Here is a 70,053-nt window from a genome sequence, read left to right as displayed (position 1 = left end):
AAAGGGACCCAAACCACAAGAAAAATGTCTGTGGGAGACGCCTGGGAGGAATCTAAGATGCATCCCAGAAGATGGAGCTTTGTCCCAGCAGAAAAATCATCTCGGGTATCTTCCCTGGAGGAGTCTGGGGTTGCTACCCGGGATTACAGGGACCCAAACCACAGGAAAAATGCCTGTGGGAGACGCCTGGGAGGAATCTCAGATGCATCCCAGAAGATGGACCATTGTTCAAGCAGAAAAATCATCTCGGGTATCTTCCCTGGAGGAGTCTGGGGTTGCTACCCGGGATCACAGGGCCCGAAAACACCGGAATAAAAACTCAGGGACATACCTGCAAGGAGTCTCGGATGCTTCCCAGAGGATGGAGCATTGTCCAAGCAGAAAAATTATCTCGGGTATCTTCCCTGGAGGAGTCTGGGGTTGCTACCCGGGATTACAGGGACCCAAACCACAGGAAAAATGTCTGTGGGAGATGCCTGGGAGGAATCTCATATGCATCCCAGAAGATGGAGCTTTGTCCCAGCAGAAAAATCATCTCGGGTATCTTCCCTGGAGGAGTCTGGGGTTGCTACCCGGGATTACAGGGACCCAAACCACAGGAAAAATGTCTGCGGGAGACGCCTGGGAGGAATCTCAGATGCCTCCCAAAAGATGGAGCATTGTCCAAGGAGAAAAATCATCTCGGGTATCTTCCCTGGAGGAGTCTGGGGTTGCTACCCGGGATCACAGGGCCTCAAAACACCGGAGAAAACTCTGCGGGAGACTCCTGGGAGGAGTTCTGGATAGATCCCACAGTATGGACCACTGTCAAGAGAGAAAAATCATATTGGGTGTCTTCCCTGGAGGAGTCTGGGGTTGCTACCCGGGATCAGAGGGCCCGAAAATACCGGAATAAACACTCAGGTACATAACTGCAAGGAGTCTCGGATGCTTCCAAGAGGATGGAGCATTGTCCAAGGAGAAAAATCATCTCGGGTATCTTCCCTGGAGGAGTCTGGGGTTGCTACCCGGGTTTACAGGGACCCAAACCACAGGAAAAATGTCTGCGGGAGACGCCTGGCAGGAATCTCAGATGCATCCCAGAAGATGGAGCATTGTCCAAGGAGAAAAATCATCTCGGCTATCTTCCCTGGAGGAGTCTGGGGTTGCTACCCGGGATCACAGGGCCCGAAAACACCGGAATAAAAACTCAGGGACATACCTGCAAGGAGTCTCGGATGCTTCCCAGAGGATGGAGCATTGTCCAAGCAGAAAAATTATCTCGGGTATCTTCCTTGGAGGAGTCTGGGGTTGCTACCCGGGATCACAGGGCCCTAAAGCACTGGAGAAAACTCTGCGGGAGACGCCTGGGAGGAATTCTGGGTAGATCCCGCAGGATGGACCACTGTCAAGAGAGAAAAATCATATTGGGTGTCTTCCCTGGAGGAGTCTGGGGTTGCTACTTGGGATGACAGAACCATAAACCGTGAGAAAAAAGACTCAGGGACATAGCTGCGACAAGTCTCGGATGCATCGAAGAGGATGGAGCATTGTCCAAGGAGAAAAATCATCCCGGATATCTTTCCTGGAGGAGTCTGGGGTTGCTACCCGGGATTAAAGGGACCCAAACCACAGGAAAAATGTCTGCGGGAGACGCCTGGGAGGAATCCCAGATGCATCCCAGAAGATGGAGCTTTGTCCCAGCAGAAAAATCATCTCGGGTATCTTCCCTGGAGGAGTCTGGGCTTGCTACCCGGGATTACAGGGACCCAAACCACAGGAAAAATGTCTGTGGGAGATGCCTGGGAGGAATCTCATATGCATCCCAGAAGATGGAGCTTTGTCCCAGCAGAAAAATCATCTCGGGTATCTTCCCTGGAGGAGTCTGGGGTTGCTACCCGGGATCACAGGGCCCCAAAACACCGGAGAAAACTCTGCGGGAGACACCTGGGAGGAGTTCTGGATAGATCCCGCAGTATGGACCACTGTCAAGAGAGAAAAATCATATTGGGTGTCTTCCCTGGAGGAGTCTGGGGTTGCTACCCGGGTTTACAGGGACCCAAACCACAGGAAAAATGTCTGCGGGAGACGCCTGGGAGGAATCTCAGATGCATCCCAGAAGATGGAGCATTGTCCAAGGAGAAAAATCATCTCAGGTATCTTCCGTGGAGGAGTCTGGGGTTGCTACCCGGGTTTACAGGGACCCAAACCACAGGAAAAAAACACTGAGAAACAAATCTGGGAGGAGTCTCGGGTGCATCCCGCAGGATGGACAATAGTCCAAGGAGAAAAATCATCTCGGGTATCTTCCCTGGAGGAGTCTGAGGTTGCTACCCGGGATCACAGGGCCCAAAAGCACCGGAATGAACACTCAGAGACATACCTGCAAGGAGTCTCGGATGCTTCCCAGAGGATGGAGCATTGTCCAAGCAGAAAAATTATCTCGGGTATCTTCCCTGGAGCAGTCTGGGGTTGCTACCCGGGATCACAGGGCCCCAAAACACCGGAGAAAACTCTGCGGGAGACACCTGGGAGGAGTTCTGGATAGATCCCGCAGTATGGACCACTGTCAAGAGAGAAAAATCATATTGGGTGTCTTCCCTGGAGGAGTCTGGGGTTGCTACCCGGGTTTACAGGGACCCAAACCACAGGAAAAATGTCTGCGGGAGACGCCTGGGAGGAATCTCAGATTCATCCCAGAAGATGGAGCATTGTCCAAGGAGAAAAATCATCTCGGCTATCTTCCCTGGAAAAGTCTGGGGTTGCTACCCGGGATCACAGGGCCCGAAAACACCGGAATAAAAACTCAGGGACATACCTGCAAGGAGTCTCGGATGCTTCCCAGAGGATGGAGCATTGTCCAAGCAGAAAAATTATCTCGGGTATCTTCCTTGGAGGAGTCTGGGGTTGCTACCCGGGATCACAGGGCACTAAAGCACTGGAGAAAACTCTGCGGGAGACGCCTGGGAGGAATTCTGGGTAGATCCCGCAGGATGGACCACTGTCAAGAGAGAAAAATCATATTGGGTGTCTTCCCTGGAGGAGTCTGGGGTTGCTACTTGGGATGACAGAACCATAAACCGTGAGAAAAAAGACTCAGGGACATAGCTGCGACAAGTCTCGGATGCATCGAAGAGGATGGAGCATTGTCCAAGGAGAAAAATCATCCCGGATATCTTTCCTGGAGGAGTCTGGGGTTGCTACCCGGGATTAAAGGGACCCAAACCACAGGAAAAATGTCTGCGGGAGACGCCTGGGAGGAATCCCAGATGCATCCCAGAAGATGGAGCTTTGTCCCAGCAGAAAAATCATCTCGGGTATCTTCCCTGGAGGAGTCTGGGCTTGCTACCCGGGATTACAGGGACCCAAACCACAGGAAAAATGTCTGTGGGAGACGCCTGGGAGGAATCTCATATGCATCCCAGAAGATGGAGCTTTGTCCCAGCAGAAAAATCATCTCGGGTATCTTCCCTGGAGGAGTCTGGGGTTGCTACCCGGGATCACAGGGCCCGAAAACACCGGAATAAAAACTCAGGGACATACCTGCAAGGAGTCTCGGATGCTTCCCAGAGGATGTAGCATTGTCCAAGGAGAAAAATCATCTCGGGTATCTTCCCTGGAGGAGTCTGGGGTTGCTACCCGGGTTTACAGGGACCCAAACCACAGGAAAAATGTCTGTGGGAGACGCCTGGGAGGAATCTCAGATGCATCCCAGAAGATGGAGCATTGTCCAAGGAGAAAAATCATCTCGGGTATCTTCCCTGGAGGAGTCTGGGGTTACTACCCGGGATCACAGGGCCCGAAAAAACTCGAATAAAAACTCAGGGACATAACTGCAAGGGGTCTCAAATGCTTCCCAGAGGATGGAGCATTGTCCAAGCAGAAAAATTATCTCGGGTATCTTCCCTGGAGGAGTCTGGGGTTGCTACCCGGGATTACAGGGACTCAAACCACAGGAAAAATGTCTGTGGGAGATGCCTGGGAGGAATCTCATATGCATCCCATAAGATGGAGCTTTGTCCAAGGAGAAAAATCATCTCGGGTATCTTCCCTGGAGGAGTCTGGGGTTGCTACCCGGGATCACAGGGCCCCAAAACACCGGAGAAAACTCTGCGGGATACTCCTGGGAGGAGTTCTGGATAGATCCCGCAGTATGGACCACTGTCAAGAGAGAAAAATCATATTGGGTGTCTTCCCTGGAGGAGTCTGGGGTTGCTACCCGGGATCAGAGGGCCCGAAAATACTGGAATAAACACTCAGGGACATACCTGCAAGGAGTCTCGGATGCTTCCCAGAGGATGGAGCATTGTCCAAGGAGAAAAATCATCTCGAGTATCTTCCCTGGAGGAGTCTGGGGTTGCTACCCGGGTTTACAGGGACCCAAACCACAGGAAAAATGTCTGCGGGAGATGCCTGGGAGGAATCTCAGATGCATCCCAGAAGATGGAGCTTTGTCCCAGTAGAAAAATCATCTCGGGTATCTTCCCTGGAGGAGTCTGGGGTTGCTACCCGGGATTACAGGGACCAAAGGCACCGGAATAAACACTCAGGGACATACCTGCAAGGAGTCTCGGATGCTTCCCAGAGGATGGAGCATTGTCCAAGCAGAAAAATTATCTCGGGTATCTTCCCTGGAGGAGTCTGGGATTGCTACCCGGGTTTACAGGGACCCAAACCACAGGAAAAATGTCTGTGGTAGAAGCCTGGGAGGAATCTCATATGCATCCCAGAAGATGGAGCTTTGTCCAAGGAGAAAAGTCATCTCGGGTATCTTCCCTGGAGGAGTCTGGGGTTGCTACCCGGGATCACAGGGCCCCAAAACACCGGAGAAAACTCTGCGGGAGACACCTGGGAGGAGTTCTGGATAGATCCCGCAGTATGGACCACTGTCAAGAGAGAAAAATCATATTGGGTGTCTTCCCTGGAGGAGTCTGGGGTTGCTACCCGGGATTAAAGGGACCCAAACCACAGGAAAAATGTCTGCGGGAGACGCCTGGGAGGAATCTCAGATGCATCCCAGAAGATGGAGCATTGTCCAAGGAGAAAAATCATCTCGGCTATCTTCCCTGGAGGAGTCTGGGGTTGCTACCCGGGATCACAGGGCCCGAAAACACTGGAATAAAAACTCAGGGACATACCTGCAAGGAGTCTCGGATGCTTCCCAGAGGATGGAGCATTGTCCAAGCAGAAAAATTATCACGGGTATCTTCCTTCGAGGAGTCTGGGGTTGCTACCCGGGATCACAGGGCCCTAAAGCACTGGAGAAAACTCTGCGGGAGACGCCTGGGAGGAATTCTGGGTAGATCCCGCAGGATGGACCACTGTCAAGAGAGAAAAATCATATTGGGTGTCTTCCCTGGAGGAGTCTGGGGTTGCTACCTGGGATGACAGAACCATAAACCGTGAGAAAAAAGACTCAGGGACATAGCTGCGACAAGTCTCGGATGCATCCAAGAGGATGGAGCATTGTCCAAGGAGAAAAATCATCCCGGATATCTTTCCTGGAGGAGTCTGGGGTTGCTACCCGGGATTAAAGGGACCCAAACCACAGGAAAAATGTCTGCGGGAGACGCCTGGGAGGAATCTCAGATGCATCCCAGAAGATGGAGCTTTCTCCCAGCAGAAAAATCATCTCGGGTATCTTCCCTGGAGGAGTCTGGGGTTGCTACCCGGGATCACAGGGCCCCAAAACACCGGAGAAAACTCTGCGGGAGACACCTGGGAGGAGTTCTGGATAGATCCCGCAGTATGGACCACTGTCAAGAGAGAAAAATCATATTGGGTGTCTTCCATGGAGGAGTCTGGGGTTGCTACCCGGGTTTAAAGGGACCCAAACCACAGGAAAAATGTCTGCGGGAGGCGCCTGGGAGGAATCTCAGATGCATCCCAGAAGATGGAGCATTGTCCAAGGAGAAAAATCATCTCGGCTATCTTCCCTGGAGGAGTCTGGGGTTGCTACCCGGGATCACAGGGCCCCAAAACACCGGAGAAAACTCTGCGGGAGACTCCTGGGAGGAGTTCTGGATAGATCCCGCAGTATGGACCACTGTCAAGAGAGAAAAATCATATTGGGTGTCTTCCCTGGAGGAGTCTGGGGTTGCTACCCGGGATCACAGGGCCCGAAAATACCGGAATAAACACTCAGGGACATACCTGCAAGGAGTCTCGGATGCTTCCAAGAGGATGGAGCATTGTCCAAGGAGAAAAATCATCTCGGGTATCTTCCCTGGAGGAGTCTGGGGTTGCTACCCGGGATTACAGGGACGCAAACCACAGGAAAAATGTCTGTGGGAGATGCCTGGGAGGAATCTCATATGCATCCCAGAAGATGGAGCTATGTCCAAGGAGAAAAGTCATCTCGGGTATCTTCCCTGGAGGAGTCTGGGGTTGCTAGCCGGGATCACAGGGCCCCAAAACACCGGAGAAAACTCTGCGGGAAACACCTGGGAGGAGTTCTGGGTAGATGCCGCAGGATGGACCACTGTCAAGAGAGAAAAATCATATTGGGTGTCGTCCCTGGAGGAGTCTGGGGTTGCTACGCGGGATCACAGGGCCCGAAAATACCGGAATAAACACTCAGGGACATAACTGCATGGAGTCTCGGATGCTTCCAAGAGGATGGAGCATTGTCCAAGGAGAAAAATCATCTCGGGTATCTTCCTTGGAGGAGTCTGGGGTTGCTACCCGGGATCACAGGGCCCTAAAGCACTGGAGAAAACTCTGCGGGAGACGCCTGGGAGGAATTCTGGGTAGATCCCGCAGGATGGACCACTGTCAAGAGAGAAAAATCATATTGGGTGTCTTCCCTGGAGGAGTCTGGGGTTGCTACCTGGGATGACAGAACCATAAACCGTGAGAAAAAAGACTCAGGGACATAGCTGCGACAAGTCTCGGATGCATCCAAGAGGATGGAGCATTGTCCAAGGAGAAAAATCATCCCGGATATCTTTCCTGGAGGAGTCTAGGGTTGCTACCCGTTATTAAAGGGACCCAAACCACAGGAAAAATGTCTGCGGGAGACGCCTGGGAGGAATCTCAGATGCATCCCAGAAGATGGAGCTTTGTCCCAGCAGAAAAATCATCTCGGGTATCTTCCGTGGAGGAGTCTGGGCTTGCTACCCGGGATTACAGGGACCGAAACCACAGGAAAAATGTCTGCGGGAGACGCCTGGGAGGAATCTCAGATGCATCCCAGAAGATTGAGCATTGTCCAAGGAGACAAATCATCTCGGGTATCTTCCCTGGAGGAGTCTGGGGTTGCTACCCGGGATCACAGGGCCCCAAAACACCGGAGAAAACTCTGCGGGAGACACCTGGGAGGAGTTCTGGATAGATCCCGCAGTATGGACCACTGTCAAAAGAGAAAAATCATATTGGGTGTCTTCCCTGGAGGAGTCTGGGGTTGCTACCCGGGATCAGAGGGCCCGAAAACAACGGAATAAACACTCAGGGACATACCTGCAAGGAATTTCGGATGCTTCCTAGAGGATGTAGCATTGTCCAAGGAGAAAAATCATCTCGGGTATCTTCCCTGGAGGAGTCTGGGGTTGCTACCCGGGATTACAGGGACCCAAACCACAGGAAAAATGTCTGCGGGAGACGCCTGGGAGGAATCTCAGATGCATCCCAGAAGATGGAGCATTGTCCAAGTAGAAGAATCATCTCGGGTATCTTCCCTGGAGGAGTCTGGGGTTGCTACCCAGGATCCCAGGGCCCCAAAACACGGGAGAAAACTCTGCGGGAGATTCCTGGGAGGAGTTCTGGATAGATCCCGCAGTATGGACCACTGTCAAGAGAGAAAAATCATATTGGGTGTCTTCCCTGGAGGAGTCTGGGGTTGCTACCCAGGATCAGAGGGCCCGAAAACACCGGAATAAACACTCAGAGATATACCTGCAAGGAGTCTCGGATGCTTCCCAGAGGATGGAGCATTGTCCAAGCAGAAAAATTATCTCGGGTATCTTCCCTGGAGCAGTCTGGGGTTGCTACCCGGGATCACAGGGCCCCAAAACACCGGAGAAAACTCTGCGGGAGACACCTGGGAGGAGTTCTGGATAGATCCCGCAGTATGGACCACTGTCAAGAGAGAAAAATCATATTGGGTGTCTTCCCTGGAGGAATCTGGGGTTGCTACCCGGGATCAGAGGGCCCGAAAATACTGGAATAAACACTCAGGGACATACCTGCAAGGAGTCTCGGATGGTTCCAAAAGGATGGAGCATTGTCCAAGGAGAAAAATCATCTCGAGTATCTTCCCTGGAGGAGTCTGTGGTTGCTACCCGGGTTTACAGGGACCCAAACCACAGGAAAAATGTTTGCGGGAGATGCCTGGGAGGAATCTCAGATGCATCCCAGAAGATGGAGCTTTGTCCCAGTAGAAAAATCATCTCGGGTATCTGCCCTGGAGGAGTCTGGGGTTGCTACCCGGGATTACAGGGACCCAAACCACAGGAAAAATGTCTGCGGGAGACGCCTGGGAGGAATCTCAGATGCATCCCAGAAGATGGACCATTGTCCAAGGAGAAAAATTATCTCGGGTATCTTCCTTGGAGGAGTCTGGGGTTGCTACCCGGGATTACAGGGACCCAAACCACAGGAAAAATGTCTGTGGGAGATGCCTGGGAGGAATCTCATATGCATCCCAGAAGATGGAGCTTTGTCCAAGGAGAAAAGTCATCTCGGGTATCTTCCCTGGAGGAGTCTGGGGTTGCTAGCCGGGATCACAGGGCCCAAAAACACCGGAGAAAACTCTGCGTGAGACACCTGGGAGGAGTTCTGGATAGATCCCGCAGTATGGACCACTGTCAAGAGAGAAAAATCATATTGGGTGTCTTCCCTGGAGGAGTCTGGGGTTGCTACCCGGGTTTACAGGGACCCAAACCACAGGAAAAATGTCTGCTGGAGACGCCTGGGAAGAATCTCAGATTCATCCCAGAAGATGGAGCATTGTCCAAGGAGAAAAATCATCTCGGCTATCTTCCCTGGAAAAGTCTGGGGTTGCTACCCGGGATCACAGGGCCCGAAAACACCGGAATAAAAACTCAGGGACATACCTGCAAGGAGTCTCGGATGCTTCCCAGAGGATGGAGCATTGTCCAAGCAGAAAAATTATCTCGGGTATCTTCCTTGGAGGAGTCTGGGGTTGCTACCCGGGATCACAGGGCCCTAAAGCACTGGAGAAAACTCTGCGGGAGACGCCTGGGAGGAATTCTGGGTAGATCCCGCAGTATGGACCACTGTCAAGAGAGAAAAATCATATTGGGTGTCTTCCCTGGAGGAGTCTGGGGTTGCTACTTGGGATGACAGAACCATAAACCGTGAGAAAAAAGACTCAGGGACATAGATGCGACAAGTCTCGGATGCATCCCAGAGGATGGAGCATTGTCCAAGGAGAAAAATCATCCTGGGTATCTTTCCTGGAGGAGTCTGGGGTTGCTACCCGGGTTTACAGGGACCCAAACAACAGGAAAAAAACACTGAGAAACAGAGCTGGGAGGAGTCTCGGGTGCATCCCGCAGGATGGACAATAGTCCAAGGAGAAAAATCATCTCGGGTATCTTCCCTGGAGCAGTCTGAGGTTGCTACCCGGGATGACAGGGACCAAAGGCACCGGAATAAACACTCAGGGACATACCTGCAAGGAGTCTCGGATGCTTCCCAGAGGATGGAGCATTGTCCAAGCAGAAAAATTATCTCGGGTATCTTCCCTGGAGGAGTCTGTGGTTGCTACCCGGGATCACAGGGCCTCAAAACACCGGAGAAAACTCTGCGGGAGACTCCTGGGAGGAGTTCTGGATAGATCCCGCAGTATGGACCACTGTCAAGAGAGAAAAATCATATTCGGTGTCTTCCCTGGAGGAGTCTGGGGTTGCTACTTGGGATGACAGAACCATAAACCGCGAGAAAAAAGACTCAGGGACATAGCTGCGACAAGTCTCGGATGCATCCCAGAGGTTAGAGCATTCTCCAAGGAGAAAAATCATCTCGGGTTATCTTCCCTGGAGGAGTCTGGGGTTCATATCTGGGATCACAGGGCCCTAAAGCACTGGAGAAAACTCTGTGGGAGACGCCTGGGAGGAGTTCTGGATAGATCCCGCAGTATGGACCACTGTCAAGAGAGAAAAATCATATTGGGTGTCTTCCCTGGAGGAGTCTGGGGTTGATACCCGGGATCAGAGGGCCCGAAAACACGGGAATAAACACTCAGGGACATACCTGCAAGGAGTCTCGGATGCTTCCCAGAGGATGTAGCATTGTCCAAGGAGAAAAATCATCTCGGGTATCTTCTCTGGAGGAGTCTGGGGTTGCTACCCGGGATCAGAGGGCCCGAAAACACCGGAATAAACACTCAGGTACATACCTGCAAGGAGTCTCGGATGCTTCCCAGAGGATGGAGCATTGTCCAAGGAGAAAAATCATCTCGGGTATCTTTCCTGGAGGAGTCTGGGGTTGCTACCTGGGATGACAGAACCATAAACCGTGAGAAAAAAGACTCAGGGACATAGCTGCGACAAGTCTCGGATGCATCCCAGAGGATGGAGCATTGTCCAAGGAGAAAAATCATCTCGGGTATCCTCCCTGGAGGAGTCTGGGGTGGCTACCCGGGATTACACGGACCCAAACCACAGGAAAAATGTCTGTGGGAGATGCCTGTGTGGAATCTCATATGCATCCCAGAAGATGGAGCTTTGTCCCAGGAGAAAAATCATCTCGGGTATCTTCCCTGGAGGAGTCTGGGGTTGCTACCCGGGATCACAGGGCGCTAAACCACCGGAAGAAAGCACTCAGAAACAGAGCTGGGAGGAGTCTCTCGTGCATCCCGCAGGATGGACAATAGTCCAGGGAGAAAAATCAACTTCGGTATGTTCCCTGGAGGAGTCTGGGGTTGCTACCCGGGATCACAGGGCCCCAAACCCCAGGAAGAAAACAATCAGAAACAGAGCTGGGAGGTGTCTCGGGTGCATCCCGCAGGATGGACAATAGTCCAAGGAGAAAAATCAACTTGGGTATCTTCCACGGAGGAGTCTGGCATTGCTACCCGGGATCACAGGGCCCAAAAGCACCGGAATAAACACTCAGGGACAAAGCTGCAAGGAGTCTTGGATGCTTCCCAGAGGATGGAGCATTGTCCAAGGAGAAAAATCATCTCGGGTACCTTCCCTGGAGGAGTCTGGGGTTCCTATCTGGGATCACAGGGCCCTAAAGCACTGGAGAAAACTCTGCGGGAGACGCCTGGGAGGAGTTCTGGATAGATCCCGCAGTATGGACCACTGTCAAGAGAGAAAAATCATATTGGGTGTCTTCCCTGGAGGAGTCTGGGGTTGCTACCCGGGATCAGAGGGCCCGAAAACACGGGAAGAAACACTCAGGGACATACCTGCAAGGAGTCTCGGATGCTTCCCAGAGGATGTAGCATTGTCCAAGGAGAAAAATCATCTCGGGTATCTTCTCTGGAGGAGTCTGGGGTTGCTACCTGGGATTACAGGGACCCAAACCACAGGAGAAATGTCTGCGTGAGACGCCTGGGAGGAATCTCAGATGCATCCCAGAAGATGGAGCATTGTCCAAGGAGAAAAATCATCTCGGGTATCTTCCATGGAGGAGTCTGGGGTTGCTACCCGGGATCACAGGGCCCCAAAACACCGGAATAAAGACTCAGGGACATACCTGCAAGGAGTCTCGGATGCTTCCCAGGGGATGGAGCATTGTCCAAGCAGAAAAATTATCTCGGGTATCTTCCTTGGAAGAGTCTGGGGTTGCTACCCGGGATCACAGGGCCCTAAAGCACTGGAGAAAACTCTACGGGAGACGCCTGGGAGGAATTCTGGGTAGATCCCGCAGGATGGACCACTGTCAAGAGAGAAAAATCATATTGGGTGTCTTCCCTGGAGGAGTCTGGGGTTGCTACCTGGGATGACAGAACCGTAAACCGTGAGAAAAAAGACTCAGGGACATAGCTGCAAGGAGTCTCGGATGCATCCCAGAGGACGGAGCATTGTCCAAGGAGAAAAATCATCTCGGGTATCTTCCCTGGAGGAGTCTGGGGTTGCTACCCGGGTTTACAGGGACCCAAACCACAGGAAAAATGTCTGCGGGAGACGCCTGGGAGGAATCTCAGATGCATCCCAGAAGATGGAGCTTTGTCCCAGGAAAAAAATCATCTCGGGTATCTTCCCTGGAGGAGTGTGGGGTTGCTACCCGGGATCACAGGGACCCAGACCACAGGAAAAATGTCTGCGGGAGACGCCTGGGAGGAATCTCAGATGGATCCCAGAAGATGGAGCATTGTCCAAGGAGAAAAGTCATCTCGGGTATCTTCCCTGGAGGAGTCTGGGGTTGCTACCTGGGATCACAGGGCCTCAAAACACCGGAGAAAACTCTGCGGGAGACTCCTGGGAGGAGTTCTGGATAGATCCCGCAGTATGGACCACTGTCAAGAGAGAAAAATCATATTCGGTGTCTTCCCTGGAGGAGTCTGGGGTTGCTACCTGGGATGACAGAACCAGGAACCGCGAGAAAAAAGACTCAGGGACATAGCTGCGACAAGTCTCGGATGCATCCCAGAGGATGGAGCATTGTCCAAGGAGAAAAATCATCTCGGGTATCTTTCCTGGCGGAGTCTGGGGTTGCTACCCGGGATTACAGGGACCCAAACCACAGGAAAAATGTCTGCGGGAGACGCCTGGGAGGAATCTCAGATGCATCCCAGAAGATGGAGCATTGTCCAAGGAGAAAAATCATCTTGGGTATCTTCCCTGGAGGAGTCTGGGGTTGATACCCGGGATCACAGGGCCCCAAAACACCGGAATAAACACTCAGGGACATACCTGCAAGGAGTCTCGGATGCTTCCAAGAGGATGGAGCATTGTCCAAGGAGAAAAATCATCTCGGGTATCTTCCCTGGAGGAGTCTGGGGTTGCTACCCGGGATTACAGGGACCAAAACCACAGGAAAAATGTCTGCGGGAGACGCCTGGGAGGAATCTCAGATGCATCCCAGAAGATGGAGCATTGTCCAAGGAGAAAAATCATCTCGGGTATCTTCCCTGGAGGAGTCTGGGGTTGCTACCCGGGATGACAGGGCCCAAAAGCACCTGAATAAACACTCAGGGACAAAGCTGCAAGGAGTCTCGGATGCTTCCCAGAGGATGGAGCTTTGTCCAAGGAGAAAAATCCTCTCGGGTATCCTACCTGGAGGAGTCTGGGGTGGCTACCCGGGTTTACAGGGACCCAAACCAGAGCAAAAATGTCTGCGGGAGACGCCTGGGAGGAATCTCAGATGCATCCCAGAAGATGGAGCATTGTCCAAGTAGAAAAATCATCTCGGGTATCTTCCCTGGAGGAGTCTGGGGTTGCTACCCGGGATCACAGGGCGCTAAACCACCGGAAAAATGTCTGTGGGAGATGCCTGGGAGGAATCTCAGATGCATCCCAGAAGATGGAGCTTTGTCCCAGGAGAAAAATCATCTCGGGTATCTTCCCTGGAGGAGTCTGGGGTTGCTACCCGGGATTACAGGGATGCAAACCACCGGAATAAAGACTCAGGGACATACCTACAAGGAGTCTCGGATGCTTCCCAGAGGATGGAGCATTGTCCAAGGAGAAAAATCATCTTGGGTATCTTCCCTGGAGGAATCTGGGGTTGCTACCCGGGATTACAGGAACCCAAACCACCGGAATAAAGACTCAGGGACATACCTGCAAGGAGTCTCGGATGCTTCCCAGAGGATGGACCATTGTCCAAAGAGAAAAATCATCTCGGGTATCTTCCCTGGAGGAGTCTGGGGTTGCTACCCGGGATCACAGGGCCCAAAACCCCAGGAAGAAAACACTCAGAAACAGAGCTGGGAGGAGTCTCGGGTGCATCCCGCAGGATGGACAATAGTCCAAGGAGAAAAATCAACTTGGGTATCTTCCACGGAGGAGTCTGGGGTTGCTACCCGGGAACACAGGACCCAAAAGCACCGGAATAAACACTCAGGGACAAAGCTGCAAGGAGTCTTGGATGCTGCCCAGAGGATGGAGCATTGTCCAAGGAGAAAAATCATCTCGGGTACCTTCCCTGGAGGAGTCTGGGGTTCCTATCTGGGATCACAGGGCCCTAAAGCACTGGAGAAAACTCTGCGGGAGACGCCTGGGAGGAGTTCTGCGTAGATCCCGCAGGACTGACCACGGTTAAGAGAGAAAAATCATATTGGGTGTCTTCCCTGGAGGAGTCTGGGGTTGCTACCTGGGATGACAGAACCACGAACCGCGAGAAAAAAGACTCAGGGACATAGCTGCGAGAAGTCTCGGATGCATCCCAGAGGATTTAGCATTGTCCAAGGAGAAAAATCATCCCGGATATCTTTCCTGGAGGAGTCTGGGGTTGCTACCCGGGATTAAAGGGACCCAAACCACAGGAAAAATGTCTGCGGGAGACGCCTGGGAGGAATCTCAGATGCATCCCAGAAGATGGAGCATTGTCCGAGGAGAAAAATCATCTCGGGTATCTTCCCTGGAGGAGTCTGGGGTTGCTACCCGGGATCACAGGGCCCCAAAACACCGGAATAAACACTCAGGGACATACCTGCAAGGAGTCTCGGATGCTTCCAAGCGGATCGAGCATTGTCCAAGGAGAAAAATCATCTCGGGTATCTTCCCTGGAGGAGTCTGGGGTGGCTACCCGGGATTACAGGGACCCAAACCACAGGAAAAATGTCTGTGGGAGATGCCTGGGAGGAATCTCATATGCATCCCAGAAGATGGAGCTTTGTCCCAGGAGAAAAATCATCTCGGGTATCTTCCCTGGAGGAGTCTGGGGTTGCTACCCGGGATTACAGGGATGCAAACCACCGGAATAAAGACTCAGGGACATACCTACAAGGAGTCTCGGATGCTTCCCAGAGGATGGAGCATTGTCCAAGGAGAAAAATCATCTTGGGTATCTTCCCTGGAGGAATCTGGGGTTGCTACCCGGGATTACAGGAACCCAAACCACCGGAATAAAGACTCAGGGACATACCTGCAAGGAGTCTCGGATGCTTCCCAGAGGATGGACCATTGTCCAAAGAGAAAAATGATCTCGGGTATCTTCCCTGGAGGAGTCTGGGGTTGCTACCCGGGATCACAGGGCTCTAAACCACCGGAAGAAAACACTCAGAAACAGAGCTGGGAGGAGTCTCGGGTGCATCCCGCAGGATGGACAATACTCCAAGGAGAAAAATCAACTTCGGTATGTTCCACGGAGGAGTCTGGGGTTGCTACCCGGGATCACAGGGCCCAAAACCCCAGGAAGAAAACACTCAGAAACAGAGCTGGGAGGAGTCTCGGGTGCATCCCGCAGGATGGACAATAGTCCAAGGAGAAAAATCAACTTGGGTATCTTCCACAGAGGAGTCTGGGGTTGCTACCCGGGAACACAGGGCCCAAAAGCACCGGAATAAACACTCAGGGACAAAGCTGCAAGGAGTCTTGGATGCTGCCCAGAGGATGGAGCATTGTCCAAGCAGAAAAATCATCTCGGGTACCTTCCCTGGAGGAGTCTGGGGTTCCTATCTGGGATCACAGGGCCCTAAAGCACTGGAGAAAACTCTGCGGGAGACGCCTGGGAGGAGTTCTGGGTAGATCCCGCAGGACTGACCACTGTCAAGAGAGAAAAATCGTATTGGGTGTCTTCCCTGGAGGAGTCTGGGGTTGCTACCTGGGATGACAGAACCATAAACCGCGAGAAAAAAGACTCAGGGACATAGCTGCGACAAGTCTCGGATGCATCCCAGAGGATGGAGCATTGTCCAAGGAGAAAAATCATCCCGGATATCGTTCCTGGAGGAGTCTGGGGTGCTACCTGGGATCAGAGGGCCCCAAAACACCGGAATAAACACTCAGGGACATACCTGCAAGGAGTCTCGGATGCTTCCCAGAGGATGGAGCATTGTCCAAGGAGAAAATTCATCTCGGGTATCTTCCCTGGAGGAGTCTGGGGTTGCTACCCGGGATCACATGGCCCTAAAGCACTGGAGAAAACTCTGCGGGAGACGCCTGGGAGGAGTTCTGGGTAGATCCCGCAGGATGGACCACTGTCAAGAGAGAAAAATCACCTTGGGTGTCTTCACTGGAGGAGTCTGGGGTTGCTACCTGGGATGACAGAACCCTAAACCGCGAGAAAATATACTCAGGGACATAGCTGTGATAGTCTTGGATGCATCCCAGAGGATGGAGCTTTGTCCAAGGAGAAAAATCATCTCGGGTATCGGGAATCCCACACTCTGAAGGCAAAGGGGGAGGTCTGGAGAGAGGAAGATTTTCCCTCAGTTGAGGAGGACCGTGTTAGAGACCACTTGGCCAAGCTGGACATTCACAAGTCCATGGGCCCTGACGGGATGCATCAGCGAATGCTGAGAGAGCTGGCGGATGTTATTGCTAGACCACTCTCCATCATCTTTGAACGGTCATGGAGAACAGGAGAGGTGCCTGAGGACTGGAGGAAGGCCGACATCACTCCAATCTTCAAAAAAGGCAAGAAGGAGGACCCAGGGAACTACAGACCGCTTAGTCTAACCTCTGTCCCTGGGAAGGTATTGGAGCGACTCATTCTGGATGTCATCTCCAAACACGTTGAGGAACAGCAAGTTATTGGAAGTGGTCAACATGGATTTACCAAGGGTAGATCGTGCTTGACCAATCTGATAGCTTTCTATGATGTTATAAGTGGTTGGCTGGATGAGGGGAAAGTCGTGGATGTCATCTACCTTGACTTTAGCAAGGCTTTTGACACTGTCTCCCATGACATCCTCATTAGGAAGCTGAGGAAGTATGGGCTAGATGAGGTGACAGTGAGGTGGATTGAGAGTTGGCTGCGGGACAGAACTCAGAGGGTTGTGATCAGCGGCACAGAGTCTAGTTGGAGGCCTGTAACCAGTGGTGTCCCCCAGGGGTCAATACTTGGTCCAATTTTGTTTAATATATTCATTAATGACCTGGATGAGGGGACAGAGTGTATCCTCAGCAAGTTTGCTGATGATACCAAAGTGGGTGGAGTGGCTGACACCCCAGAGGGCCGTGCTGCCATCCAGCGTGACCTGGACAGGCTGGAGAGCTGGGCAGAGAAGAACCTAATGAGGTTCAACAAAAGCAAGTGCAAGGTCCTGCACCTGGGGAGGAAGAATGTAAAGCACCAGTATAGGTTAGGGGCGGACCTGCTGGGAAGTAGCTCTGAGGAGAAGGATCTGGGGGTCGTGGTCATTCTCCCCCTCTACTCTGCACTGGTGAGGCCACAACTGGAATACTGTGTCCAGTTTTGGGCTCCCCAGCTCAAGAGGGACAGGGAACTGCTGGAGCGGGTCCAGCGAAGGGCAACTAAGATGATTAAGGGCTTGGAGCATCTCCCTTATGAGGAAAGGCTGAGAGCTGGGACTCTTTAGCCTGGAGAAGAGAAGGCTGAGGGGAGACCTTATTATGGCATATGAGTATCTAAAGGGTGGGTTGAAGGAGGATGGAGCCAGGCCCTTTTCATTAGTTCCCAGTGACAGGACGAGGGGCAATGGGCACAAGTTAGAACACAGGAAGTTCCGTTCAAATACAGGGAAACAGTTCTTTACGGTGAGGGTGACAGAGCACTGGCACAGGCTGCCCAGGGAGGTTGTGGAGTCCCCTTCCCTGGAGATTTTCAAGACCCGCCTGGATGCAGTCCTGAGTAATGTGCTCTGGGCAATCCTGCTTTGGCAGGGGAGTTGGGCTACATGATCTCTAGAGGTCCCTTCCAACTCTGATAATTCTGTGATTCTGTGATTCTGTGATCTTCCCTGGAGGAGTCTGGGGTTGCTACCCGGGATTACAGGGACCCAAACCACAGGAAAAATGTCTGCGGGAGACGCCTGGGAGGAATTTCAGATGCATCCCAGAAGATGGAGTAATGTCCAAGGAGAAAAATCATCTCGGGTATCTTCCCTGGAGGAGTCTGGGGTTGCTACCCAGGATGACAGGGCCCTAAACCACCGGAATAAAGACTCAGGGATATACCTGCAAGGAGTCTTGGATGCTTCCCAGAGGATGGAGAATTGTCCAAAGAGAAAAATCATCTCGGGTATCTTCCACGGAGGAGTATAGGGTTGCTACCCGGGATCACAGGGCCCTAAACCCCAGGAAGAAAACACTCAGAAACAGAGCTGGGAGGAGTCTCAGGTGCATCCCGCAGGATGGACAATAGTCCAAGGTGAAAAATCAACTTGGGTATTTTCCACGGAAGAGTCTGGGGTTGCTACCCGGGATCACAGGGCCCAAAACCACCGGAATAAACACTCAGGGACAAAGCTGCAAGGAGTCTCGGATGCTTCCCAGAGGATGGAGCATTGTCCAAGGAGAAAATTCATCTCGGGTATCTTCACTGGAGGAGTCTGCGGTTGCTACCCAGGATCGCGGGGCCCTAAAGCACTGGAGAAAACTCTGCGGGAGACGCCTGGGAGGAGTTCTGGATAGATCCCGCAGGATGGACCACTGTCAAGAGAGAAAAATCATCTTGGGTGTCTTCCCTGGAGGAGTCTGGGGTTGCTACCTGGGATGACAGAACCCTAAACGGCGAGAAAAAAGACTCAGGGACATAGCTGCGACAAGTCTCGGATGCATCCCAGAGGATGGAGCTTTGTCCAAGGACAAAAATCATCTCGGGTATCTTCCTGGAGGAGTCTGGGGTTGGTACCCGGGATTACAGGGACCCAAACCACAGGAAAAATGTCTGCGGGAGACGCCTGGGAGGAATCTCAGATGCATCCCAGAACATGGAGCATTGTCCAAGAAGAAAAATCATCTCGGGTATCTTCCCTGGAGGAGTCTGGGGTTGCTACCCGGGATTACAGGGATCCAAACCACCGGAATAAAGACTCAGGGACATACCTACAAGGAGTCTCGGTTGCTTCCCAGAGGATGGAGCATTGTCCAAGCAGAAAAATCATCTCGGGTATCTTCCCTGGAGGAGTCTGGGGTTGCTACCCGGGATTACAGGGAACCAAACCACTGGAATAAAGACTCAGGGACATACCTGCAAGGAGTCTAGGATGCTTCCCAGAGGATGGAGCATTGTCCACAGAGAAAAATCATCTCAGGTATCTTCTCTGGAGGAGTCTGGGGTTGCTACCCGGGATTACAGGGAACCAAACCACAGGAAAAATGTCTGCGGGAGACGCCTGAGAGTAATCTCAGGTGCATCCCAGAAGATGGAGCATTGTCCAAGGACAAAAATCATCTCGGGTATCTTCCCTGGAGGAATCTGGGGTTGCTACCCGGGATTACAGGGACCCAAACCACTGGAATAAAGACTCAGGGACATACCTGCAAGGAGTCTCGGATGCTTCCCAGAGGATGGACCATTGTCCAAAGAGAAAAATCATCTCGGGTATCTTCCCTGGAGGAGTCTGGGGTTGCTACCCGGGATCACAGGGCCCTAAAGCACTGGAGAAAACTCCGCGGGAGACGCCTGGGACGAGTTCTGGGTAGATCTTGCAGGATGGAGTACTGTCAAGAGAGAAAAATCATCTTGGTTGTCTTCCCTTGAGGAGTCTGGGGTTGCTACCTGGGATGACAGAACCCTAAACCGCGGGAAAAAAGACTTGGGGACATAGCTACGACAAGTCTCAGATGCATCCCAGAGGATGGAGCTTTGTCCAAGGATAAAAATCATTTCGGGTATCTTCCCTGGAGGAGTCTGGGGTTGCTACCCGGGATCATAGGGCCCTAAAGCATTGGAGAAAACTTGCGGGAGATGCCTGGGAGGAGTTCTGGGTAGATCTTGCAGGATGGAGTACTGTCAAGAGAGAAAAATCATCTTGGTTGTCTTCCCTTGAGGAGTCTGGGGTTGCTACCTGGGATGACAGGGCCCTAAACAACCGGAAAAAACTCTCAGACACATAATTGCAAGGAGTCTCGGATGCATCCCAGAGGAAGGAGCATTTTCCAAGGATAAAAATCATTTCGGGTATCTTCCCTGGAGGAGTCTGGGGTTGCTACCCGGGATCACAGGTCACCAAAACACTGGAAAAAAAGACTCAGGGCCATACCTGGGTGGGGTGTCGGGTGCATCCCAGAGAATGGAGCATTGTACAAGGAGAAAAATCATCTTGGGTATCTTCCCTGTATGAGTCTGGGGTTGCTTCCTGGGAGCTCAGGTCCCTAAAGCAGTGATCAAATGCCTGCAGGAGTTGCCTGGGAGGAGTCTTGGGTGGACCCTGGAAGATACATTTTCATAGTAAAAGAGTGTTTTTGTAGAGAAAACCATGTCAGGTTTCCATGCTGGGATGGCCCTGAGGTGCCCCCAGTGGAAGCAGAGGAGGGGTTGGGCAGTGCTGATTTGCCCTGGAGCCACGGCTGCCCCGAGGGCCGGGCAAAAGGTATTGCTTGCGTGCTCAGTGATCAGCGGATCGCCACTTTTGGGGTCAGGAAGGAATTTTTCCCCCGGGGCACATTGGCACGGGTCCCCGGGGGGTTTTTCGCCTTCCTCTGCAGCCCCGAGCACGGCCCCTTGCCAGGGCTCCTCGGGGCCAGTTGTGGCCAGCGGTTCCCTGTCCTGGCAGGAGCGGGAGTCCAGCGGTGCCCTCCATCCCTCCGCCTCTCCTCCCTGTGCCAGCTTGGCAGGGGCACCTCCGGGACCTCCCTGCACGAGCCCCCGGGGGTCTTCTGCCCTGGGCCGGGCACGGCCTGCTTGCACAGGCTGCAGGCGCCATGCTGCCTCAGGACGGAGCGGGCAATCGAAGCGGAGCCTCCGTCTCCTCTGCCAGAGCCGCCGGCTGTGCCTCGTCTGTCCCGGCCGCAGCCCGAGAGCGTCTCCACCGGCCCGGGCCCGACCCTGTGCCCCGGGGGAGCCCCGCAGCCTCTGCCCCGCCGCCAGCCCGCCTCTCCCCGGGCCCGTCCCCGTCCCCGTCCCCGTCCCCGACCCCGCCGGCACCGGGGGGAGCGCCGCCAGCGGCCGCAGCCCGGCCCCTCTCCGCACCCCCGCTGCCCGCCGACGCCCGCCCCGCCAGACCCCCGGCAGCAGCGGGCAGGGGCGGGGCCGCGCCCGGGGGACGCCCGACGGCTGCGCCGCTGCCCGCTCCCGCGGGGACCCGCTCCCGGGCCCGCCGGCCCCGCGCTTCTGCCCTCGGGCCCCGCCGCGGCCTCCGCAGCCTCCGCGGAGCGAGGCCCACACGCCCCCTGCCCGCAGCCCCCGCACGCACCCACCGGGACCCCCGGCCCCCTCCGCGCCCACACCTGCCCCGCCGCTCCGCCGGGGCTCCCGCCGCACGGCCCGGCCCGGGCCCGCAGGGCCGCAGCCCACTCGAGCCGAGCCCAGCCCAGCCGAGCGCAGGCCGGCCCAGCCGATCCAGCCAGCCGTGCGGGCAGAGCCGGGCCGAGCCGGGCGGGGGGAGCAGGCGGCAGGCGCGGCCGGAGCGAGGCAGTGCCGCCTCCCCGGGACTCCCTCCCGCCTCTGCCGGGGATGGGGGGCGGGTGGCCGAGCAGCGCAGCGTCCCCGCAGGGCCCTCCCTGCCCTCTGCACCTGCGGGAGCAGACAAGTCCCCCCCAGGAGAGGCACTCCACGCTGTTCCATCCTTCCCCCGCTCTCTGCCCCCCTGCCCGTCCCCAGCGTCTTCCCGTCCTTTGGGACCTGCTCCTTGCTGCCCGGCCAGCTCCTCTGGGAAGCCCCTTCCCGGGCACTCTTGGGCCAGCAGGCAGTGCCAACGGTGTCCCTGGCAAGGGCCTGTGGCCCAACGCCTGTGGCAACCCAGCCCCGTCCTGCTGGGGAGGGCGAGGATGGGGCTGTGCTCGTGGCCGGGCGAGAGCAGTGTGGGTTGGGGGGATGCTGCCATGCCCCCAGGGATGCCATACCCGTGGACATGCTGTGCCCACAGGGGTGCCATGCCCGTGGGGGTTGCCATGCCCACTGGGGTGCTGTGCCTGGGGGATTGTCATGTCTGTGGAGATTCTACGCCTGCAGGGACGTAGGTGCTGTACCCATGGGGATGCCGTGCCCCTGGAGATGCTGTGACCATGGTGGTGCCGTGCACGTTGGGATGCTGTGCCCGCAGCGTGCTGGCACTATGCGAGGTCTGCTGGTCCCTGCTGCAGGACTGGGTGATCAGTGTGACCATCAGCTGGAACTGCAACCTGGACCTGTCCGACAGTGAGTGCCGCCCTCGCTACTCCTTCCACCACCTTCACCCCAAAAGGACTTCGGCTTCCCCTTGGCTACAGCTACAGGTGATGGCCCTGGCCCTGCCCTGGCCCTGCATCCTTTATCCAGCCCTGCCCCACCATCCCCACAGCGCCCATTGGTCTGAGGATGCTCTGTGGTGGGGGGGCATCACCCTGGGGTGCTCCAGCCTCAGGCCAGCCCGTCCCATCCCTGCCCAGGTACCGCCGGAGCTGCAAAGGGCCATGGTGGCAGGCTGGGGTAACACTCGCTCTGCCCGAGACCATCCAAGTCCCCCCCCAGCTCTCAGTGACATGCTGCCCCCAGAAGGAGTTGCACCCCTGCCTGGGTGGGACATGTCCTACAGCCAAGTGTCACCGCTGCCAGCCCCAGGCCTGTCAATAAACCCCCGTGCTCAGCATCCCTGCCTGGGGCTGCTCCCTGCGGGCAGAATGGAGGGGATGGGGGGGGGGGGTTGTCCCCATCCTTGAGCCCTGCAGTGCTGACGTGCGGAAACAAACTCCACAACTCACGCAGAGTTATAAAGCAGCTATGTCTATTGCAGCGCTGGGTGCAAGGGGGATCGCTCCTCCAAACTCGCACACAGTAAAGGGTTAGTTATACAGCTTATAGACATGCCATATATACACATTCACAAGGTTTTGGGGAAATGATTAACATGCTCATGACTTTTCCGGGAACTCGTTACCATAAGCTACTACCCACCCCGGTATGCCCATTATAGTCTCTCTGTGGTCCTTCAGAATCCTCTGGGAGTCGTTGACTCCTTTTTAATCACTGTATTGTTTTGGTCAACTGTCCTTAACTGGTTGCCAAAGCCGCTGCTCTATGGCTCCAGATGGCTCTGCTCTCTGCCACTTCCAAGGTAGAGCTGCCCCAGGGTCACCATTCAGGAGCCTCTCAGCTACGACTCTTGCTATGCATTTTGCCATGTTGCAATGTCTCACTGGATGTTGTTTCCCCGTATCGGTGCCATGGTGGGGACAGGCACATCCCCCAGCGCTCGTGGGGAGCTGGAGGGTCCTGGGGCTGCTTGCCCTGCTGCAGGCATGTGGGAAGAGCGCGGAGTCCCCCCAGCCCCCTCCGGGCACCGTCCCTGCCCACAGGCTGCCTGCAGAACCTGACACAGGCAGGCACCTTGGTTCGGGCGGCATTGCCCCCCCCCGCTGCTACTGCAAGAGGAGGTCGCCCCTGACGGCACCTTGGCGTTGTCCCGAGAGCCCCCGGGGAGCACAGGAGGGGCTCTGCCCGCAGCCCCGGGGACCCTTTTCCCCCGGAGGGGGGCAGGAGCAGGAGCCGCCTGTCCGACGCTGGCAGCCCCTTCCCCTAGAGCTGCAGGGGGACAGCCGGGGGGGCTGCAGGGATCAGACACGGACGGCTCCGTGGTCCTTCCTGCCCAGCAAGGTCACAGCTCCACCCCCTCAGCTGCATGCACCCCCACACGGCCACAGCTCCTGCTTCCCCCCTCCCCAAATCTACACCTGCCTTCTACAAGCCAGTCATTTACAGAAATTCAACACTAAAACCACACCTGGGGGCCAGCACAGCCCTGCGGAGCACAGCTCCAGCCCTCGGTGCCCCCAGACCCCCGTGCCCGGCAGCGGGGGGCAGGACAGCCCCATGGTCCAGCTCTTCTCCCGCAGCTCCTCCGCGTTCGGCTCCCCTTCCCCCTCCTCTTCTGCCCCCGCCACCTCCTCCTCCCACACTCCTCTCTTGCCGCTGTCCTTCTGGAGGGAGACAGGGCGCAGCAGTTCCTCCTGCCCGGCCAACACCTCCCTGCTCAGCTCAACCCCCCCCGCTGCTGCCGGGGTACGGAGCGCTGCCCAGCTCTGACCTCCCCGTAGCGGACGCGAGAGTCCAACTTCCCTCGATACCTCCATAACCGGCTGGATCCATCCAGAACAGGAACTCCCCGCAGCGGGAGCAGGAGATGGTCACAGAGCGGAAGATCCCCTCGGAGTGGGTGCGGGAGGGCAGAGACTGCAGTCCCCCCCCGCGTTGGCATCGTCCCGAGTTCAGAGCCTTCTCTGGGGGACACTGTGGGGAGGAGGCGGTGCTGGCAAAGAGGGGGGGTTCCCTTCTCCCCTCCCACCACTGGGGGATGGATGGGCCGAACAGATCCGACCCCCGCCGACCCCATCCGACCCCCGCCGAGCGGAGCCGACCCCATCCGAGCGGAGCCGAGCCCCGCCGGTGCCCGCGGGCGCGGTGCGGCTCCTCCCGCCGCGGGTGACGGCGCGCAGGAACCGGCCCCGCGGCACCGGGCGCTGCAGCTGCTCGTCCCGCTGCGCTCCGGCGGGGCGGCGCGGGCTCGGGGAGCTCCTGCCCAGGGCGGGGGCGGGCGGGCGGAGCGGGGCGCTGCCGGGGCCGGGGGGCGGCCCGCGGGGGAGGGGGCGTGTGGCGGTGGGAACGCGCGGACTGCGATATGCAGGATCGAAACCGGAATCCGCTGTATTAAGCAAGCGTGCTCTTTACATACCTTTCTACCAAGGCAGTAATTTCCTACTGTACTTGTTTACACCATCGCGTACTCTAAAAGATCACGTTCCCACCGAAAAGGGAATCTCTCTTCCCTGTGAGCAGCACCTCCTTATCTCGGGAGGAGCTTCACACAACTTCGTCGTCTGCCAGAACAGTGCTGCAGCTGCTTATTCCTCCCTATTAGTTCTACCCCACTTAACCCTTCTTTTGCCTCAGTCCCCACATCTCCCCCTTTTTTGTTTTTCAATTAGAAACGCCGAGTTTATCATCTTCTGCAGGGCCCTTTGCAGACAAGAGTATAAACATGGAACAATTAATGCTATAAAAAAAAATTATGATCAATATCATTAATCCTGTCTTAATGATTGCAGCTATCCATCCTGTAATTCCCCAACCAGATAACAAATCGTTCAACCAATTCCATTCATTGTCTACTTGCAACTTTCTGACCCCCTCCTTTAACATGTGAATGCTTTTATGCACAGATTCTGAATGATCTGACAGATTCACGCGACACACTTGTGAAAGACCGAAGTAACCGCTGGGCTGTAGCCGGCCCACACAAAAACCAACTTCCTCGTACTTTCACCGCTGCAGCAAAAGTTGTCGCCAACATCTCCATGTTATGAGAGTTAGAACTGATTCTTTGACATGCCTCAATCATTTGGACTATCGTCGGATTTTGTAACGAACGCAAAATACACTGACATTCATAATTAGCATTTCCCACAACAAGCTGCGTTAACAAAGACTCTTTCGCAGCAGCATTCGCTGCTTGCAAGAGCTGCCACTTGGCAAGCAGATTTCCACGTTGACTCAAATAATACCATTTGCGTAGGAGTAAGTATTAAACGTGTAATTTGCCAAATATCATAGGGTGTTAACTCATTCCCCCCAAATATTCCTTGTAGCAAACTTTGAGTATGTGGTGCACTTAACCCATTTTGCATAACAGTTTGTCTCAAGTCTTTAATTACTCCATAAGGAAAAGGCGAGTGCTCATTAGGCTGATCCGTTCGTCGTCAGACGGGACACGCTATTGCATTTCCACATGCTGTATCTCCACTGTCCAGTGCCTTTGGCTTTATTTGCCTCCATTTTTCAACTGGATCATATCAAAAAGGGACATCTTCATTAAAGTCTGCTAACATAGTACCTTCCCCTGTGAAACTTGCAGTATTAGACTTCTTCGTAGGTGATTCATAAAATCCTGGCAAATCAGAGTGAGGCTGTCGCTTAAGTTTTAAAGCATCTGCGTTAGATTTTGTTGGATCAGGGCAATCTCGTAACTCTGAACTTTCCTTAACCACAAACTCAGTCTGAGATGCCCGATCTCCTGGACTCTCGTGCAGTTAATGCTGTTTTAGCAGTTTCCACTATGGAATCACAGAATCATGGAGTTTTCAGAGTTGGAAGGGACCTCTAGAGATCATCTAGCCCAACTCCCCTGCCAAAGCAGGATTGCCCAGAGCACATCACTCAGGACTGCATCCAGGCGGGTCTTGAAAAGCTCCAGAGAAGGGGACTCCACCACCTCCCTGGGCAGCCTGTGCCAGTGCTCTGTCACCCTCACCGTAAAGAAGTGTTTCCGTGTATTTGAACGGAACTTTGTGTGTTCTAACTTGAGCCCATTGCCCCTCGTCCTGTCACTTGGAACCATTGAAAAGAGCCTGGCTCCATCCTCCTTCAACCCACCCTTTAGATACTCATATGCCATAATAAGGTCTCCCCTCAGCCTTCTCTTCTCCACGCCAAAGAGTCCCAGCTCTCTCAGCCTTTCCTCATACGGGAGATGCTCCAATCCCTTAATCATCTTAGTTGCCCTTCGCTGGACTCGCTCCAGCAGTTCTCTGTCCCTCTTGAACTGGGGAGCCCAAAACTGGACACAGTATTGCAGTTGTGGCCTCACCAGTGCAGAGTAGAGGGGGAGAATGACCTCCCTCGACCTACTGGCCACACTCTTCCCTATGCAGCCCAGGATTCCATTGGCCTTTTTGGCAACAAGGGCACATTGCTGGGCCATGGATAATTTACTGTCTACTAGGACCCCCAGATCCTTCTCCTCAGAGCTACTTCCCAGCAGGTCAGCCCCTAACCTATACTGGTGCTTTACATTCTTCCTCCCCAGGTGCAGGACCTTGCACTTGCTTTTGTTGAACCTCATTAGGTTCTTCTCTGCCCAGCTCTCCAGCCTGTCCAGGTCACGCTGGATGGCAGCACGGCCCTCTGGGGTGTCAGCCACCCCACCCAGTTTGGTATCATCAGCAAACTTGCTGAGGATACACTCTGTCCCCTCATCCAGGTCATTAATGAATATATTAAACAAAATTGGACCAAGTCTTGACCCTTGGAGGACACCACTGATTACAGGCCTCCAACTAGACTCTGTGCCGCTGATCACAACCCTCTGAGTTCTGTCCCACAGCCAACTCTCAATCCACCTCGCCGTCACCTCATCTAGCCCATACTTCCTCAGCTTCCCAATGAGGATGTTGTAGGAGACAGTGTCAAAAGCCTTGCTAAAGTCAAGGTAGATGACATCTACGACTCTCCCCTCATCCAGCCAACCACTTATAACATCATAGAAAGCTATTAGATTGGTCAAGCATGATTTACCCTTGGTAAATCCATGTTGACCACTTCCAATAACTTGCTGTTCCTCAACATGTTTGGAGATGACATCCAGAATGAGTCGCTCCATTACCTTCCCAGGGACAGAGGTGAGACTCACTGGTCTGTAATTCCCTGGGTCCTCCTTCTTGCCTTTTTTGAAGATTGGAGTGATGTCGGCCTTCCTCCAGTCCTCAGGCACCTCTCCTGTTCTCCATGACCATTCAAAGACGATGGAGAGTGGTCCAGCAATAACATCTGCCAGCTCTCTCAGCATTCACGGGTGCATCTCGTCAGGGCCCATGGACTTATGAATGTCCAGCTTGGCCAAGTGGTCTCTGACACGGTCCTCCTCAACTGAGGGAAAATCTTCCTCTCTCCAGACCTTCTCCTTTGCCTTCAGAGTATGGGATTTGTGAGGGACAGCTTTAGCAGTGAAGACCGAAGAAAAGAAGGCATTCAGGAACTCTGCCTTCTCTGTGTCTTCCACCACTAGGGCACCTGTCTCATTCACCAGTGGGCCTACATTTTCCCTAGTCTTCCTTCTTCTATTGATATACTGAAAGAATCTCTTATTGTCTTTAACTGCAGTGGCCAAGCTGAGTTCTGAAGTTCACTTGTGCTGTTGTCTGAAGTTTACGTGTGCTGTTTTCTTCTCCTGGCAACGCCAGCAGCAGAGCGGTCGGAGGAGAAGGGTGAGTGCCAGGCTGGTGGTGCGGAGGGGCATGTGAGTGTGATGTGCGCGGTGGCCCCGGAGGGCACTGAGAAGGGTCAGTTGGTCCGGCTGTGCGGGAGGATGCTCTGCCCGCGGCGACCACCCGAGCAAGCGCGGCCTTGGGGAAGCGTCTGGTTGAGTGTTTGTTGGTGTGCTGGAGAAGAGCTGGGCAGGTGTCCCAAAGGGCAGCCTTTGGTGGGACCCCCTTCAGCCCAAAGCTTTGTGGGACCTTTTTGAAGCCACCCTGGTGAGGCCTCTGCTCCTTCCACCCAAGTACTTTATGTTTCACACCATGGAGTGGTCATTTCTGACTGCATCCTCAGCAGGACCTGGGGCCTGTGGCTGTAGCTTCAACTGTGGAGCTCGAGAGACCTGGCAAGGATGGAGGAGAAGGAATGAGGCTCCTGGTGAAGGGAGGGAAGTGAGGAGGTGCGGTGTCCAAGCTGGCCTTGAGGACTGGCTGGGCAGGAGAGGACATGTTGGTGTAGGAGCCATGGAGCAGACCGTGGCCAGAAGCAGAGGGTGGACACGGGGAGCGTGGGCTCAATGTGCGAGGGAGCACAACCTCGGTGCAGCGGCTTTAACTAGAGGGCTGGGAGCGAAAGCGGCATCCAGCCTGGGCAGGGGGCTGGGTCTGCTCCTTCTCCACGTGAGAAATGGTGGTTTGCAGGTAGCATCTGGTTGCACTTGCTGGAACGCAGAGCAGGAAAGAGTTGTGTCTACTGCCAGGGGAGATTTCTGATGGATTTGAGACATGGAAGAGTTGACGAGGCTTTGGGTTGGGTTGACTTGGGTTGGAGTGCTGGCACGCACCCCTTGCTGCTTTCCCCCCTGTCCCCAGCCCAGGTCTTGGGGGAACATCTTCCTCAGCCTTGGCTTTCTCTTCTCTTGGACCTGGAAAAGTGAAACGGTGGTTGAAATCAGAGCCAAACCAGACATGGTGCTCGGTTCTCGCCAACCCCCTACTTTCTGCGCAGGGGACCGATGGTGGTCACAGCACGGTTTCAGCTTTGCGGTGTTTTGGCTGCTCTGAAGGGCCGTTGGGGCCGGTTTTCCCCTACAAAGGCAGGACACAGGCAGAAACATGGCAGCGGGGAGGAACTGGGGGTACCTGGGTGTCCCCATCCGCATCCCAGCCCCGTTGTGCTGGGTCGGGGCCGCAGCTCACCCCAATGCACCCTTCGGGTGCCCCCGTGCTCTGTGAGGGGGGGTTTCAGGGCCTGAAGGGTTGTCCCCGTGTCCCTGCCGGGCTCATGGTGGTGGCACGCTGCTCTGCGTCGGGCTGGGGGTGGCTGGGAAAGGTCTGGCACGCTGTGGCCGTCACTGACCCTCGTTTTCTCTCCCACCATAGAGCTCCTGGGCGTACCTCTCGGGTCTGTACGGAGCCACCTGGCCGGCGCCTGCTCCAGGCTGAACAACCCCAACGCTCAGCCTGTCCTCCCAGCAGAGGGGCTCCAGCCCTTCCAGCATCTCTGTGGCCTCCTCTGGCCCCGCTCCAGCAGGTCCATGTCTTTCCTATGTTGGGGGCTCCAGAGCTGGACGCAGTACTCCAGGTGGGGTCTCACCAGAACGCAGCAGAGGGGCAGAACCACATCCCTTGCCCTGCTGGCCCACTTCTTCTGATGCAGGCTGGGATATGGATGGCTTTCTGGGCTGCGATCATGTGTTGCCGGCTCATGTTGAGCTTCTCATCAATCAGCACCCCCAGGTCCTTCTCCTCAGGGCTGCGCTCCGTCCATTCTCCACCCAGCCTGGATTTGGGCTTGGGATTGCCCCGACCCACGTGCAGAACCTTGCACTGGGCCTCATTGACCTTCATGAGGTTGGCATGTGCCCACCTCTCCAGCCTGTCATTAGTGGAAGGCCAGGCCTGCAGCACCCCGGTTATCAGCCCGGCTTGGGTGGGAGGGGATGCTCCTGCATGGGGGGGTTGCCCTGCACTGGGGGGGAAATGCCACCGAGGGAAGGTCTCGCCAAAGTGGGGGCCGCGCTCATGCTCCCTCTCCCCCATCCCTCCCCAGATCGCCCCGGCAGAAGGTCCCGAGGCCAGCGAGCGGATGGTCATCATCACAGGGCCGCCCTAGGCTCAGTTCAAGGTGCTCTGGGTGGGGGCTATGGGGGGGGGGGCAGTAAGGGACAAGTCGCGGGCGTCCCTGTGGTCACCACTGTGCTGGCAGCCTGGCTTGGCCTCCCTCAGCACCAGGGGAGCTCTTTGCTGGGTACAGTGGTTTTGATGCTGCTGGACGTGGGGACATTATCAGCTTTGGGGATGGAGAGGCACAGCGGGCGTTGCCTGATGGTTTTCCTTCCCGTCCGTCTGCTTCCCAGGCCCAGGGGTGAATATTTGGGAAGCTGAAAGAGGCAAACTTCTTTAACGCGAAAGAAGTGAAGCTTGAAGCCCACATCAAGGTGCCTTCCTTCACTGCTGGCCGTGTGATAGGCAAAGGTGGCAAAACGGTAGGTGGTGGTGCCCCGGGGACGCAGAGTTGGGCATCACCCATCACCCCTGCCCACCCCAGGGGGACAAATCCCGGGTGCACAGTGGTTTCAGCGACGTCTTGACCCTCAGCCCCCATGTCCTGGTGGTGGTTCTCGTTGGTCCCAAGGAAGGGGGAGACACACAGGGTGCCTGGTGCCGTCGTGACACCGGTAGTGGAGGTTTTTGGCTCTTCCACAACAGAAGCCTCTTGTGGTTCCTCCAGGTGAACGAACTGCAAAACTTAACCAGTGCGGAAGTCATTGTGCCATGAGACCAAACCCCGGACGAGAACGAGGAGGTCATCGCTAAAATCATTGGGCATTTCTTTGCCAGTCAGGTACTGTTTGGCTGTGGCTTTACCCGATATTCCCCGGCCGCTTTCATCCACCGAGGAAAGGTGTGGGGCTTGCTGAGCCCAGCACCACCCGAGCGACCTGCTGCTCTTCTTTTGGGAGGTCCCTGTGTCCCCAAGAGGCACTGAAGGTGTTTCGGTAGCTCCCCCCGGCTGTGCGAGAACTGAAATTGAAGATTGGCTTGATTGAGCTAAAAATGGGTGTTTTGGATGCTGTGCAGAGCAGCACCCAGGGTGTGAATGGACTCCCCGGTGCGGGCAAATCCATGCGCATCCCACCTGGGTGCATCTTCCATAACCTTGTCTCCTGTCCACTTCGGCGGGATGGCGACCCCCCCAAAAATTCAGGCTCTCTCGAGGAGTGAAGCACAAGTTAAAAAAAAAAAAACAAAACAAACAACCGGAAATTAATTACAGCTTGTTCAGAGTGACAAGTTGGGAGCAGCGAGATGCTCGGTGGGGGCTCGGGAGTTGGTGGTGGGGGGAGAAGCGGTGCCCTGACCCCCACCTCTTGCTTTTCCCCTCTCCTCCCCAAGACTGCACAGCGCAAGATGAGGGAAATGCTCCAGCAGGTGAAGCAGCAGGAGCAGAAACACACTCCGGGAGCCCCGGCCTCGCAGCACAGCAAGGGAGGCTCCCGCCGTGCCGCCCAGCACCGCCCAATGAATGTAACCCCACTGCCAGACATCCCCCCCCCCCTCCCCCACCCCCAGCAGGTCAGGGGACCAAACCAAAGACCCCCCCAAACACACAGCCCCCATTCCCCGCGGCGCTGCGAGGATGCACAGCCGAGGGGTACGGGGAGGGCTCTCTCCATCCCACAGCCTCCCCCTTCCTCCTCCCTCGCCTCCCGACGCTCTCCCTTTAGTTGGACTAACGTGGGCAGGTTTGGGTACCTCAGCACCTCACGCTTGTGTCTCCCTTTTAGAGAGTCTGTATGCCTTGGAAACCTGAGAGTTGGAGGGTTTTTTTATTAATTTTCTAATAAAAAAAGAAACGAGTTGGACAAAACGATGGGAATAGGCACCACTGTGGTCATTCTCTCCGGGGCGTTGTGGAGGAAGGCTGCCAGTCTTCCTCCCAGTGTACTTTTCCCCGTTGGCTCCAGACTGCTGCTGGGGCTGAGCTCTGAGCCGCCAGAGCGGTTCTCAGCAGACGGTCACTCGGCGCAGACAATGAGGCCCTGAATAGCCCTTCCTGTGCTCTTGATGGCTCCGGACGGCTCTGCTCCTCTGCTGCTTCTAAGGTGGGGCTGCCCCAGTGCCCTCACTCAGGAGCCTTTTGTCTGTGCAGGTCTCCCTTGTGACAGGGGGTGGGGGTGTTGCCAAACTAACTGCTGTGCTGCGATGTGTGAGTGGGTGTTCCTGCCCGTGTCAGTGCCAGAGCTCTTCCGTAGGCTCCTTCTGCCAGCGGAGAGCCAGGGGCCGCTCCTTCGGGAGAGAGCTTGTTTAAAGAGAGGAAAAAAAAAAGGGGGGGGGGGGGAGGAGAAAAAAAAAAAGTGGGAAAAGAAAAAAGGGGAAATAGAAAAAAAGGGGGAAAAATGAAAAAGAAAAACAGGGGAAAAGGCGGGGGGAGAGAAAAAAACGGGGGGGGGGGGAAGGGGAAACAGAAAAAAGGGGGAAAAAGCAAAAAGGGGAACAAGAGGAAAAAGGAGGGGGAAGCAAAAAACAAAAGGGAGAAAAAAGAAAAAGGGAAAACGGAAAAAAACCCCACATATTAAAAAACAAAGGTAGAAAAGAAAAAAAAAACCAAACAAACCAAGGAAGGAAAGTGGGAACAGCCGCCGGGCAGGAGGAGGGACAGGAGCCGGGGGAGGGGGGAGGGGGGGGGAGGTGGCGGTGCCAGCGCCGGCCCCGGGGGCTGCGACACCACGTTTTTGTCCTCTACTGCAAAGTGTTCTGTGAAAAAAACAACCAAATCCCACCCAACGACAACATCAAAACCCAAAGAGAAATCTCTCCAGCTCACACGAGCCTGAGCTCGCTCTCCGTTGCTCTCTTTCCAGTGTCTCGGGGGGGGTCACGGCCGAGCTGAGATTGGGGGGTGGTGATGGTGGGAGTTTGCCCCATGGCTGTGATGGGGGGAGAAGGGGTGGGTGGGGAGTGGGGGATGTGGTGTGGGGGTTTTTTTGGGGGGTGGTGGTTTTTTGCCAGGCGTCGCTTTACCCAGTGGCTGTGGGAGGTGTTGGCATCAGGAAGCCTGCGCTAAAGCGGGGTGGGGGCCTCGCCGCAGTTGGTTAGCAGAGCCAAAGTGGTTATTAATGGTTATTAACAGCACAGTAATTAGGCCCGTGTAATGGGGAAGCTCAGATGCCCCCTAACCAACCCCCCCCCCGGTGCTTCTCTAGCCAGGCGAGCGCTGGGCGTCCCCCCCGCAGGAGAGGAGCGCACCTCCGGGGTGGGTGGAAGGGCGTCACCCAACGGGGAGAGGACCAAGATGGGGCTTGGGTGTCCCTTGGGGTGGCGGGTTAGGGCTGTTGGGGGCTGCCATGACGAGGGACACCCCCACGCCTTTCTCCATGGCTCCCAGAGCTCTGCTCCCTCCCTCCCTCCCACCCATCCAGTGCCACCAGAGAGGCAGTGTCCCCCCTCCCGGGGCGGGCAGGGGCTGTGCCACCCCATCTAACACCTCAATGCACCAAAGCACCTCACTGGGGGAGGGACCCTGTGCCTGGTAGCCCCGTGCGCCCCAGCACTGTAAGGATGGGGCTGAGCCCCCACCACGGCCACCCTGTGCAAACCAAAGACCCCCCCAAACACACCCCACTCCCCCCATTCCCCGCGGCGCTGCGAGGATGCACAGCCGAGGGGTAGGGGGAGGGCTCTCTCCATCCCACAGCCTCCCCCTTCCTCCTCCCTCGCCTCCCGACGCTATCCCTTTAGTTGGACTAACACAGGCAGAGAGAGAGAGAAAGAGAGGTTTTATTATTCTTTTTTTTTTAATTTTTTATTTTTTATTTCCAAAAAGCCACCGGGTTTTCATCCCAGGCATGGCCAGAGGAGCTCGCCCAGCGTCGAGGGGGGGAGGTTGGGCTGCGGCGCACAGCGCAGCGGCTCATCAGTTTTTAGAATTAATATAACACTAACAAAACTAAGGGTGATTTTTAAGTTTTGTAAGGATTTTAATTATTTATTTATTTATTTCATTTCAGAGGGGGCCGGGGCGGGAGGGGAACATTTGTTTTTTAGCAAAAGCCGGCTTTTCTAGAGGTTAAAGGAAAGGCCGTGCTCAGATGTAAATGCTCCCCTCCAGCGTCCTGGATGGGGGGGACGGATCTCCGAGGGGCCAGCTGTATCCTTGGAGGATTCCCCATTTGTCTCCCCAGACCCTGCGGTTTATATTTCCTGACTCGGTGAGGGTGCAGGATTATGCCCGAGTGGATTACACTGTCTGGGATATTTCCCTCTGGTGGTGCCATAGCGAAGTCTCTGTTGCCAATTTGTGACGTCCGGTGCTCAACGTCACGGGAAGAGTGGTGGGATGGGACTCGGGGCATTTTGATTGTTAAGGGCCATTTGGTTTTGGTTGTTCTGTGCCATCTTGAGATAAGCCCGGGCTGAGCTGTTTTGCAGCTCCCCCAAGTTCTCTCTGCACAGCCAAGGCACGGCGGGGATGGAGCTGAGTGGGATGGCAGCTCCCTGCCTCTCACCTCTGGTGCTCTGAAACCGGCTTGGCTGGCTGCTCCCACACAGTGTGTTACTGGCTTGCCCAGCAGGTAAAGAACCCAGATTTGGGACGCCACTGGGGTGTCCATAAGGGGTCCTGGGCTGCCCTTATGGGGTCCTGGGGGGGGGGGGGGGGGGGAGTCTTGCAGGCCAGAGGGAGTCTGGGGCAGCCCTTCAAGGATCTGGGGGTCCCCTCTGGTGCCTCTGGGGAGGGTTTTGTGGCTGGGGAGGGCCCAGCTGGTTTCAAGAGGTGCTTCCTCCCTTTCTCCAGCCCACCCAGCTCCCCCGACACCACCACCCCCCCAGGTTGGTGGGTGCCCGCAGTGCCAGCCTGTCCCACTGGGTCGGGCACTGAGGGGGGCACAGCCCCAGCCGCGGGATGGGAGGAGGAACCACAGCACCAGGGATAGAGACCAACATTTTATTTCTTTAACGTTTCCCATGGGGTCACCAAAGGGTTGCGTGGCTGCACCGCAGCTGGTGCCAGGAGGGACTCCAACGTCCCCCCCGCAGCTCACCTGGCTCCGCTCGTGATGCTTTTGATGGGGCTCAGCGCGGTCTCTTCTGTGCTACGGACCAAGCGGCTCCAGGTAGGCGACTGCTGCACCGCACTGTGCCGCAGCGTGGGGTGGTGTGGGGGGCTGCGGCACGGGGCTGGGAGCTGCTCCTGTCTCACCCAGCTCCCGGGGTCCTGCAGAGGGACTGGAAGAAGCCGAATCAAGGGATAACGGATGCAAGAGCCCACGCGCAGGAGCAGAGAGGTGAGTGGCCCTGGCACCGAGCACCGTGCAAACAGCCCACACCCCACGGCAGCCCTGAGCCGGGGCTGTGCCAGGGGCTGCCGGCCGCTCACTCCGTCCCCTCCCTCAGCAGCTTCTCGGCTAGCGGATGAAGGATGGGAGCTCAAGTCGACACAGGAGAAGCAGGGAGTGTGGGGGAGACCCCCAGATCCTGCCCCAGACCCTCAGCCCGTGCCCTGCCCTGCCTGCGCTGGGCAGCCCTGCCCGCCTGCTGAGGAGGGGGTGCTGCCCACGGGCTCCAGCGGAGGAGACGGTGTGCAGCGGGTCTCTTCTCTCTCCTCCTCTGCAGGGCAACCAAGGAGGCAGCGAGGAGGGAGCACCAGGCCCCACAGGACCCACTGGGCTCCCTGCCAACCATATACCATCTGAGCAGTGATGCTTCTCTCTACCCCCTGCCCCCCCCAACCAAGCCCCCAGGTCCCCCTGCCCTCCTCTGCCGCCTATAGGTCCTATCAGTGGGGACAGCTCCTTCTGGTCCAGGCACCCCCCGGGCTCCTGGGCCCCCCGAGGGCCACCGCAAGAGCCCCTGCAGCCTGTGCTCGCTGGCCAACTGGGAGGACTGCAGCAGCCTGTTGAGGAGCAGCTCCTCTCCCCAGAGATCCCTCTACCACTTCCTGGAGCCCTGGCCCAGTGCAGCAACAGAGCCAGTGGTGCTCACACACTCAGGACAACCCCGCTCTCCCATGGCTGCTGGTGGGGCAGTGGGGAAACGGGCTGGTCCTCAGCCAGGAGCTGCCAGCAGGGACCGAGAAAGAGTGGGTTCCCAGGTAGGGGATGGACAGGACACAGAGGCCCACGGACAAGCACCTGTCCCCCGGAAGGCCCCCAGCCATGGACATGGACCAGGTGGAGCGGGTGCTGGAGATCACCCGCACTTTCCAGGCCTTGAAGGCAAAGACGGAGGAGTCCTGCAAGACCACGGGCAGGGAGTGTGGCCAGGCAGACCCAGGGCTGTGCAGGACAGGAAGGTGCCCGCGGCAGGGCTGCGCCTGGCTGTGGGGCTACTTGAAGGGCTGGTGGAGATGCCACTAGCCGTGTCTGCTTCTGCCAGCCCTGCAAGCGGTGACAGCACCAGGCCCAGAAGACCAACAGTGCCCCGAATACTGAGCAGCTGTGGGGTGTGGGGCCAGGAACCCCTCTGGGGTACCCCCTATGTGAAACGTTAAAGAAATAAAATGTTTGTCTCTAGCCCTCGTGCTGTCCTTCCTCCTCCCGTCCCACGGCTGCGGGTGCTCCCCCGAGGGAGCAGGTGCAATCAGCAAGCACTCTGTGTTGAGCTCCCCTGCTCACAGCCATGCTCCGCCTGAAGGCGGCGAGGCAGAAGCAGTCTCCAGCCAACTTGGGCGCAAAAAGGTTCATCTGACTCAGCGGGTGAGGAAGGGCCCGTTTCAACTCTGTACCTCTGGCATTCTCAGGTCGGAGGATTTGATGGAGCCAACTGAGAGCGGCAGCATACGCTGCGGGGCTCTGAGCTGCTGCGTGGTGCCAGGTCTATCCAACGTCAGGCAGTACGTTCCCAGGAGACTTCACTGCTAACAACTCTTCCGAGGAAGTGGGGCCGTTTCTGTTGTCGTAGCCTGCCTGGAGAAACAGCCCCACGGAGCTAAGAGTCTGCTGAGCAGCAAGGGAGCAGAGTCGCTGACTCTCAACCAAGGACTGAAATACAGCAACCCACTCTATTGCCTTCCCCCTTCGCCCGCTGCCTCCCACAGTCTAGAAGAAAAGAACCAGGGAGCTCCAAAGGAGGGGACCCCTCCCCCACTCCCCCAAATCTGCCCAACACCTCCAAAGCTCCCCAAAGACACGGGACTCCTCCCACACACCTCCACTCCCCACACCGCAACCCTCCCCCTCCCCCAACGCTCCAAAAAGCAGCAGTCCTTAGGGCAGACTCCTTAAGCTGACTCCACAGCTACGGCTCCCCGTCGGCTCCGGGGGAGACAAGGGGGCCCCGGGGCTCTCCGTGGGCTTTAAGGGGGTCCCAGGGCTGCCCACGGGCTCCCAGCAATGCCCGTGCCCACCACCCACCCCCGCTTCAGGGGGCCCAGCGCTGACACCCCCCGACCCATCTCGGGGGTACCTGGGGGGACTCGGCCGTGGGCTGGAGGCGGGCGAAGGGGGCACGGCCGGGCTGACCTGCCGGGGGGAGCTGAGAGCGGAGCCAAGCGCCCGGCCAGGCCGGCCCCGGGCACCCTGCGCTGCGGCCGGGGCTGCCGCCACCTGCGGGGAGCGAGCGGGGGGTGAGGGGGCGGCAGCGGAGGACGGGGGGGGGGAGCTAAATCGGCCCTGTTCCCCCCGGGGACCCCCCACTCGGCTCTGCTCCCCCCCAAAAAGGCCCAGGCCGCCCCCCGAGTCCCCCAGCCCGGTCCCGACACCCCACAATCCCCCGAACTGGCCCTGGACACCTCCGCACCACCGCTCCTGCCGCTGCCGCTGCCGCCGCCGCCGCCCCGCCCGCCCGCTCTCCTTCTCCCGCTCCTGCTCTCCTTCTCCCGCTCCTGCTCTCCTTCTCCCGCTCCTGCTCTCCTCGGCCCCGGTCCCCCCCGTCTCTCCCGGTACCGACCGCCGACGCACACCGGAAACGTTCTCCTTCGCGTCCGCCCAACCGCGCACGCGCCGAAGGGCAAATCCGGGCCACGCCCCCCAGCGTCGCCGCGGCGAAAGCGGGCGAGAGGGGCGGGGCCGCGCCGAGGAGAACGAGGGGGCCGGGCCCCACCGCAGCCCCGCACCGGGCACTGCGAGTTCGAAACCATCCCTGCCCTCCCCAAAATCAGCCGGGACCGCCCGAAACCAGCCCAGCCTTCTCCAAAATGAGACGGACGTCCGCCTGCAGAGCTCCGCCAGCCCCCCCGACGGACATCACGGGGATGGGGGGAAAGAAAACAACCAGAAAGGTACTGAAAATAACGTGGAGACGGTGCTTAGAGATCCTTCCGAGAGGCAAAACACGGCCTTTGTTCTCATTTTTGAACACGGGGTTTCGCAGTGCTTCGCGGGCAGTGCTTATCCAGGGGCATCAGCTATCCCGGGAAGCGAACGTTCCCATCCCGTGTGGCAAAAGTCCACTCGCATGAATAACTTAGACAAAACCAGCCCACAAAAGGACAAGAGGCACCTTTGGTCACCTTTTGCTTGAAGCTTCGCTAAAACTGTATACTCAGATTAGCCCTGTCCTGCAGTTTCTTTCCCAGAGTTTTGCCCCAAACCCACGCTTCTAGCCCCGCTCCCCAAGCCCTCCCTCGGGGCCCACCGCCTTTCCCCAGCCCAGCCTGTCCTTAAAGCTTTTCTTTCCACACACAGCCCTTTCCACTCACCTCCCTCCGGGGCCTCCTCTCTCACAGGCACCTCACAGCCCTGCAAACCTCCCTCTCACGAAAACCCATTCCCCCCTCGCTCCCCCCTCACGCAACACCTCTTCCCCTCACACACTCGCTCCCACACCCCCCACCATCCTCTCTTCCTCTCTCCTCCCCCTCCCCCCATCTTTCCCCCCCCCTTCCCCTCTCCTCCCATTCAAAATGCCGCCGCCCTTCCCTTCCCCTCTCGCCTTTTCCTGCCTCAGCCCCCGCCCCCCGCTCAGGTGACACCGCACACAGCCGCCATGAGGCGCGGCGGGGAGGGCCGGGGCTGTGAGAGGCGATGGCGGTGAGGGAATTTTCCTCTTTTTTCCTCTTCTTTTCATCTCCTCAGGCTTCGGGCAGCCCCGCGTGGGCGGCTGGAGATCCCCCCTTCCCCTTCCAGGAGTGGCCCCCCGCCTCCCTCCTCCCCACAGGCTCTCCTCAGGGAGAGCCCCCAAATCTGTCCCCCGGGCGGCTCCACAGCCTCCTGTGTGTCCGGGAATGGGGTTTCCCTCAGGGAGAGCCCCCAAATCCATCTCTGTCATTGCCCTACAGCCTCCTGCATGGCTGGGAGCAGTGATTCCCTCAGGGATAGATCCCCCCTCATCCCCAAACCTATCCCCAGGGTGGTCCCACAGCCTCCTGCATGGCTGGGAGCAGTGATTCCCTCAGGGATAGATCCCCCCTCATCCCCAAACCTATCCCCAGGGTGGTCCCACAGCCTCCTGCATGTCTGGGAGCAGTGTTTCCCTCAGGGAGAGCCCCCAAATCCATCCCCAGGGTGGTCCCACAGCCGCCTGTGTGGCCAGGAACGGCGTTTCCCCCATGGATGGAGCCCTCTCCTTCCCCCTACCCCACTCCTGGGCAGCCTTTTCCTCCCTCCCACCTTCTCCCCACAGCTCTTCCAGGGCTGGGAAAACACTCCTGCCCTTTCTCTTCCTGCGGGATTTGAGAAGAAGAGCCCCCTGTCTTCCCAGCCCACACGTGGGGTCTGGGCAGCTCCACGCCTTGTGTTTGAAGCGGGAATTGGGATATTTCAGTTTTCTTCTGCGATCAGGCATGGTTGTGAAAGGGCCAGTTGTAGTGGTTAGGCTTTGGTGGGTGAGTAACAGCAAATCTTATTGAACTTTTCCTTTTTTTCAGATTTTGTGTAGGGGGCTCGTTGTCCTCACGCCCGCGAGTTCTGCTCCAGGTCAAGCGAAGCCCCATGGAACTGGCCCTAAGGGCGGCGGCGGCCATGGACCAGCGCCCCTTCGGCGTCGAGAACGTGGTTTATTTTGAGGTGAATCTCCCTGTTTTTCTTGAAAAGCGGGGGGCTGGTTTGTAGCGAGGCTTAAAACCCCGGGTTGTGCCTGAGTGTGGGGCTGATTTCAACCTCAGGGGCTGCGACTCCGTCCTCAGGGGCTCCGACTCACAGCCCTGGCAGCACCGTCAGCGCGCCAGGCTTGGCATTCTCTTGTATTTTGAAGGGTTTCTTACGGATCGGCAGCAGCCGGGGATATTTAGCAGCTGTGTATTGGTGGTGGAATCCGTGTGGTGAAAAGATCTTTGGGGTAAAGAGGTGAATAGGTGGTTTGTTTTTTTTTTCACCTCGAGAATGTTTCTTGTTGCCTTGTACCTGTAAAAAGATGTTCAAATCGTTAAGGTGTTCAAATCGTTTCATAAAATTACCCCCTAGACAGGAATATGTTTTGTGGTTGGTTTGGGTTTTTTTATAAGAGTCCTTTCAGCCTGCTCTCCAGGTGGAAATGGGCAATGCAAAGGCATTACAATGATAGATTTGCTAAATATGTTGCCAAGGTCTCTATTACTGGCTTTCCCGGAAGCGGGGAAAAGATGTCCTGTTCAATTCTATTTTGCATTTGAAAGTCTCTGTGAAATGGATTAAGCAGAGAGGGCTTCTTTTTGTGGGTCTGCCCTTGGAAGGAGAGCGCCTTTAGGAAAAGGCTTTTCTGGAGGGGACGGAGAACTTAATTGCTGATGGCTATAAAAGCGCGCGCTCTTTGGGTGCTTTGAATTTTCCAGTGTGGGAAAAGCCGCAGAAGTGTGTATTTCTGTCCAGCTGCAGAGAAATGGGTAATACTGAGCCCTACAATAGCTTGGTTGTTTTTTTTTCCCCTGTGTGATGACTGGTGTGGAGGGAGTTTGTACCAAAGAGTCAACTTCTGATTGTGGGCAGCCCCTGTTTTAGGAAGTGTTGCACAGATTGCTTATCGATGCAACTGCTGCCGCGACTCCCGCACTCCCTGCTGCTGTCAAGCTTTTATTACTTGTTCTGAAAAGCTCTCGAAATACGTGCTGAGCTGCGCGGCTCCCCCGAGCCAGGTGGCCATGGCCACTGCCTCCTCGGCTCCTGTTGGCCATGGCTGACTATTTTCAGCAGGATTCGAGTATGTCTGTGTGCTCCTCCTTCCCTTTTAGCCATCTGTTATTTGAGTTTGGGACTCGGAGGCCTTACTGTCTTCCTGCACTCTGTTTTTTATCACTGTTGACAGTTCTGGATTCACCAATAACAGTACTCAGCGCTTACATCTGGAACGCCCTGAAAACAATGAACTCATTAATCCAGGGCCAAAGGTTTAGAAATAAACGGAACAAGGTCAAGCCTTGGGATCTTTAGTAACGTGATTCGGAGCCTCTCACCTGGCTTCTTGGTGGAGCTGGCACAGAGGTCGGTGATAATCCAAAACTGCAGAGCGAGCTGGGTGCCCGTGGAAGGGGAACTGCACTCTCAAGTGGAAATACTTGGGGTCTCGTTGCCTGTGGGAGGGAAAGGGACGTCAAGAGTCAACCTAAAGGAACTTCTCACCTTCAGAGGTCGCACTCTGGAGGTGACGGTTAATTGAGGGGAGTCGTGGAAGCGTGCCTTACTGAGCAACATGCTGCTGCCGGCCCGAGACTAAATGTCTCCAAAGTTTGGGGTTGGTTTAAGTGCTCTTTGGTTATTAGCTGGATGTCACTCTTCCAAGCACCTCTTGCCCTGTCTGGAGGGGTTTGCTGCTGCCTCCTGCATTGGGCCGAGGGGACCGGCAGCCTTCAGGACAGGGACTTTCTCAAGTGCAGAGGTTAAACCCAGTGTGTGCTGCTTAAAAACTGCTCTGGGTGTTAGTGCGGCGGTCACGGTGAGAAATGTGTTGGCTTAGGGGAGCCTGAGATTTGCATTCCTCTTAAGTGCGGGGGATTTTGGGGAGCCTGGGTGGTACAATCCCCTTCCTGCTCCCAGATTCCTGTCGCTGACCCGTCAGCGGGGTGTTAGCAGAGCTGATGCCCGCAGCAGCTGAGGGTCGGCATGATCCCGGCATCGACAGAGCTCTGGAGCTGAGGAATGGGAGCGTGGCCCATTTCCATCACGGCTTGTGAGGGAAATAGTGCGGTTTGATATAGCCGGGGTGCGTAAACGGGGATTCCTCTTTGCACGTGTGCTTACAGGGTGCGCACACGTGTGTTACTTGGAGTGTTTCTTAATGCCTGTGAAGCTTTACGAGATTGGTTAATGAGCGTTGCTTTGCTGCGCAAGTGCAAAGTGTTATTTTCATGGAGAAACCAGCTCAGATGTTCCCTTTATTTTTCTTTTTTTAAAGGCAGAATGCCTATTTTAAAGCTTTCCTTGCAGGCCGAATGACATCTGCTTTTGAGGATTGTTTCTTTCCCTGCAGGGTGGGAAAATTCTATAGCCTGGCTAAGGCCGCAGAGGAAGAAAACTTGTCAGTTTCCTGGAGCAAACTGCAGTTTGGAGAGGGGGGTGGTTTGCCAGAGCGCCTTTTAGCACCTCGTCGGGCGCATTTCTTTTCCCTGGGGGGGGCTGAGGTTTAACATGGCCTTTTCATTTGCCTAGCTTTTGGTTGTATGAATTAATGGGTGTTTCAATGGGAACCACAAGACCTAATTTCTCAGTTGCCGTCTTAAAAACTGTGCAGGGACGGAAGTGGGACAGGGAGGTGACCGGAGTGAAACGCTGAAGGCTGTTAAGGCTGGAATAAGGAATGGCAGGGCTTGTTCTGGTCACCCAATATGACAATAAAAGGCCACAAGTTCCTCGTGGAGGTAAAGAACCGACAATCTGGGAGGGCGTTCAGGGTCTTGCCTGGCCGAAGGGTTTCCAGGGGAATATGGGGGTCACTCTCCATCTCATTCCTGGTGAGCTGCCTGCCTGTTAAGACCGTTACTGCATTATAACCACAGAGACAGGCCCTGAGTTTAGGTTTGGGAAGCCATTAGCTAATTTTGTGGTTAATGCTTTTTTCTTTTAGAGTGAGTCTGTGACTCGGTTCTCTCTGCTGAAGATGAGACACGTCCTTCCCTCTGCTTTGGCAATGGCTGCTTTCCTTGGGCACAGGGACCGCACACCCCTCTGGTCCTTTCTCTGTAAGTAAATTGTGGCTGTGCCGCCTTCCTGCCCGGCCTGGGGAGCTTGTCCTTTACTGAATGAGAAAGCAAGTTTTTCCCTGGAAGGAAAAAAAGAGATTTAAAAATCTCTGTCCTTCTGTGCAGCACTGCCATCCCAATGCAGCCTCGGGAGAGGCACCTTTCCTCCAGCGCTGGAACCATGGCAGGGAAGGGACCTGCTATATCGTTAGATGGATGAATTTTATTGTTCTTTGGCAAGAAATGAATATGGTGACAATCGTTACCCAGTCCAGCCGGCCTTAGTGGTCAGCCCCCTCCTCCCTTTCCCTGTGGGAAGGCTCCGAGAATCTCCTGGGCTATAGGAACAGGCAGGCAGTAAGGATGCTGTGCTGGGAAGCTTTGACTGCCTTTGCTATCTTCCTCCTGTGAATGGAGAGATGGATCCTCAGCACTTTGGAGCTCACCTTCCCCAAACGCTGAGTTTGCCATTTGTTATCCACAAATGATGCGATTTTCTGTGCAGGAAACAGGATTTTTCAGAAATTCCAGCACGGTATGGGAAGAAAACGCTCCTGGAACTTTTAATGCAGGTCATTCCTTTTTGGTGTCGCAATTAAAAAGTGACGTCTGTAACTTTGAAACAAATATTTGTACATATTTGTCAATGGGTGCAATTCACGTAGTCGCTGGAAGGAGAAGGGATCTTAACCGCATTTCTGATTTTAGGCTGTATCCTGATAACGCCAGGGATTGATGTCCCGCTGGGGATTTTTCTCCAGTTCCCATCTTTTGCGGCTAATTGAGCGGCAGAGATTTTCCAGCTAGACAGGCAGTGAGCTCTACGGAGGGAATGCGAGTGCAGATCTAACGTTGACTGTGATTAAACTATATTGTTAAAAGACTCGTGCCTTGCAAAGAAAGTCTGGAAAAGTGAAAAAGGATGTGCCTTTCTCCTTTGGGATTGCTTTTGTGTCAGAGGGGATGGAAACAGCCCACCGGGCTTTTGCTCCGCTCCTGGCTTTGGCTTGGAAAAAGCCCGAAACGGCTCAATCCCTGTGGGGCCGACTGTGACCCAGGTGAGGGGCAGCTGTGCCAGGAGATCCGGAGGGTCCATCTCCACACCTTCCGTGTCCAGTGAGAGATTTCCCCGAAAAGAGGGAAGTTCTGGGAGAATGGGGAGTGGTGCAATGATGAGGGTGGCGAGGAAGGCTAAAGGATGGTCTTGATGATTTTTACCGTGAGCGGGTTTTTTCATATATCTTTTGGGCAGAATGGCCGGGGACTTTGTGTTTAGGCCGATGAAGGTCAACTCTAAAATCCGCATTGGGCCATGAGTTCCAGCCCAGCGGTGAGAATAACTGCAAACCCTGGGGAAAGGGGGCTGAGGAGCGGGTGCGTGGTTGGTTCGGCGCCGGGGCTCTGCCAGCCGTCGCTGTTGCCGTTGACCTTCTCCCTGTGGATCGGCCACTTCTCCCACTGCCCCACAGCACTGCGGAGGGTCATGGAGGGTTATTTTTGGCTGGAGTATACCCCTGTGCTGGCCAGAAATGGCCAGAGCTAGCCCAGGCTGGGCTTGCCACTCAGGCTGACCTCATGATGCCGGTTGCCGGCCTCCCGCCTTCTACACAACATTCCGACGGTGGTCTTGGCCCACCGTTGCAGCTCTTCTGCTGCTGGCTGTCGGTCTCGGAGTGAACTTTGCGAGTTTGCTCAGGCTTTTGAGGAAGGAAGCGGCAATTTTCTTGCCCGATGGGGCGCAAAAGGGCTCACGTGGTGGAACGGTAATGCTGTTGGTGGCGAGAAGGGGCTGTGGGAGTTGTCAGAGGGCAGTTGGTGATGCTGTGCTGGGAAATAACTGCCATACCTGACATGTCCCCTCCTTCGAAGCGGGTGCGTGCTATCGTGCTGTTCCCAGCTCTGCTTTCTCACGTCCTCTGCCTTAACAATTTCAGTCATGTCAACATTGGCAGCGACTTTCAGGCCGAGATCCCAGACCTGCAGGACAGATCCCGGTTGGAAGAGGAGGAGGAGGGAGCGTCGCTAGTGTGGAAGCCCTGGGGAGACATCGCAACGAACCTGGAAACAAAGGACAGAGGTTTCTCTTAACGCTTTTCTTGTCAGTTCCCCCCCGAGATACTAAGGGTCGAAAACTGCACGTTTTCACAGCAGCTGTTTGTCCGTTGGGACCCTCTCCCTCCTTTCCTTGACTGCCTTCGTGGCTGGTAGCACCCGAGGGTGCTCAGATCTGATGGGACAGTGAACAGATAACTGGTGGCACTCTCAGTCGCGTCCTCTGGGAGAGACGGTCAGGGGTGTTTGTAGCTGTCCCACCTCAACTGCAGCGACCTCGGTAGAGGGGAGATCTGTCTCTGGAGCTTCTGGTCCCAAAGCTGCTCTGAAGGGAGAGAGAGCGATAGTGGATAACCTGCCTTTTTTGCAGTGGCTTTTCTGGGTCTCCAGTCTGTGTGCTCTGTTTGCCCTCGGCCTTGTATCGTACCTTTTCCTCTTTCTTGATGGGAACTGACTTTCTGTTGGTTTTTGTTGCATTTCTAGTGACAAATCTGCTCAATTTCGCCTGCTCCAATGTGGTGCCGGGGGGAAGAGGCAACCTGGAGCACGCCTTGCACTGCCTGCATGAAGCCCTGGTAAGAAGCAGCTATTTTCAAATTCCTGCTGGAGTAGGACAGACTTAATTACTGGGGTGAGCTGGGAGTCGCTCCTGAGTTTTCTGTTCCGCAGGCTCCAGTCCCTTTGCTAAAGGGGCAGAGTTCTTGCATGCTGCCTGTTGGCCGCCGTCTGCATTAAGGTCTTGTGGGATGACAGACCCTGTGTATCAATAAGAGCTTGTTCTGTCTCTTGTCAATTCTGACAATTTGGAGAATAGAAGTCCTCCTACTCCTGCAGGCAGCTCTGCCTGCAGCAGGGACGAGCCCAGAAGGACTCCAGCAGCAAGCAGTGGCCGTTGGGGTGCCACAGCTTGGTCTCTGGAGATCTGCGCGGGTTCTGGTTTCTTAAAACACATCAGTGTGGATTGAGGAAATATTCCCATCGACTGCCGTGGGCGGAGGTGACCCCGACGCGCTGTTGCTGAGCATCGACTGAGCACCGTCTTCCTACAGTGGGCTGAAGAGTTGAGGTCCCTCCTGAGGGGGAATCTAAGTCTTGTTCTCTGAACTCCTGCAGGAGGGTCTGGAGATGTTGCAGTCTGGGGCACCTCAGCGACCTGAATCCCATCCCCTGGCTGATTATCATTACGCAGGTAAAGTGGAAGCAGAGCTTGTTGCTTCTCCAGGAATGCGAGCGGGTACTGCCGTTCCCTTTGTTCTGATTGAAAGAAGTGATTTTTAAAAACGTGCGAGCAACGGTTCATGTTCTTCGGGGCAGGGAAAATAGTTGTTTTAATCTGTTCCGGGGGTCTTTTGGCATGGGGAGTGCCTTGTCCCTGTGTTCCAGCCCACTGCTGTCCTGTACAGTGATGCCCCACGCTGCTGTACGCTCCTCCTTTTGCATGCCGGCTTCACGGCAGCTCTGCTGGCAGCCATAACTGCTCGTGCTAACGAACTCCCTGCGGCATTGGCTAATCACTTTCCACAGGAGGAGAGATGTGGATGTGTGATGAATAACTTGTGCGGATTTCAGGTAGGCTGCGAGTGGTCTAATCATTTGCACGTGGCTGTTTCTTCCCAGGCTCAGACACTTGGACGCCCCTGGAGGAGCAGTTGTTTAAAGAGGCTTTTTATGTGCATAAGAAGAATTTCCACCTGATCCAGAAGAAGGTAAAGCCGTTAGACCAAGGCGGGTTGCGGGTTGTTAGTGTGGAGGGGAGTTTTAACCCAGAAAAGTCATCTTTTGAACGGCGTGTCGGAATCCTGTCCTTGGGATGCAGCTTCATGCTAAAAAGACACCGGTACGAAACATAATTTTCCTAATGTGTAATTACCAAAGAAATTGAATCTCTCCGGTACAAAATATGGGAAATATTAAAAGCATAATGACACATTCCGCTGACCATCGGCGTATAACGTACAGTTCTGCCCTCCCAAGGCTTCTTTACGGCCCTTTCAGAAGAAGGGGGCTCGTTTTCGGCCTGATCTCACCTGTTCATTGTGCTGTGGGGACTGCAGACAGAGGGGGGGACAGACAAAGAGCACTGGATAGATTTGTTGTGGGTCTGTGCCTTCAGTGTTTTCCTGCAGTATTTCCCTCATCGATCGCTTCTGTTTTTTTCCTGACAGATTCAGACGAAGACCGTGGCCCAGTGTGTGGAATATTACTACACCTGGAAAAAACACGTCAGGTTTGGCGCCACCCGACCAGGACAGACAGCCAAAAGGCTCCAGCGAGGCACGGATGAGGTGGAGGCGGCTGAAGAGAAGGTAAGAGAACTGCCGGGGGTGGGTGCGAGATGCTCCGTGGACGCATTGTCTCGGGCTCTGGGAAACGATCCCCTTCGCATTAAACTTGCTTCTGATGATTTTCAGGGATGTTTCATGACGTCCCAGTGCTCCGTCACAGGAACTGCCGGTGATCCGCCTCTGTGTGGGTCTTGCCAAAATGTTCCTTGCCAGGAAGCAGAAATGTGGCTCACAGAAATACATATTATTTAGGGGTTTTTTTTGATGGCAGCCACTGGGTAAGCATGTCACTTCAGTTCTCTGTAATTCTACTGTTCTGCTGAGGACAGTAGAAATAATATGGTTTTTCTTTCACCATCTGTCTTTGCACCCCATCCTCCCCGTCGAATTTCAGCATTGTTTTGGCTGTTTTAGCGTTTGGAGGAGCTCAGCGGGGCAGGCTGGGGCTGATAGAACGCGTTCCACCCAGCACACAAATAAACCCCTCACTGCCTGGGCCGTTTGGGGATGTTTCCAGCCAGTTTTTCGCTTTAGCTGTCCCCCTTGCTGAGGAGCAGGAGAAATGAGCACAAGCTGTCTGGTTTACAGGCTGGTTGCAGCCCAAAGAAGAGGCGCCGGCTTGGGCCCACCAAGAAGCAGAAGAGCAGCGAAAAGACGCCCCGTGGCACAGGCAGTCCCTCCCGCCATCCCGGGGACGCTCCGCGTGGGGCTGGAGGCGCAGGCGATGCAGCTGGGTTTCCCTGCGGGCAGTGTGGAAGGTGAGCTGCTCGCTTTTTCTTCTTGAAACTCACTGCTTTGGGCTCAAACAGATGGAAACTCTCCGAGATGGCTGGGGGGGAGCAGAACTAAGGGCAGCTGGAGGATTCCCACTGTCCCGCCGCCACCTGCTGCTTTTGTTGGACTTTTAGCTGAAACCGCTGTGTTTTCCTGTGCCTTTGAACGCCTCACGGTCTCTTCCCTGAGGTGTTGGGGCACCTGTCCCATGCCGCACATGGCCACGTGTTGTCACCACCATTTGTTTAATAGCCGCTTTTCCTCTGCGCCTGTTGGAGCAACGAACCTGTCGGGATTGTTCCTGCTCAGTTCCATCCTCCTCCCGTCTCCCCTGCACTCGGGGCTCCTCCGTCTCCCGCTGACTGCAGCCACAACGGTTTCTCTCTCTCTCTTTGAAGGCCCTTTCCTCCCATTACAGGCCTGGGGCGGTTCATCTCCTTGGGCGAGAATCCCAGCGTTTCTCCTTTGTTTGGCTGAGAAAAAGGTTCCACTGAAGTTCCTTCTTGCGGTTTGCGGCCCGAGGTCTCCCGCGCTGCAGTCGCTCGTGCCAAGCGACATTGCTCGTGCCACGCAGAGCCACTCGAGTTTCAGTCCGACCCGATTTTGATCCATCGTGATGTTAATTCTCCTATTTTAATCCCCAATGATCTGCCGTGTTTAACCAACGAGGTCCCACCCAGCCGGGGGTACCGGCAGAGACTGTGTGGCACCACGCAGCAAAACGCACAAGAAACTCACAAAATTAGAAGTAATGAAACGTCGTCTAACAAATTTTTTTTTCTTAGAAAAGGAGTTAAAAATCCCCGTTTGTTTTTTCCCTTCCAGGGTGTTTGGGACAGTCAACGGGAGGAACGCGCATGTGAAATACCATCGCCCACGGGAGGATCGGAAGGCCCTGGGGACGTCTTCAAAGGGCGGCGAAGCCGGCAGAAGCCCAGAGGGTGACCTCCTCCCGTTGGCAACTGGGCAACTGCCGGTGCAGCCCAGCAACCAGGTCCCTTTCCACCACTAAGAAAACCCCACCCACCATCTCTCGCCTCCGGCAGCGCCTGAGCTCTGCGGAGGGTCCACCACCACGAGGTCACCCCCGCTCCAGAAAGACCCAGAAGATAAGAACAGCAGAGAATAAGGTATTGTATTTAATAGTGTTTCCCCCTTAGGTGATAGTGACGTGTAGATTTTCGGTCTTAGTTAGGCATCTTTTAGCTCTTAGTTTTAGGCTTTAGTGTTGTTCTGATAGGAGTAAGGTTTGTTGTTCTTCTGAGAGGAGTAAGGTTTTTTTTTTTATGTGTTCTCCTCAATTTATTAAATTGAGCTGTTGAACGTTCAAGTCCTGGGGCTGCTCTTGCTGGGTTTGAGCCAGAAATAATTGAAGCCGTCAAAACCCGTTCTGTGCGGTTGGTGGTGCGAAGCAAAGGAGAACCTGGGCCTGCGCCACACAGTGCTGTTCCCGGGTTGGTTTTCCCACTGGAGAGCGCAGCGGCACTGCCATGACAAAGCCGGCAGCAGGATTGGGGCGGGTGAAGGCGTTGGATGTCTGCGAGGCCTCTTGGTTATTTGCCAGAGTCGGCGTTGGCCTTTCGTGCTGCGCTGTAGCGCCCATCGGTGTGTGTTTGCACAAATAACGCAGCGTTTGGCAGTGACAATGGTGGTTGGGTTAGTTCAGGGAATGACATCTAAAGAAGGGGGCTGGTCTCTGCTGGCGGTGTACCGGGAGGGAGAAAAGGTTTACTTTTCGTTGCCAGGCCACCTGATTTTCATGGCTTTGGTTTTTTTGGTTTTTTTTTTGTTTTTTTTTTTTGGTTTGGTTTGGTTTTTTTTTTGTGTGGCTGAATATTCCCACCCGGTTGAAGCAAATCTGTATTTTGGTTCTGTTTTGTCTTTAAAGTATTGATCTTCAGGTCTGGGCCATGGTAAACTTCTTTCCCCGAAGCGCCCGCTTTGCAGAGCGGGTACGAACATTCTCCTTTTGTTTCCCATCACTTGTATTTATAAAAAAACTACCCTAAAAGTCAGAAGAGGCATCGGCGTGTTCACACCTCTTCCCTAAGCCTGCTCCTCACTGCCGGTGCTGCCAAAGCGATGCCAAAAAGGCGGGAGCTTGGGAAAAATACCTGGCACCCTATCTAACTGTGGTGTCCAAAACCCCGCGGGTCGATTTAACCCCCCACTGACCCAGGGAAGGGCTCCACGTGCCAGTTCCTGTTCCAAGTCTTGTTGCTGTTTCACATTGATTCTAAAAAATCAGAATGTGGATGCAAGAACAGAATTTGGACCAGATTCTCCAGCACCAGGACAGTGCACCGATGCTCCAGGGCGCTTTCCCCAGCAGCGAAGGCCTGGTCTGGCAGGAGGGCGGTGGCGGGGATGGCGAGGTACTGCCGGCTCAGCCGCCCCACGGCCGGGAAGCGATGCTCGTTCTTCTTCCACCAGCTGGTGCTGTGCTTGCAGAGGGGCTCCAGGATGTAGTTTTCCAGTTGCTGGTGGATCTCGGGCATGCTCTCCATCGGGTCCTACCCCAGAAGGATGTCGTAGCTACTCTGAGACGGGGCGCTGGCGCATGGGTCCTTGCGAGCAGGCAGCTGGCTGCCGGCATCTGCGCCCGTGGCTTTGGAATCTGAGTTTGGCACCCCAGACTGGGTGGCAGATGGGGACTGGTGGTTGCAAACCCACAACAGCGTGGTTCTCGCTGGCTGGTGCAACTCGCTTCTCAGGCTGGGTCTGAGAAACTGCATCTCCTTGAAGCGCGGGTCCAAAACAGAGGCGATAACTGCTGGGCTTTCGAGCACTTTCTCGAATGCAGTTCCCTTCAGTTTGGAAGACGGCAGAACACGGAGAATGGCATTACACGCGATCTCCTCCTTGGTGTATTGATTGGACAGGGAATCAGTCAAAAGAGAAAATAAGAAAAATTAATTTGTTTTCTACTTGGATGGCAGAAATCTACGAGAGGCAATAGAAGTCAGATGGTTGAACAAAATCTTGCATGGCTTTGAGTTTGCCCTGAGCTGACAGCTGCAAAGCCTATTGTGAAACCTACTCATTTTTGTGATCGTAGTGATTTTTGTTTGTGTTTTGTTTGGATGTCTTAAGAGTATCGTTATCAAGCAATTATCTCCCCCCCAGCCCCGCCATGCCCACCAGCAGCAACGGGCCGATGGGATCCTCAGCTGTCAGGTGGGGGGCAGCGGCACCAGGGCAGGGAGGGCGATGCCTGGTACCCCCGGGCAGGCCATGCCGACGGTGTGGCTGGAGAATGCTCCATGGCTGCTCACTGCGGCATTTCTCATGGCTGGGGGGAAACACGTTGGGAGCAGGGGGTGGGGGTGAATGGGGGAGGCAAAGCATCTGCAAGGGGCTGTGAGGGCCATGGAAAGGGGAGTGAAGGGCATCTGCAAGGTTGGAGGGGGTAAGGAGGGTGGTAGGTGTCTAAAATAGGGTGCTGGGGGTGTGCAAGGAGGGGGGACAGCAGGCCGCTGAAAGGGGGTGTAAGGCATCAGCAAGGCATCTGCAAGGCAGAGGGGTGGGGGCTCAAAGGGGGAGGCGAGGGGTACCCAAGTTGGGTGCGGGAGGGATGTGAGGAGGGGAGGAAGGCACCTGGGCAATGCCTGTTGGGGGTCTCCCCACCAGACCCCCCCTCCTCCGCATCTCGATGTGACCCCCTGGTGATGCTGTGGCCCTTCAGAGCAGGGGGACAAAGGCCACTGTCCCCACAGAGCCCCATGCCACCCGGTCACCTCAGCTATTGTCCCACCGGGCGCTTGCACGGATGCGCCCGGTGTTGGGGTGCAGGCAGGAGGTGGCTGGGTGGTCCCCCCCTCTTTCTGCATCTCCTTGGCCCGGGGGAGGGCCTGTCCGCCCCCCCGCTGCACCCATGGGACCCAGCTGCAGGAGGTGCTCTCGGGGGCAAACGAGAGGTGGGGAATTAATTAATCTGCCCTGAAATTACAGCTCACGGGAAAGACTGAGAGGAATTTGCGTCTCCGCCAGCAAGGGAAGACGGTCACGTCCTGGTGATGCTCAGCTGTGACCTGCGTGTGTCCCCCCCTCACAGCCCCACTTTGGGGCTCTGGAGATGTGTCCTCTCCCAGGTCCAGTCCCCGTCACAGCCCAAATCCTGGCTCAGGAGCCGGAGGGGTCCCTGCAGGGGATGGTGCTGACCCCCACGATAGCAAAGGAGGGAGCCACAGGACCGGTGGCTTCGTCTGGGTAGGATGGAGATGGAGAGGGGCGAGGAGGGGGGTCTCCTGCTCCACCACTAGAGCAGCTCCCCCAGTTTGGCCCCTCATCCCCTTATAACACTGGAATCAGTGTTATTAATTACACTTTGCGCGAGATTAATTACATCAATCCTCCCTCCTGCTGCTGGTGGCCAGTCCAGCTTGCGAGTGACGGAATGAGGGGGCTGAGATGGGAAGTTTGCCTGCTCGTGCGATGCTTTTGGCCTCCCCTGGCACCGGGAGGACTCAAAGCCGGACCTGAACCTCTGCTTTGTGCTTTTCCTCATCCTCAATTACACCAAAGCTTCCCCAGGGAAAGATTTTTCTTTCTAACTGGAGGAGTTGCACTGAGACAGGTAAACTGAGGCAGGACAGTCAAAAGTCCCTCTCTCTCCTGCTGGGACAAAAAAAACCCTGCAGCAAAATAATGATTTGGAGAAGTTTTCTTGAGAGGGAACAACACTCTCTGCTCCGAAAGACAAAAGTGAGCTTGCCATCCCCTTTCCCAGCCCAGTTTCGATGATTTGATGTTTTCCAGGCGCCTGGCAGCAGCGGAGAAGGACAAAGAGGGAAGGCGAAGTGTCTGCAAGTGCTGGTACCCATCCTGGGATGGGATAATTTGCTTTCTGGAGGCATCTCTCCATCCTGCTCCATCCCATCCCAAGCCCACGCGTCCACAGATCCCATAGACTTATTAAATCCTTAAATCCTCCAGCGATTTCCTCAATGAAATAACCTTTCTGAGTCCATTTGGGTGTCTTAATCGGGAAAAAGAGGGTTTTGAGTGGCACCGTTTCCTTCGGTGGCATCTCTGTGCGAGGTTTGCCGCGATTTCTGCTGCAACAACTGGGGAAGGGCGATGGGATTCTCGGAGTGTCTTGCCACGGACCCGCTTGGCTTCTTTCTCCTGTATTTGCGCCTGAAGCTTTAATACTAAATAATAAAAAAGCAGCAGAGATCTGAGCTTGGATCCCGATGGGATTTTAACGGATTAGACCTCATTGTCACCCTCCTTCGCTGTGTTATTTTACATCCCATGTAACCTTTCAGGGCGAGCCGGGGCTGTCAACCTTTGTGCTGAGCAGCGCCGGGGAGGAAGTTCATGACAGCAAATGAATCTGTAGGCTGGAAATGAGGGATTAGCTCCGCTCAGAACATAAAGTAGGGCTGGAGATAGCTGGCGGAAGCGAGGAGAGTAAAACATGGGGCTTCCCTGGCCATTTCCGTACGGCATAGGACTTGGTCTGTCTAACGAGGGTTTATGGAAGCTGAGAAGGGACGGAGGCCGTGCCAAAGGGAGACCTCCCTGAAACACCCTGATTTGATGCAGGAAATGTTGATGAAGATCAGGGCTGCCCCATAACGGGCATTTCCCCAACGGTTTGTGCCTCACGTGGTCTTTTGGCAGTTTGGGCTTTCAAATACACCCAAACACTGTGTAACCTTTTGCCCTGCCGAGATGCAGCGTTTCCACCCCTTTTCTCTATTCTGGAGAGTTTTTCCTCAAAACAGAGCAGGTTTCTCCCCATCCGCTAAGTTTTCCAAGCGGGATCAGTATTGGGGTGTATAGCTTTAAATAACTGCCGGGGTCACCCTGAACATTCCGATCCCAGCAACGGTCGCTGTTTATGTGCTGGAGATGGTGCAGACTGGGAGTCACTGGGCTGCAGTCGGAGGGTTTGGTCCTCTGATTGATCTGGAGGCTCAGTTATCCCCCAAAACTGGTGACCGACTTGAGGATGAAGCAGGACGAGGGTCCCAAAATGACACTTCTGGAAGAGTTACAGGTGGGAGGGCTGTGCCGAGGGGCTGCGTATCCCCCAAAAAGGGGGGGAGACTTCCCAAAATCCCAGTGGCATGTCGCCAGAGCAGGGAAGGATGCGGGGGGACGATGCTTTGTGCCCTGCCGGGGGCAGGTTTAGCATTGTGGGTGGGAGCACGGAGCCAAAATGGTTTCTGAGAGAGAAGCAGACTTTCCCCATGTCGCTCGGGGGGATTTGGGGAGCTGTGATGCCCAAATCGCTCCGTTTATTCCCACTCTGACACCCCTGTAACACACTCAAGCTCGCCGTTGTATTTAAATTGCGATTTTATTTCAATTGTGATTGTATCTAAGTTGTGATTTAATTTAAATAGCGATTTAATTCAAATTGGGGTTTTATTTCGGTGGCGATTTTACTTAAATTGCGATTTAATTCAAATTGGTGTTTTACTTAAGTAACGATTTTACTAAAATTGCCATTTAAAGCGATTTGATTAAGCCCCTTTTGTCCCATGCCTTTTCTGAGGTTGGGGTTTGGGGTTTTGAGGTTTTTTTCCGGTAAATCTGGAGGGGAGTAGACGCATTGCTAAGAAGGGACGGAGGGTGGCGGAGATTGGCGTGGGAGAGAGGACGGGAAAGCCACAGGCGCGTCATAATCCGGCTGCCGGGTGACGCGGGCGAGTGCCGGGAGGTGGCGGGGAGGTCGCAGCAAGTCGGCTTTGAAATTAGTACTCGGGGGCCAGAAAAAACTCATTCCCAGATGGGAACGTTTGTTCCTTTTGCTCATTAAATTAACTGGTGAGCGGGGGAGGTGTGAGCTTCCCGAGCGTCGCTGCTGCACAGCGGCAGATGATGCCATTCAGTCAAAGCAGGGATTTGGGGGATAAAAAGCAGATTTCCGGTATTTTGCTCTTCTCTAAAGCGAAGTGTTTCCTGGAGGCCCTTTCAAAGTTGCAGTTGCGACTCGAGTGTGAGATGTGGTTGAGTTTTTATTTCTTTGAGCGCGGTAATCCCGGTGATGCCCTTCCCCAGCCCAGGGACAAGGGGAGAAGACAACGCCTGTAGTTCTCCTTTGGCTTTTAAGGCACAGATGCTCTTTGTGCAGCGCTGGCAGTGGTATTTCAGCCAAGGAGGGCATTAGCTGTTAGCCTTTGGCTTTTCTTTTGAGGAGAAAAACGCAGTCTTGCTTGCAGCAAGAGAAGCCCGAGCCTGGTTGGGCTGAAGTCGAAGCTTCACCCTTGCAGGTTCTTGAGGGCCTTTGGAGGTTGGTGGTGGCCATGTCCTGTGGCCAAGTGCCATCTAGTGAGTTCTGCAGGTATCACGTTTGGAGAATGAAACTGGCTGTGATCAAAAGTGTGGAGTTGGGTTCCCCCACCCCACCCCACTCCACCCCCAGTTTGGAAATCCCTTTTTTAATTTTATTGTTTCGAAAGGAACCACAAGAACAAAGCAGGAGGTTTGGTTTTGGTTTGAAACACTCAACTCTCTCCCCTTTTAGTAAATCCTTCCAGACTCACAGTATATACAATACAGGTGACATTACAGGTGGTTTTATTTGGGTATGGGAATAAAAACCTCCAAGTCCGTGTTTTTAGGGCTGTGCCTGGAGGAGGAGACACACGGAGGTGTGATGCTCTTGGGCTCGCGTGGCGCAGGGATGGGTGATGACTGGGAGGACGTAAGGGAGCTCTCCTCACCTGGCCCCAACTTATATCTTCTTCTCCTCACTAAACAGAGACACGACGAGGAGGCGGTGATTGACCAGGGAAGAACGAGCACCGCTGTCACTATTCACTATGAGAAGGAGGAGCTGGAAGGTGAGTCGGGAGAGGTGCCACCAGTCCCACGCGTTTTCCCGTCGCGCAAAGTCCCTGCTGCGTCCCGTGCTCAGCATACGCATCACCTGCAGCAAAACGTGGCGTGCTTCTAAATAAACAAGCACAGTTATTTTCACATTGTTTTAATATTATGGCTTTTAGACAGAGGGGAAAAAGCCCCCGTGGCATCTGCGGTGTGAGCATTGGCCACAGAGCTTGGTAGTTCACAGCTTGTTTTCTCAGAGGCTGCTCTTGGCTTGGAGAGGTCAGGAGAATAATTTGATGGCTGCAGACACAGGGCTGTGATTTTCTTTTTTTTTTGTTCCAGACTTCATTATCACAGGACTGATTGGATCTCCTCTTGTTGCCTTGTGCCATACAAAGATTTTAAAAATAATTACCTTCTGTGGCTGCTTAATGAGCAGGTCTGAGTGTTGTCCAGCCGAAGCTGGAATTTTAGACAAGGGTTGATACTTTCAGGGCACTTTTAGGTGACCCGGAGCCATCGCTTGTTGTTGCTCTGTTGTTGCAAAGTTAGAGTAAAACAGGCTTGGAAAAAGGGAGGGGTCTCTGACATTCGGGGATGCAGTGAAACTAAAATGAAGAGAAGTTGGTGTTTCCTCCTGGGATGGATGCGCTGGTTTAATCGTGGCAGCGGCGTCAACCGTCTCCGCAATATCGAGAGTGATGCAAACACTGCTTTTTTCGCAGGCCACCGCACCCTGTCCGTGGGCGTGCGGATGCCGCTGGTGAGGCAAAGCCACCGGTGCCACCGGCACCACCGACCCCACCACCAGAAGCATCGGAAGAAGGAACGGGAGAAGGACTGTGCCCCGATGGAGCAGGGCTACCACTGTAAGTCCCGCCGCAGCGTTCACGAGCCTTCTCGGGGCTGCGTGGGTGCCGGGGTCCTCTGCAAGCAGGTCCGTGTGGCTGATTTGTGTGGTTTGCTGTTCTTCTGAGGGAAAGTGGCATTATTTGGGAGGCAGTTGAAGGCATAATGGATTGAGGCTGGTCTTCCTTAGAGGGATCCTGCCATTAAAAATGGAAACGTGGGGAAGGAAAGTGGCCCGTCCTTATGCAGAGGTGGAACAGATGCTTCTCCTTCTCCGTGGCTCTGTGCAAGCCCGGCCAGACCCGGGGGAGAGGGGCCAGCCCAATATTTAGGGCTGAACTGGTGCTGATCGATGGCCACTTTGCGTGTGAGCGTGACGGGTCGAATGCAGGTGTGGTAACGGGATTTATCTTCTGCCCCCAGACACCCCATCCCAGCGGGTGCAGTTCATCCTCAGCACCGAGGAGAACGAGCAGCATGTTCCCCACCACTTGTTCACCGAGCTGGATGAGATCTTCCTGAAGGCGGGTGAAGATGCCGAGTGGAAGGAAACGGCAAGGTAAATCCCTGCCGCCGGCTGTGGTGGCAGCTGTGGGCTCTGCCTTCCGCTCTCCGGGACGCGAAGCTTTTGCAGCTGCAGGTGCCGATGCGTGGAGCCTTCTCCTCTTGCCGCCCCGTTGCTGCACCATAGGGGTTGCAGAGCTGAGGCTGTTTTCTTGCAACGGGGCTGATCGTGCCCGATGTCCGCAGGTGGCTGAAGTTTGAGGAGGACGTGGAAGATGGCGGCGAGCGCTGGAGCAAGCCCTACGTGGCCACGCTGTCCTTGCACAGCCTCTTCGAGCTGCGGAGCTGCATCATGAACGGGACAGTGCTGCTGGACGTTTGTGCCAACAGCATCGAAGAGATCGCAGGTACTGAGCGCACTGCGTCCCGCCGGGAACGGCCGAGCTCAATTTGCCGCGGTGCCCTTCACTCCCGTATCAAACCCTGCCCCAATGGCACATCCTTTTCCAGAACCTCCGCTGTGTTTTTAAATCGTGGGTTGCTTTTTGGATGTAGACTGGGTGTACAACAGTCACATCAGCTTTTTCTCCCAGTATGGGAGCCTTTTGAAAGCAATTTGTGGGGTCAGAGAGGCGATTAGAGAATATTCTCCGGCCAGAAAGGAGTGTCAGGGCTTGGCAGGCTGCTCTCAGAAACATGGAGTCTGCCTAAGAGCTGAACCTCCTTAAATAAGCTACTTACTACAAGCTGTTTCCTCCCGTTCTTTGTTTTGTTTTTTTTCCTATTGCCTTAACATCCAGGATTTAAGAGCTTTAAAGGCAGAGTTTATCTGGCAGGTGACCAAGCAGCATATTTCTGTGGGGAAGATAATTGAAGTTAATTGAAAAAGCGGCTTTGGAGAAATTATCTTTGACTGGCAGGTCTCCATTCAGCCCTTGCAAGAGCTGGAGAAGTCGGAGCCGTTCTTAGCACGTTTCTCCCTGTGTTTGGCAAATTGCAGTGGATGGGCAAAGGAAACTCTGGGAAAGTCTGCGCTAGAGATTGCTTATAATTTGTTGAAATGTGTCGAGTCTAGAGAGTCTGTCTAGAAACGCCAGATCAGGAAAAAAAATGGCATTATCTAGGATGGGGAATAATTATCTGAGCGGAGTGATGAATAAGCACTTTGATGATGGCTTTTAGCAAAAGAGAATTCTTCCTTTCGCTGCAAAGGCTGAACTGCATTAAAACGTCTTGCTAAGCAAGGCTGAGCCCGCGTTAGGGTATCCTGCGTGGCGCAGCCTTCGCCGGGGGCTTGAGGGGTCGGGGCTTGGGGACTTTCTGCTCTGACGGCTTCGTTTCCCGTTGCCATCTCCAGATATGATCCTGGGCCAGCAAGAGCAGTCCGCAGAGTTTGATGAGCGCATGCGGGCAAAAGTTCGAGAAGTGCTTTTGAAGAAGCATCACCATCAGAACGAGAAGAAAAGAAACAACCTTCTCTCCATCGTCTGCTCATTTGCTGACACGAGCAAGAAGCAGTTAGATGTGCATCCCCTCGACAAGCCAGGTGAGGGTTCCTGCAGGGTTTGGTACCCGGTGAGGGTTTCTGCCAGGCTTTGGCACCAGGTGAAGGTTTCTGCAGGGCTTTGGCCCCATTAGACTTCTCCCGGCAAAGGAGAAGTGTCCCGATTGCTCCTTGCTTTTCTTTCTGAGTGTCTTTCTCCTCCCAGCCCACTCACTCACTCCTCATCCATCTCCCACCACTGCAGAAGCTAAAAATGGGGTGAACCGTGACACCAATGCAGTGAATCTAAGCAAGGTGAGACACTCGTAGCTTTCTTACGCTTTTAGGCCAGATTTGCTCTTGCAAACTTGGCTGCAGAGTGTTCTGCAGAGTGCTGTGGGCTTTGCTTTTGGGGTAATGGCTGAAAATCCCTTGTCGTGCCCAGGCGGAGCTGCGCTTCATGAAGAAAATTCCCACCGGGGCTGAAGCGTGCAACGTGCTTGTAGGAGAGCTGGATTTCCTTCGCCAGCCCATCGTGGCATTTGTCCGCCTGACCCCAGCTGTCCTCCTCTCGGGCATGACGGAAGTTCCCATCCCAATGAGGTCTGAATGAGAAGCGCAAAGTTTTTATTTAAAAAAAAAACACCACAACAAAACACCAAATTCATGCATCAGTTGGGCGTCCCAGGGGAACACGGCCAGTGGGAGCAAGCAGGTTTCTCCCACCCACATCTCTGTGCTTTCATTTCTCCCTTCCCTGCTGGAGCTTTTAAACCCATTGGCCAATTTTAATGAAAGTTTGCCCAAAACTCAAATTTGCGTTTGGTTTTGATGCGTTTCAAATTCATCACCTGAGTCAGTGAGCCTACACGTCCCCCCTGGAGCCACGCTCTGGGGTGGGAGCTCCCAGGGATTTCCTTGGGCGCCCTTTGAGTGAGGCCATGTTCTTCTCTCTCATTTTGGTTTTCTTGCCTAGGTTCCTGTTTGTTTTGCTTGGACCAGGAGGAAAAGCCCATCAGTACCACGAGATCGGCAGGTCCATGGCTACTATCATGACGGATGAGGTGTGACGAGATAAGAGATATCTCCGGGTCATTTTTTTGGGGCTTTCTTCACCTCTTCCTGTCTCTGTAGTAGTGAGGAAGAGGGTTTGTTGTCCCTGTTAGCTGCCTGCAGGAGGCTAAAATCCCACCTGGGCTGCAGCCCGCGCCTCATCCTTCTCCCCAGGGTCCCCAGCACGCTGTCCCCAGTGGTGGCATTGCCAGGGCCAGTGAAACTTCTCCTCTTGAAGCAGAAGGCTGTGGTGTGCCATGGGGGACGGGAGCCTGGTGGAGATGGTTACAAATACTGTGATGCACAGATTTTTCCTTTGGGGGAATATTTCCTGCCACTTCCAACAGGCGATTTGGGGGAAATGACCTTGCATTTAGCCAAGAGCTTATTGCACTGGTTAGGACATCCGAGATGGGTCATGCTCTCACCAGGTTGTCTCCTACGGCAGGTTTTCCACGATGTTGCCTATAAAGCCAAGAACTGGGCTGACCTGGTGGCTGGCATCGATGAGTTTCTGGATCAGGTCATGGTTTTGCCACCAGGAGAGTGGGATCCCTCCATCCGAATTGAGCCCCCGAAAAACGTCCCTTCGCAGGTGGGTGCTGCGGCAGAAGGAGGCACGAGGGGGATGGGCAGGAGGGCAGCACGGCTGGGGGTGCTGCTCAGGGGCCCAAATTCACAGGTCACGTACCCAGCCCAAAAAGCAAAACAAGCCAGTGGCTGCAAAGACATATCTTTATCTTATTTCCATTTTAACAGGAAAAAAGGAAGGTGCCAGAAGCTCTCGATGACAGCGCTTCTCACAGCAAGCCGGAGAAGCACAGCGGTCCTGAACTGGAGCGGACAGGAAGGTGTGAACTGAAATAGTTTGGTGGGGTGTTTTTCTGTTTGCCCCTAAAATCTGAGTGCGCACCTCCCTTCTAGCAGAGTTTTGGGGTGAACTGGGTCAGTGAAGGGGCTCCAGGTTCCCAGCTTGGTCCCCTGGGCTGGGTGGGTGGGAGATTTGGGCAGCTGGGCTCAGCTGCAGTGTGGTTGCACAGAGGTTTTCTTGCTTTGGGGTGGAAGCAGATGTGTAAGTACCTCCAGGTAGAGCTCTGCTGCTTCTCAAAGTGAGGGACTGTTGCAATAAGAGGGGACGGGCTCTCAGGTTTGGTCTCCTTTTGTTTTTGTTGGAGGGGTTTTTTGTATGCCTCAGTTTCTACTGGGGCTAAAATGGGAGAAGGAGACTTCTTTTTAGCAACGGAAGTTACTCTGTGCTTGCGATTGTCCTTCCTCAGCCAAGAAAATTTAACGCTGTCTTCCACGAAAATATTGTTTTGTTTTTTTTTTTTTTCCTTCCTCCAGGCTCTTTGGCGGTTTGATCCGGGATGTGAAGCGAAAAGCCCCCTGGTTCTGGAGTGACTTTCGGGATGGTCTGAGCCTGCAGTGTCTGGCGTCCTTCCTGTTCCTCTACTGTGCCTGCATGTCCCCCATCATCACCTTCGGGGGACTGCTGGGGGAGGCGACCAACGGCCACATAGTGAGCACCTCTCTCTGTTGGGTGGCACGGGGGAGGACAACACTCCTGCAAAAGTCCTTGCTGCAGTGAATTTGCACTTGTTTTTTTCCCCCTAATGATTTAATTACTCGCTGCTGCCTCTCTTCCCCGGACAGAGTGCCATGGAGTCGCTGCTGGGCGCATCCATGACCGGCGTGGTGTATTCCCTCTTTGCTGGCCAACCTCTCACCATCCTCGGCAGCACCGGCCCCGTCCTCGTGTTCGAGAAGATCCTCTACAAATTCTGCAAGTAAGGCTGGCTGCTGCGGCCAGGTGCTGCGAGCACCTTCGGAAGAAGGCAGGGATGGAGAAAGGATGTTTTTCTTAGTGGTAGTTGGTAGATTGAAGTTGTCTTCTGTGTCACAGACATCACGCGCTGCTGCTTTAGTATGTGACGGTGCAGGAGCCCTCAATCTCCGAAGGATGGATGGGTGGTTCGGGTTTTTTAGGGTTAAAGTGAAAGAGCAGGAGGAGGAGAAACCACAAGGATGTGGATGCCCGAGATGGGCTGCACAGGGAAGATGAGACAAATGACTCTGGTTTGGGAATGAGGGAAGATTTGCTTTCCTCTCAGTACAAACTCGGGCACTTTTTTGTATGATTTTTGCTGGAAGTGGAAATACATTTTACCCACATATCCAAAGAGTTTTCTGGTCAAATGTTTTGATGATTTTTGAGAAAGGAGCTTTTCAGGCGAAATGGATATTTTCCATGACAGTCTTTTTGTTGTGGCAACTGTGATGGGAGATTAACCCCCTTATTGCAATTAAATTTATTATGAAGCCCCAACTTGCTGGCAGCAGGTAACTGGGTGCAAACCCAGCCGGTTTCGCTGTTAGGGCAATGGGTTGATGTGGGAGAACACCACCTTCCACAACAGGGACCTGACCTCAATTAGCCTCCGAGGCATTAACACAAGGTCATTGTTAAATAAGGATTAATTAGCCTCTCCTCCTGCGGGCCCACACCCTGTGCCGCAGCCCCAAGGCTGTCTGTCGAAACTGCATTTACCATCCGCAGCCTTGACACGCTCCTGAATTGCTGCCGACTTTCCCCGAAGGAAGGCACGGCTCGGAGCCTCTTGCTGCCCTCTCCACCCTGCGTTTTCTTTTGCTTTCCCAGGGACTACGCGCTCTCTTATCTCTCTCTCCGGGCATGCATTGGTCTGTGGACCGCCTTCTTCTGCACGGTGCTGGTGGCCACTGACGCTAGCTCTTTGGTGTGCTACATCACCCGCTTCACCGAAGAAGCCTTCGCCTCCCTCATCTGCATCATCTTCATCTATGAGGCTCTGGAGAAGCTGAGTCACCTGCGAGAGACCTACCCTGTGCACACGCACAGCAAGCTGGACTTCCTCACCATCTCCTAGTGGGTTTCTTCCTCCTAAAGTGCCGCTGCCCCTTGGCAGGAGCTCAGGGCTGCACCTCCATCGCCTTCCCCTCACCCCTGTCTTGGCTTCTCTCCTCCCAGCTGTAAGTGTGAGGCACCGACCCATCCCAGCAACGAAACCCTGCAGTTCTGGGAGAGCAACAAGATCAATGTGTCTGGCATCACCTGGGAGAACCTCACGGTGACTGTAAGTGCCCCGAGTCACTGCTTCCTCATGCCGCGGCCGCGGGGTCCAGGGGCACTGGCCTGGTGCAAAGCTCAGAGCCCTTCAGGTGATGGTGGGCTTCAACTTGTGCCAGTGCTGCTCTGAAAAGTCATTACTTCAGTGTGTTTAACCTCCTTGGGCCTGGGAAGGAGAGTCCACCTCTCCACCTCATCCCCGACATGGTGGGCAATAACTGTTATCCTCAGGACAGTGGTTCTGTCTGGGAGCAAGGTTCAGTGGGTGCTTTGGTTATTGGAGAAGTTGGAGGACTTAAGTTCATGCTTGAAGGCTGTAATTAGCTTCCTTAATTGGTTCCTAGTAACTCCAGGCCTTGCTTTCTTACTCAGCGCTGTCTGAAGGTACGTGCATAAACTTGCATGTCTGAGCAGCCCCTTGGGCCGTTGTTGCTGGAAGCAGAGCTCAGGCACAGGGTGGGACGCTCTTTTGGACATCTTCACCCCCCTTGGCCGTGTCCTGTGAGCCCGCCCCTGGGAAGGGACAATTTGTCTCTTCTCCTTTCCTGTCACTGTTGTCTTAGCCCTCCTTCCCCGTTCCCTCTTTCACTCTCCCCAAGAGTTCCCAGTGTTTCCTTCCCCTCTGGTGTCTTCTTCAGCCACGGTTACCTGCTGTTCAAGCAGAGGATGTGCCATAGGTCTGTGGTACAGTGTCCCATCACATCTCCTCTCTCCGCTGTCTGTGTAGTTCCATGTGTCACTTATTCAGCTGCTGTTGATCGTTAAATATAAATCTCCGCTAGCTGCAGCAGTCCCGAGGTCACAGATCTTGGAGCAAGATCCTCCAAACCCCCTAGTTATCCGAGGTTTCCTTGACGCATGTGCACTACCTTTGTGTCCTGATGCTCTGTTTCCCCAGGAATGTCGGTATTTGCATGGAGAGTTTCGTGGACCTGCCTGTGGACACGATGGCCCCTACACGCCCGATGTCCTCTTCTGGTGCTGCATCCTCTTCTTCTCCACCTTTGTCCTGTCGGGCTTATTGAAGAAGTTTAAAACCAGCCGCTACTTCCCGACCAGAGTAGGTAGAAGACGGTGGCCAGCAGCAGTCTCCACACTCATTTCCCAAAATGGCTTTCCCGGAGCACTAAGCAGTGTTTGCCACCGCTTGGTCAAACTGGGAAATATTGGACCTTGAAGGCCAAACTTGGATGTCTCTCACTCATTTCCAGGAGTGCAAAATGATCGTAGTGTTTCCCACCTGCCTCGTGACCTGCCCCGGAGCGGTTTTTTGCCCAGGCAGTGGGAAATCGGTCTTCCAAAGTTGGTTGTTTGTTGTATTTTCATTTGTGGTTTTTTTCACCTTGTGTGCCCAAGGGGAAAGTTGATTCAAATGAGGAACTGCCATAGAAAAAGACACAAAAGACACTGTTTCTTCCTTTTGAGGAGCAAATGATGCCTCAGTGCCTTATTCCCATTGTAGCTGTGAGTGCAGCTGTAGTGGCAGACGTCTGTTTCGTTATTTTTTAATATTTATTGGCTTTTTTTTAAAGTTTGAATTTAAACCACCCTTTTCCACCTAATTAAACTTTTTTTATTGCCTGACCAGATCTTGCAGGTACAAACACAGCAACACTATCCAAACGAGGGATTTGGCTGCATCTTCTCAGAGTGGTGGGAATTTGTTAACCAGCCTTAATGCTGTTGATGTCTTTAACTTTTCCATCTCATGGTATGGCCCCGTTTGTGCTGTCCCTTTCAGCTCTGCTTTCTTGCCCCAGGTACGGTCCACAGTCAGTGACTTTGGTGTCTTCCTCACCATCGTCATCATGGTCCTCATTGACTTCCTGGTTGGGATCCCATCGCCGAAGCTCCACGTCCCCCACATGTTCAAGGTAATGGGGTGTTTTGGTGTGGAGCCACTTTCGGCCCTTGGGGATGCCACAGGGTGATGCTGGGACAGGACAGGGCTGAGTCTGGGGATGCTGGTGGTGTTATCATCTCCTCTTCCACCTCCGAATGCATCGTTTCCTTCTGGAAAGAAGACGCCAGCCCCAAAACTTGATACCTACAGAAGTATCTATAGGTGCTTGCGACGAGGACGCTGGCACTGCTGAACCCCGTAGGAGAGGGTGACATGAAGGCAGGGCCAGGAGATGAGGTGGCACAGCGATGGAGAGGAAAATCAAAGCCAGTGAAGTGGCTGGGCTGGGAGTTGATCCTGATGTGTGTTTTGGCTTTGTTGCAGCCTACCAGAGACGACCGCGGGTGGTTGGTCAACCCCATAGGGCCCAACCCTTGGTGGACGGTGTTGGCCGCGCCCATCCCAGCTCTGCTCTGCACCATCTTGATATTCATGGACCAGCAGATCACGTCTGTCATTGTCAACAGGAAGGAGCACAAGCTGAAGGTAAGGGGCTGCAAGAGCTGACCCCATCCCCACCCCACTCTGGGCTGCAGGTGTGGGGAGAAGCTCCTATGCCAAGTGCTTTGTGAAGGCGTTGGTTTGGGACAATGTCAGGCTGTGTGGCAGGATGCTCTGCTGGATTAGTGATGTCACAGGGAGCAAACGAGGGGAGTTCAGATGAGCAATCTTTTGGAGGAGCTAATTAATTTTCGAGCACTATAGAAGCGTGGTTTTGTTTCAAAACGCCAGCAGGAGCTGGGGGAACGAACTGTTTTGACACACTGCCAGGGATAACTCAGGGTCACATCTTGCTTGCAAGCAGTAGAAATTTCTTTATGAATGAAAATAGTCTTTTTGTTTGTTTGAGAAGTAGCTATTGCACAAACCTCCCAAATCCACTTGGTCTGAACCCCTGCCAGATTTTCACGAAAGGTGCTTGCGCAAAGACCATATCCATCCTTATTTTTGCCAATTCTTCTCTTAAATTTTCAAGAGGGTGACTTGCGCCCAAGTAGGGTTTGAGTCTGAGTCGCGACGTTGTCCTCGCTCTTGTGCTGTGGGATGCTCTGTTCCTTGTTTTGCTGCCCACAGAAAGGATGCGGGTACCACCTGGACCTTTTCATGGTGGCCGTGATGCTCGGGGTGTGCTCCGTGATGGGGCTGCCCTGGTTTGTGGCTGCAACTGTCCTGTCCATCACCCACGTCAATAGCCTCAAAGTGGAGTCTGGCTGCTCAGCTCCAGGAGAACAACCCAAGTTTCTGGGGATACGAGAGCAGAGAGTCACCGGCTTGATGATCTTTGTGCTCATGGGCTGCTCTGTCTTCTTCACTTCGGTGTTAAAGGTAAGAGGAAAATGCAAAACGCCCAACAAGCGTGAGCTTTTTGGAGGTTTGACAAAAACCATCCCCTCCCTCCAGGCCTGAGTAGGTGTGGAGCAGAGGAGGAGGCGATCCCAAACCTTGAGGCTTGGCCCACGGTGGGAACCAGCCTCAGTTACGCTTTCCAGCCCTTCACACCCCAGTTTGGTGTCCTCGAGGCAAGCGAGCAGGACAACTGCTTTAATTCCCAGGTGTCTCTCAGGCCCACCTGTGTTTATGGGTTACGACGAAGTGGATTCAGACCAGTACACTGCTCTCTTTCAAGCAGGCAGCACCTTATGGGATGCAATTTGCTCCCCCAAATGCCTCCCAACAGCCGTTCCCAGTAGCTAAACACACCAAAATCATCCCCGTGGGCTTCCTTGTGTGTTCCTCCCACAAAGTCACCGCAGCTCTAGGCTAAAAGGAGGCACTTCGCTTTTGCATGTTGCCACAAAAATGTGTAGAAATGTTCTTCAGCCGTCACAGAACGTGGCGTACAGTTTCATGGGTGAAATGACCTATTTTCCTCCAACCTTTCAGGAAAACAGGATTATTCTAATGAAACGTAACTAAATGCTCAGCCTAAAGCAGAGCATTCACTCACTCACTCACACACACAAAACCTCTACGTGTTGAGAGCTGAAACATCTCTAACCCTGTGGAAACTGGAAAGCTTTAGGCAATTTTAGGCAGTGCCTCTAGAAGAGAGCAGTAATACTGGAAATGCAATTAAAAAAATAAATTATTGCATTCTTTTTTTTAATTTCCCAGTTTATACCCATGCCTGTGCTTTACGGTGTCTTTCTCTACATGGGCGTGTCGTCGCTCAGAGGGATTCAGGTACGGACTCTTACAGCGTGCAGCTCCCTGCTGTGTCATCTCCAGAGACGCAGGAAAAAAGCAGTGGTGTGGGAGAAAACCTCCCCAAAAGCAGGCAGTGAAAGTATTTTGTATAAGGAAAAGATTGGTGGGGGCACAGGAGGTACGTAGGGCGGGAGGACCAGGCAAGTTCAGCGCGCTCTGCGTCACGGTTTCGGACAGGGCAGTGTTTGGTGTGGTGAAAATGGGGGAATTCAGTGCAAAGCGAAGGCGATTTCTACTGCCGGTGGGAATCCTCACTGGGGGATTGAGTGGGCTGAGAAATGCCAAATAACAAACAGAAGAATAGAATATATTAAAAATATATTTTTATAGAAGAACAGGGAGGGGGGGTGAGATGGTATGAGGAGGACCTGGGGGTACGGACTGATGAGAAGCTCACCGTGAGCCGGCAATGCGCGATCGCAGCCCAGAAGGCCGACCGCATCCTGGGCTGCATCAGCAGTGTGGCCGGCAGGGCGAGGGGGGGATTGTGCCCTCTGCTGTGCTCTGCTCTGGGGAGACCCCCTGCAGTGCTGCCTCCAGCTCGGGGGCTGCAGCACAGGAGAGCCATGGACCTGGTGGAGCGGGGCCAGAGGAGGCCCCGGAGCTGCTGGGAGGGCTGGAGCCCCTCTGATGGGAGGACAGGCTGGGAGAGTTGGGGGCGTTCAGCCTGGAGAAGAGAAGTCTCTGGGGAGTCCAGTGCCTAAAGGGGCTCCAGGAGAGTTGGGGAGCGACTCTGGATGAGGGAGGGGAGCAAGGGGACGAGGGGGGATGGTTTGACACTGACAGAGGGCAGATTGAGATGAGATATCAGGGAGAAATTTTTCCCTGTGAGGGTGGTGAGGCACCAGTGCAGGTTGCCCTGAGAATCTGTGGCTGCCCCATCCCTGGAGGTGTTCAAGGCCAGGTTGGACGGGGCTTGGAGCAACCTGGGCTGGTGGGAGGTGTCCCTGCCCAGGGCAGGGGGTGGGACTGGATGATCTTCGAGGTCCCTTCCAACCTAAACCCTTCTGTGATTCTATAATAGAAGAATGTGGAATAATTGCAATTTGGTGGGCAGCTCTCATGGACACACTGGTTTATAGATGGAGCAAAGGGAAAACGGGTGCTGCTCCCGGGAGGAACAAAGTGGGATCCAGGATTTCTCACTGCACGCGAGATCCTGAAAACTCCTTCCACGTCCCAACAGGGCCGGAAACTTTCCGCAGCCCCAAGGGGTAACTTTTCCACTTTTATTTTGCAGTTCTTCGATCGCTTGAAGCTCTTTTGGATGCCGGCAAAACACCAGCCGGATTTCATCTACCTGCGGCACGTTCCCTTGCGGAAGGTGCATTTCTTCACCTTGATCCAGCTCATCTGCCTCGTCCTGCTCTGGGCCATCAAGGTGTCCCGTGCTGCCATCATCTTTCCCATGATGGTAAGAGCCGGTGCCGCTCGGCAGTGGGACGTTTGCAGCGTCGGAGTGAAATGTAGCATCATCTCACACCTCAACCCCCTCTTCCTTCTTATTTTGTGAAGGTTTTGGCTCTCGTGTTTGTCCGGAAAGTGATGGACTTCTGCTTCTCAAAGCGGGAGCTCAGCTTTTTGGATGACCTTATGCCAGAAAGCAGGAAGAAGTTGGCCAATGCCAAAAATGAAGCCAAAGAAGAAGAGGTGATGCTTGCTGGGTGCTCGGGGCTGGATGTCTCCCTCGGGCTCTGAGATTGCCTCTTTCTGTCACAGCTTCTCTTGAAATGTTGGGGGAAGATCCGAACTCAATAGAAATAGATCCTGACAGCCTGGATCCCGCATCATAACCTTGTTTTTAAATTAGCAGTGAGCTTAACACTTGAATAGCGGTATAATTTTTAAAGGTGCCATTTATAATAAACATTATAATTATGATGGAAAGATTTGCTCATAAGGGTGGTTTTAACCCCCCCCAAAATGTTTGGAGTGAAAGGTCCTTCCCCGGCTGCGCTAACAGAAGGTCAGAAGGAGAGGGCAGCACCTGGGTTTTGCTGGGTGTTTAGTTTATCTCCACTTCGATCATAGACAGACAACTTTGATTTGTCCCTTTTTATGTCAGGAGTCCCAGGAGATGATGGAAGCTGCTGCTGCAAACTCCGTTCGGCTGCAGCTGGGCAAGACCAGCAGCGCGGATATCCCAAAGCCAAGCAGCGACAGGTAAAGCCCCACCAAGCAGCAGGACCCCCGGCAAGATTAGCCTGAAGGGGGTTGGCAGAATTTTCTCCATGTTTCTTTGCTGAGCATCCCAGCGCCATGCACTCAGCTTGGCGGGAAGAGCAAATTTATGGGCAGGGCGGGTGGCAGAGCGCTGGCACAGCTGCCCAGAGAGGTGGGGGAGTCTCCCACTCGGGAGCCATTCCAAACCCGCCTGGAGGTGTCCTGTGCCACTGCTGTAGGTGCCCCTGCTCTGGCGGGGGTGGAACTGGGTGAGCTCCAGAGGGCCCTTCCAGCCCTGACCAGTCTGGGATTCTGTGCAGAGCCTTTGCACAGAGCTGTAGCTCTGCGGCTCTCCGGCTCGCCTTCCAAACCTCCTCCTCCCGCCCAACCCGCTGTGCTTATGCGCAGCTTTGGTTCTCCTCCCCCCCGTTCCTCTTGCTGGTGCTGATGCACTGGGTGGCGTCAGTTCCCACAGTCACGGATTGCCGTCTCAAATATTTATTGCAGGACTGATCCTTCGGAGATTAATATCTCGGATGAGATATCAAAAACACCCGTGTGGAAGGCTCTCACTATGAGCACGGAAACAGTCTGAATCTGGGGAGAAAAGAGGTAAAGGATCGCGTGGGAACGTGGCCGTGCTCCTTTGCAAGCTGTGGCACGTGCCTACGGCTTTTTTTTTTTTGCCGGCAATGCCGAGCAAGCGGCGAGGGCTGCGGCACACGAACCAGCTCCTCTCTGCCGGCACGGTCCCACGAGCGGGGCAGCAGCCCCACTGATGACGCTCTCCCTCCTTTTCTCTCTCCTCCATCCCCCCAACTCCAGTTTTCATGTTTAGGAATCTTGACTTTGAAGGAGAGGCGTGAGAACGTGACTCGGGGATGTACCCATGCAGACATGGGCAGAAACCGCTTTTATTTTTTTTTCCAGTTGGCGGATTCCCCTTTAA

General features: G+C 54.6%; 1 protein-coding gene across 1 annotated transcript; it reads left to right on the top strand.

The window, feature by feature from the left end:
* Window positions 1-55,696: 55,696 nt before the first annotated feature.
* LOC309685384 (electroneutral sodium bicarbonate exchanger 1-like) lies at window positions 55,697-69,699 on the top strand (the record flags this gene model as incomplete). The annotated part of the gene is made up of 24 exons (XM_082501155.1): window positions 55,697-55,710; window positions 55,770-55,849; window positions 56,561-56,704; window positions 57,108-57,243; window positions 57,435-57,595; window positions 58,546-58,734; window positions 58,898-58,986; window positions 59,117-59,274; window positions 59,648-59,735; window positions 60,173-60,319; window positions 60,484-60,575; window positions 61,069-61,243; window positions 61,378-61,511; window positions 62,384-62,629; window positions 62,732-62,837; window positions 63,729-63,890; window positions 64,591-64,704; window positions 65,058-65,219; window positions 65,808-66,059; window positions 66,849-66,917; window positions 68,182-68,355; window positions 68,457-68,591; window positions 69,007-69,063; window positions 69,622-69,699. The coding sequence occupies 24 exons, from the start codon at window positions 55,697-55,699 to the stop codon at window positions 69,697-69,699; spliced, it is 3,162 nt and encodes a 1,053-aa protein (XP_082357281.1).
* Between the last annotated feature and the right edge of the window lie 354 nt (window positions 69,700-70,053).

The sequence above is a fragment of the Vanellus vanellus genome (assembly GCF_965231255.1).
Source record: "Vanellus vanellus genome assembly, contig: HAP1_SCAFFOLD_29, whole genome shotgun sequence".
Classification (NCBI taxonomy): domain Eukaryota; kingdom Metazoa; phylum Chordata; class Aves; order Charadriiformes; family Charadriidae; genus Vanellus; species Vanellus vanellus.
Note: the sequence above shows the minus strand (reverse complement) of the source record. Positions and strands in the feature narration are given on the sequence as shown.